The sequence below is a fragment of the Mus musculus genome, chromosome 19 (assembly GCF_000001635.26).
Source record: "Mus musculus strain C57BL/6J chromosome 19, GRCm38.p6 C57BL/6J".
NCBI lineage: Eukaryota > Metazoa > Chordata > Mammalia > Rodentia > Muridae > Mus > Mus musculus.
This window is the reverse complement of record NC_000085.6, coordinates 11,022,307-11,083,003: the sequence shown is the minus strand read 5'-3', so window position 1 is coordinate 11,083,003 and position 60,697 is coordinate 11,022,307. Positions and strand designations below refer to the sequence as shown.

Here is a 60,697-nt window from a genome sequence, read left to right as displayed (position 1 = left end):
GATAAGGCAGAGTGCTTCTGTCACTCCAAGGCTGGATACCCAGAGCTCACTGACCAGCCAGTCTGGTGGGATCCGTAAGCTTCCAATTCATTGTGAGACCCCAAAACAATTCTCTAACATCTCTAAATATAAAGCAAAGGGGCAGGAGGAGCCATACCACTCCTAGAGATCTGTGAACAGTTAATTGATGGTTGCTGAGGGAAGGAAAGACATTTCTTTCATCAGGATAGCCATATGTAAGCCACCCATGCACCCGAAAGTAAATCCTCAAAAGGTTTCCATACGTGATCTTTATTAAACATATTGCTCGCTAAAAATAAAGAAGAGAAGCATGAGGAAAGATGGGGGCTGGTTGGTAAAAGGAAGAGGATCAACGGGAGTGAAAGGAATACAGGAATAATGACAGGTGACTGTGATCAAAATAAGGTATTGAGTGTATAAATCAGAATATGCTCATCATTACATATAACTAATATATGCTAAATGTAACTTTTTGAAAAATGAAAAATAAGGCAAAGTATATAGTATATAATTGTATGAAACACCAGAGTGAACCTCATCATTATATACAACTAATATATGCTAAAAGTAACTTTTTGAAAAATGAAAAAATAAGACAGAGGAAAACATCTAGACTTCTGACCTATAGACACACACACATCATGCATGGACACACACACATACACATACACACAATAAAACAATATCAAATTTGAAGAAATGATCCCACAGATAAGGTCTAATAAAAAGCTGGCTTTAAAAACTTGGGGGCAAATCTGAAAAGGGTATTGGCAAGGTTTGATTGAATTAGAATTTTTCATCCTTTTTGCTTTCAATGTCCCTTGTGTGTGCCTACCCAAAACTTGTCCTGTGCTTTCTTCCCTTCTTGGCTTTGTCCCTTTCGATAGCCTCTGCCTATAATGTTCTTTCAGTTGGTCAGCTTGCAAAGTGCCAGCCATCCTCTCATCTCAGTGTGCTCAGTCAGGGAGAGTCTAATGAGTGTCTTTCGTATGCCAATTGGAATTTTTAAAAAGTCAATATGTCACATCTGATTCCAAAGACCTCACTGCTCCAGTACAGCAGTTCTCAGACAAGATCCTTATTTTCCAGGTGAGATAAAAATAAATGGAAGGGGGGCTGGTGAGATGGCTCAGTGGGTAAGAGCACCCGACTGCTCTTCCGAAGGTCAGGAGTTCAAATCCCAGCAACCACATGGTGGCTCACAACTGACTCCCTCTTCTGGAGTGTCTGAGGACAGCTACAGTGTACTTACAATAAATAAATAAATAAATAAATAAATATAAATAAATAAATAAATGGAAGGGAAGAGAGAGATGACTCCATGGTTAAGAGACATCTGCTCTTGCAGCATACCCAAGTTCTATTCTCAGCAACCACATGGTGGTTCACAACTGTCTGTGAGAGCAGTCACTGCACACACAAAGCAGATAAGCATACATAGAGGCAAAATATCCATACACGTTACATAAAAGTAAATGACTTTAAACCTATGGAAGAGAGTTGAGTGTAACTTTCATTTTATCCATTGATTCCATCTTTTCTCATTGCAGTTCAATGATTTCAAGTGTCTAAGCACTCCAGCTCCACAGCTCTCTCTGTGTTCTCCTGGGATCATGTATTTCTTTGCTGTGAAACTGAGTCAACCTGTCCTCTATTTCAGCACAGTACATCCAGCCCTGAATGTCCAGGTCATTCTTTTGTCTCCTAGAACACCCAGCACAACCTCAACTCTCCATTCAGGCACCTTGAAGCCCTTGACAAAATGAGCTGTATTTAATTGGTTCCATAACTAAAACAGGAAGCAAATGTGGGTGTGGAAGCTCTGACCAGCTGCTGACCCAGGCCTCACCCAGGAAAGAAGTAGAGAGGACTTTGGATCATTCTAAATGAATCGCCCAACTGCACAGGGTGCAGTCAATCTCTCGGGGAGTAAGTTTTCTACAGCAAAGAGTTGGGAACCGGAGCAAGAGAGACTTACTTGGCAACCGGGCACAGTAAGGTGAGTGTGTGTGATCAAATGGTTATATGAATTGCTGATGAATGGAGATAAGGGGTTTGTGTCAAATGAGACATGGGGAATGTAAGTGGATGAAAGACGCTGGAGAGGTATATTGGGTGAAAAACATAGAAGGGTGTATTGTACTTATTTTATTGTGTCTGTTCCAAAAACAGAATGGAAGAAGAGAAACTTTTAAAGGTATACCACTCACTGGGTATGGGTTAATGCTGAGACCCACAGGGTAGAAGGATAAAATCAACTCCCACCAGTTATCTTCTGGCCTCCAAGTGTGTAACATGGAAGGCACACATACACACATACACACACAAATAATAAAATGGCCCTAGAAAATTAAACCAGACAACACACACACCCACTACACTGACAATAGACTTCCCTTGAGCACAATGGCCTCCATTTTTCTAATATGTACATGACATTGGAGAAGTCAACACTACTGTCACACTCTGTTTCCTTTTCCAAAATCTAAGAGAACTAAACTCCATGTTCCCCAAGAGTCTTTCTACCTGTGGGACTCTGAGATCAGATAATTCCACTGTACACAAAACAGGATCAAGATAGTAGGAGACATGCAAAGAGTGAAATGGCACAGCCTGGCTTCCGGGAGTGCCTAGCCTCTCCGGGCTTTACTTTTTCATCCATGGGACAAGTTAAAACTGTAAGAGAAGCATTTGTAAAGTGTTGGTTGCCTGGCACTTACCTGGCATATGCCTGGCATTCTCAACAAGCCCTGAAATAGAAGTTTAACATTATCTCTAAGATGGTGTTAACAAATAGGTGGGGTTGAATTGCTCAGGTAAAAATCATTCTTGGTTATTTTAAAGTGTTTAATGTCCTATGTGTGTGCGTGTGCATGCACATGATCAAGTATGTGTGTTCACATGTATATGGAGACCACAGGACTATATAGGGTGTCTCCCTTACTCGCTCTCCAGAGATCCCATCTCTCCTGTCCCACAGGTGCACCTAGCAATAAAGACAATATCAATAGACTTGTTATTATTATTAATTACTGTTATTATACTTTATTTACTTATTGTTTATGGTCACACAAGTGCCACTAAATGTTCTTGGAAATTAGAGAACAAATTTTAGGAATCAGTTCTCTCTTTCCACCACGTGAGTCTCAGGGTCCAAACTCAAGGTCACCAGGCAGAAATGACTTTACCTGCTGAGTCGTCTCACTGGCCCTACACTTGGCTTTTTACAAAAGGTGCTGGGAAATCTAAACCCATATCCTAATGTTTGTTGAGCAAGTGGCTACTGACTGAGCTGCCTCCCCAGCCTCTTGAAGTCTTTTTAAAATGTAAACACAGTATATAAATGATGAGTGATTCTGTTGTATTTCTTTTTCGTCAGCATGAATACAGTAACTTCACCGGGCCCCATGGCCAATTCTGTATATGTGGTGGCACCGCCCAACAGTTATCCTGTGGTCCCAGGAACCGTGCCTCAGATGCCTATTTATCCCAGCAATCAGCCTCAAGTCCATGTGATTTCTGGTCATCTGCCTGGTTTGGTGCCAGCTATGACCGAACCGCCTGCCCAGAGAGTCTTGAAAAAGGGACAAGTCCTAGGGGTAAGTAAGAGGAGTCCACTGTGTGAGCCAGAGACCATGTGCTACAGAGAGAGGAAAGCAGAGGCTTGAGACAGACTAATAGAAATTCCAAATAAGGGGCCAGGGAACAGGATATTTCAGTTAGTAAAGGGCTTAGTGCCATGTCAGCAAACTGAGTGCCATCCACAGAACCCACCTTACATAAGCTGTAGAAATGCACTCATCATCCCAGAACCAGGAAGTCAGAGACAGATAGATGTCTGCGGCTCTCTGCCCAGCCAACCTAGCTTACTTGGTGAGTTCCAAGCTAATGAGAGAACCTGACTTGAAAAAAAAAATGTAAAGGACTCCTGGGGATGATAACCAAGGTAGATGTTGGCCTCATCATACATGTACACACACGTACACACACACACACACACACACACACACACACAAAGATACACAGTGCCTAAGGAACCACACACCCATACCTGTGCATGAACATGCACACACACACACACATATATACATAGGCATGCACATATGCACATACAAACATACATACATACATACATACATACATACATACATACATACAAAAAGAAAGAAAAGAAACTTCAAATAAAGCAGATGGGGCTGGCTTAGCCAAAGCCAGATCTGTTGAAAATCTCTGCAGCAAAAGGAGCCTCAGTATATGGCCTTGTAGTTTCTGATTTGGGCATTTAGGAATAAAGAATAATTAAAAACAAACAAAAAAAAACTAAACAAAACAGCCAAAAAGCAGTGTTCTTGGATGCGGAATCTTTTGCCTCTAAGCATTTGCTTCCAATAGCTTAAGAAGAAAGAAAGTCCAACAAAGACAAAGTTTCCCAAAGGTAGAACAGAGCTCAGGGTTGTTGAATCAAAGCAGAAAAAAGGCAAGCAGGCTAGACAATCAGCAATGCCTGAAAAGCTGGCCCGAATTGCACAAAGGAACTCATTTCATTGCATAGCCCATGAATGACAAGCAGTGATTCTAACCCAGACTGCCCATGTTCCAACCCCAACTCATGTTCTAATATTGCTTGGAGAAGTCTAAAAAGTGGCAACTTGTATATATATATTGGTTTATTTGAGACTTTATTCTCCAAATATACTAATAGGCATAAGAAATGTGGTGCCTATAAATGTATATGTTGCAGCATGGCTTGTAGAGACAGTAGGATGAAAGCAACTGAACTATCCTAATTTTTCTGTTGCTGTGGTAAAATACTCTGAGGGAAAGCAACAGGTAGAAGGAAGATGTTGGTTTGGCTTACAGTTCCAGGCTTACAGTAAGGAAGTGGAAACAGGAATTTGAAGCACCTTACATCACATTCACTCAAGAACAGAGGGAAACAAACACATGTATGCCATCTTCTTGCTCTCCTCTGGCTTTCTTCTATCCTATATAGTTGAGGATTGCTGTCTAGGGAATAGTGTTGCCCACAATGGACTGAGTCTTTCTACATGAATTAGCGATGGAGACAATTCCCCTCAGACATTCCCACAGTCTAACCTAATCCAGACAGTTTCTCATTAATACTGTCTTCCCATGTGATTATAGGTATGCATCAATTTAACATTGGTCAAGCCACTGTGTTGTACTTATAACAGAATGTTGTGCAAATGGTTGTACAATGATTGGGTCTTACTCCAAGGTATGTTATTAATATACTATTAGTATGAACTTGAGGAAACAATATATTCTTTTTATAGCATGTCTGCAGGAAACACACACACACATACAGCTGTATCTGTATTAGTTTCGTATGGCTGCTATAATAAAGTTCCATAAACTGATGGCCAAGAGCAACAGAAATGAATTGTCTCTCAGTTATGAATAATAGATAACTAAGATCAAAGTCTGTCACGGTCATACTCCCTCTAAAGGCATGAAGGCATTATCTCTTCCAGATCTTCCTCCCAGTTTCTAGTAGTGTCTTGGTTTGCTGCAGTACCACTCCAGTTTTCAGATGGCTGTTATGTTTTATGTTGGTTTTTGAGATAGGCCTTGAATTCAGAATCCTGGGTTTTCATTATTTTTTAAAAGTAATGACAATGGTAATATTGGATTGCAGATCACCCTATCCTAACACAATATGAGTCATCTTGACTCATGATATCAGCAATATACCTATATCTATATAAGGTCATATTCAGAGACTAGAACATTAATATATGAATTTGGTAAAGAATAAAGAAAGATAAAATTGGCTCTATGAGGCCAAGAAAACATGCAGGCAAAATAATTACATACAAGGATGCTGAACACAAGGCTGTGTATCATATAAAAAAAACTAGAGGTCACCTTACCTTTCTAACATCGGTGTTATAACTTTCCCCAGAGACTATAGGAAATCCTTAGAGAATATTTTAAAAGGCAGCTAGTGAGTGGTGAAGTGGTTAAGGTAGCAAAGTACTTGCTGAGTTAATGTAAGGACCTGAATTCATATCCCAGATAACCATGTAAAAGCCAAGTACAACAGCATGAGCCTATAATACTTGGGGAAGCAGAGATAAGAGGATCCCTGGAGATTGCTAGTCAGCCATGTTAGTCAATTGGTGAACTCCAGGTTTGGTGAGAGTGCCTGTCTCAGAAAAAAATAAGATGAAGAATGACTGGTGGAGACATCTGATATCTCTCTCTCTCTCTCTCTCTCTCTCTCTCTCACACACACACACACACACACACACACACACACACACACACAATTTAACAACCCAAGAACATGCTAAAGTGCAGAGACACCATTTCTATGTTACCAAGCTACATATTTGAAGAAGAATACTAGAAGGTAATGCCAAAATGTAAGTGCTTGCTTTCTGTGGGGGAGGGAGGTTGACTATAGATAGTTTTAACTTTTTTATTATTACCTTTCTCACATTATCTTTTAGAAAGGGAAACCAAATGGTATTAGAATATAAAGGAAGTACAAAGAAAAGGCAAAATCATGGCTCAGAGGCAAAGGTTTCAGCTTGTGGCTCTCCTGACAGGCCATCCAGATCCTGATCGGCCTGGTGCACATCGGCCTGGGCTCCATCATGATCACCAACCTCTTCAGCCACTATACACCTGTCTCCCTCTATGGAGGTTTCCCCTTCTGGGGAGGCATCTGGGTGAGTAGCTCCTGTCTGATACTCAGGGCGGCCTTGCCAAGCTGTTTGGGAATCTGGAGGTGCTTGCCCAAATGGCTTAGTTAGAGAAGGGTTTGGGAGGGCGTATTACAAAGTGCCATAGGCTGGACTGCTCCCAACTGTGGAAATGTGCTATCTCCCAGTTCAGAAGGCCAAAAGTTCAAGACCAGCAGGTAGCTGGTAGACACCACTGAGGTCTCTCTTACCTCTCAGCTAGCCATCTTCTCCTGGTGTCTTCCCTTTGTATCTGTGCCTACCTTATATCTCAATCTCGTTGTTGTTGTTGTTGTTGTTGTTGTTGTTGTTGTTGTTGTTTTAAATTAGCATACAAAGTAATGGGTTTATTACTGCATTCAGTCTTTTTTGTTCTTATTTGCCTTCTCTCTGGCACTCCTCTCCCTTGCTCCCCAGCTTCCCTCCCATTTGGCCCCTTCTTTCCCTCACTGTTTTAGTTTTATGACCAGGGTGGTCCTAAAGAGCTAAAGATTATGTCACTTGTACCCAGGTGGGGCAGACTTATGAACCTCATGCCTTTTCTTGGAATCCTGGGGCAATACAATGTTAGAAACAGATGATATTTGGACATCATCTAATATAGTGTTCCTCAACATTTAATCAACCATATTCTGTTTTGTAACCTCTATCTGTTCCTTGTAATCTTTCAACTGAATCAAGTTTTAAAACTCAATTTACTTTAAAACAAAAACAAAACAAAACAAAACAAAAAAAAAAAAAAAAAAACAAAGACTGAGCTCCAAAAACATTTAGTCAATAGAGTCTGTGGCCTATAAGGGAATGCCAGGACAGGGAAGTAGGAGTGGGTGGGTTAGTGAGCAGGGGGCAGAGGGATGAGATAGAGGGTTTTCTGGGGGAACCAGGAAAGGAGATAACATTTGAAATGTAAGTAAAGAAAATATCTAGTAAGAAATAAAAAGTCTTTGCAGACCACAGAAAGCACTTCTCCACCAGGCCCAAAGCCATGTGGGAATCAAGAGACTGGCCTTCGAGCTGGAAACTTAGCAATTTACTTACAGTGTATTATTGAGTACTCAGATCAATAGGCATGGACATTTTGTCAGTATCATTCTAATGGATGCTAGGATGGGGGACAGTTCAGTACTATAATATACAAACTGGAAGGCCATATGATAAAGTGTGTATGTCCCCAGGGTCAGAAGATGATCATCTGTAGTGAATCTACAGAAAACCTCAAAACTTATCTTACTGCAGGTCTACTGGATGCTTCAGATGTTACACATTGTGTTCATGGTAACACAACCACTGACATTTTTATGTTCTCTTATTTTAAAATGTTTTAGAAAATGAAAGATGAGATTAGACAACCTTGCTTCTAATTTGGATTAGGCTGGAAACTTCTTATCAACGCCTTCCCAGCAGGTTAGACGATGCAAGAAACTCACTAGCTGAGCTTGAGTCTACTGGTCTGCAGTACGTTTGGAATGTGGAGGTCAATTAAGTCCTTCAGTTCTGCATCCAAATTCTAAGCCCCCACACACAAAGCCACCATGTGCCCATGTGTTGTACTGCGCAAAAGTGCTGTTCCCTTAACCAAATGTTCATCGAGATAGCAAGCTTATTCTATGACTGAAGTACAAAACAGCACCTTTACATTTGATTTCTTGTTTTCCCGTTTCTGTAAACTGGATATACAAACTATTTTTACAGTATTCTGGGATGAATTAAAGTGTGGATTCAAGAAAAGAAGCTGTTTAACTCATTACCCATAGAAGGGCTCAGAGGCCATTTTCGTGGAATACCTAGCATGGTAGCTATGCTTTGTTTCTCTGAAAAGCTCCATGGCTTTCATTAGGTTCTCAAGGTTATCTGTGACTCAATCCTACAGTTCTTCCTCCGTGCTGGTTTATTGCCTTTGGATTCTCTCATCTTTTCCTGGTACCTCCCCACCACACACACACACACACACACACACACACGCACACGCACACGCACACGCACACCCTGTTCTGCCCCTCTCCAACTTCCTTTCTTTTTTGTTTGTCCCTCACCTCCCTGTGACTCAAACACAAAGTTTCCCATAAGTATCCCAACTCCAGGATGACCTAAGAAGTCAAACAACACCTGCCTTTCCCATAAAATAATAATAAAATGGGGTATGTGATCCTATAGCCTCACCAGCCTACAGAATCATAAGGATGTATCCTTCAAAGAACTTGTTCTGACTCTCGTCCTCCCAGGCTGCAATTTCCTTAGATTCTGAACTGACCGACTTGGAGTTCAATTCCCCTCCCTCCTCCCAACTCTCTACGGATTAGACGTGTGTTGAAACATCTCATAATGTCACTGCTACCCACTAGTTTACTGTGTCATTTTAGATTCCCCTGAGTGTGTGCTAGTACCAGGAAGTGCCCAACATCCCAAGTACCCTGGGGGCCTTCGGCTAACAACCTTCTTGCCTTTGTCTTCCGGTGTTTTGCTGTTATTTTCGTTCACTGTTGTTCTTTGTCACGTTCTTAACTCTGTCTCTCCCTTTCCAGTCTCTATCAATTACTAATCTCTATCAAGTACTAATCTCTATCAATTACTAACGCCCTCCTCCCAAACAAAGAAGCACCTTCTTTGGCACCTCCAGGGGACTAACAAAGAGAGAGAGAGAGAGAGAAAGAGAGAGAGAGAGGAAGGGAGAGAGAGAGAGAGGAAGGAAGGGAGAGAGAGAGAGAAGAAGAAGAAGGAGGAGGAGGAGGAGGAGGGAGGGAGGAAGAAAGGAAGGGAGGGAGGGAGGGAGGGAGAGAGAGAGGGAGAGAGAGAGAGAGAGAAAGAAAGAAAGAAAGAAAGAAAGAAAGAAAGAAAGAAAGAAAGGAAGAAAGAAAGAAAAGAGAGAGAGAGAAAGAATGAAAGAAAGAAAGAAAGAAAGAAAGAAAGAAAGAAAGAAAGAAAGAAAGAAAGGAAGGAAGAAAGAAAGAAAAGAGAGAGAGAGAAAGAAAGAAAGAAAGAAAGAAAGAAAGAAAGAAAGAAAGGAAGGAAGAAAGGAAGGAAGGAAGGAAGGAAGGAAGGAAGGAAGGAAGGAAGGAAGGAAGGAAGGAAGGAAGAAAGAAAGGGAACTCAGCTTTCTTCCCTCCCTTCCTTCCTAACACATCTCCATAAGAGAAAACCTGTGGAACTGAGAATTGCTTCTCCAATGACAGAAATACAGTAGGACATTTTCCTTGGAAGAGAAGCAACTGAAATAAGTGCACACTGTAGATAACTATGCATCTGCCCCAAGAGGGAAGACTAGGATGAAGGCTAAGACACTGAGTCTGAAGCCAAGCTACCTGGGTTTGATCTCCAGCCTTGCTACTTGCTTAGTGCTCTTGACTGAATTATTTAAAAGCCCATAAGCCTCATCCTGCCCATATTTTTAAATTTGCTTTATTCATTTTTAAAATTTTACACATAGTGTGATCACATTTACCCCCATTACCCTCTTTTATTCCTCTTCCCACTCCTCCTGACCCCACTTCCCCAGTAGTGCATCTCCTACTTTCATGATGTTTTGTCTTTTGACCCACTGCATTTAATCATAGCTTCTTGTACGAGCGTGGGTGAGGAGGTATTTGTTGGAGCATGGCATCTTACTAGGCGCTACACGGCTTAAGAAAATGACATATGCACAGATTTTTGCTATCTTTATAAAGGAAATAATATTATTAGGTGGACTCAAGGTTTAAGAAAAATATTACTTGTGGATGGAGGAAAGATTACTAATGAGGATAGGATGGGGACAATGTTCTCAAATTAGACTGTAGAACTCTATAAATATACTACAAATACTAGGATTGTGTGCTTTACATCAATGAATGATAAACGAATGAATGAATTCCTCACAGCCCCCCAACAGAGCCATTTCTTAAAGCACCTCAAGTAGAACCCTGCATCTTAGCTGATGCTCTCTCAGACCACCACTGCTAACACACTGGGCCAAGGCAAGTGATCCCTCAACCGCATTGACTACAGATCGCTAATATTGGCAAGAAATTCACCCCTCATGTTCTGCTCAGCATCAGAGACTCACGTTCATTATCTAAGTGGTTGGACAGAACCCATTCAGTCACGCAACAGAAAAGACCAATGCTGAGTTCTTCTGGGAACACAGCAATGAAGTCAGCACTCTCCCCCTTCCCTCCAGAGCCCCACACTTCATGAATCCCGAGATAAAACCTGGAAAGCAACAGATGGTGAAGATCTGTAAGCAAACAGCAGGAGATGGGCTAATGTCAATTGACTACTGTGAATGAGGCACTGTAAATGTGAGGCATACATTTTCACAATGATGCCTAAAAAGATAGCAATGTTCGCTTTTTTTCATATTAGGAAATAAAGACTTAAACAAGTTAATAACACACCAAAGATGGCTTAAGTTTCAAACCAAACTTCAAAACCTGTTCTGGTGGATTGTAAAAATCCTGATTCTCCTATCCCTGCTCTGTCCCTTAGCAAATCATCACACACTTTCTCTGCCATTGTAGATCTGGGGTCTCCATAAGTTACTCTGGATGTGAGAGAATAGATGCACTCTCAGAACCAGATTCCTCGGGAAGGGCGCCTGACGCTAACCCTTGGTGAGTTCTCAATCTTGTGCACAAGTTTATCATTTCAGGATCTCTCTCAGTGGCGGCAGAAACTCAGCCCAATTCACCTTGCCTGGTAAGTCATATTCTGAGGCTGTCTGTCCCAGATGGGGACTGATAGTGTCACAGTGGGGAAAAGGACTGACCAACAAACCTCCTCTTACTCTTGCACTGATAACACAAGGGCACCCTCATGCATGCTAACTCTTGCATACAGGACACACACACACACCTCTTATAGAGAAGGGGCAATGCTGCCACCACTCCTAAGGTGTCAGAATGGGAAGAAAGACAGAGAGAGAGGACTGACTAGCTTGCATAGAAGGCCCTCCCAGGAGCAGAAACAAAGCTCTGAGGAGTCCAGGACACACTACACAGACAAGGAACTGAGTATGTCCATAGCTTGTAGCACACTCAGGCCTCCAGCCATTCCTGCCGGGGCCAGTAAAGGCCCCAGCACCTGCTTCACTAAGAAATCCAGCATCTGAACTCTGCAGACTGACAAAGAGAGACGTTTTTGTGCTTCCCTGGAAATGAACTCTGCTTTCTTGACGAGCAGGTTGTCCAGAGATCAAGGTTCCTACAATTAGATGAGCTCTTTTGGAAAATACCCAGAAAGGAAGTTTAACATATCTTGACATACCTCTCTGTGCAGGAAGCATAAAGGGTTTCATGCCACTGGACTATGACTTTCATAAATAGCTACAATGGTAAAGACTACGTGTGGTCTGTTTTTAACAGTACAGATGGGGAGAGGAGACATGTTGAAGCTGAAGTGCCAGCTCTGCCCCTCTTCCCCTCCCCCCCTGACCCTGTATGTCTTCTCCAGCTGAATGGCAGTGTGGGCTTGAACATCTTCAGCGCCATCTGTTCTGCGGTGGGCATCATGCTCTTCATCACAGACATCAGTATCTCATCAGGATACATCTACCCTAGCTACTACCCTTACCAGGAGAACTTGGGTGTGGTGAGTGTCCTTAAACAAAGGTCTCTGCCTTTATTTAGCTATGTTCAGACCTTACCAGAAAGGCCCTGCCAACCAAGCCCTCCCACTGAACATTGTCAGCAAAGGAAGTGCTCTTGGGGCCAGGACAGGGTTTAAAGTCCTCATCCTTCCCTCAGCTTTTACTGCCTTGTGAGATAGTTAAGTGCCTTGTAGCACTGGAAAAATCAAACAGGACGATGCAGAAATACCAGCTGCCAATTTATTACCAGCTGTCCGCCATCTCCGCTTTCCTGCCAGCTATGTAGACCAAGGTTCAAGAGCCACTTTTTCCCTCCTTTAAAAACTCTCTTGTTTATATTTTTAGGTTACTACGCAGTTTCATCGTGACACATACCTGTCACCCTCTGTCCTCAGTTGCTCCCTTTCTACCTCCCATCCACCCTTCACCTCCAGTTGCTTCCCTTTCTTCCCCACAAATTAGTTCCAGCTTTTACTTGCTTTCTACTTTATTTTATTTTTAACGATTTATTTGTTTTATTCTGTGTGTACAAGTGTTTTGTGGTCATGTACATCTGTATATGACACATGTATGCCTGGTTCCCATGGAGGTCAGAAGAGACCCTTGAATACCCTGGAACTGGAGTTACACATAGTTATGAGCCACCATGTGGATGCTGGGAACTGAACCCAGGCCTTCAGCAAAAGCAGCCCTTGGTATCAACCACAGAAACATCTCTCCATCCCCCACCTCCTTTATGACAATTTCCTCCTTTCTCAAGATTCCCCTTCTAGCATTATGACCAACAAAACATAAACACACACACACACACTAAAATCTAGGTTCCACATATGAGAGAAAACATGCACCATTCATCTTCCTGAATTCTGCATATTTCTCTTAACATAATAGCTTCTAGTTGCATTCATTTTCTTGCAAATGTCAGGATGTACACAAGATCAGGCTCTGCAGCAGCCCCTCACAGGGGGAGGCTAGGATTGCCAGACCCTAACAAACTTTTTCTGCAGAGCCAGATGGGCGTTTAGGCTTCTCTGGATATACCCTTCCTGTCACACACAACAGAAAACAGTAACTGAATGAGCATGGCTAAACAATGGCAGGATCAGCTCCAACAGCTGTCACCTGCTCACCTGTACTACAACCAGCACCATGTAATAGAAATAGAAGATGGGGTGCATATAGGATTTCAGATTCTCCTCTTGCCACATTGAAAAAATACAACTAATATTTTAACTTTTTAATTAGCATACACTATTAAAAGAAGAAGTGATGGCCAAGGAAGGGAGAGAGGTCTGGGTCTGTAGAGACAGGCTCTGCATCAGGTTCTTTGTTCACTCCAGCCACTATGGTGGAGATCAGCTCCAGGTCTCAGGGAGTGAGGACATCTAGGAAGAGTGATTACTGCACAGAGAGACAGACAGACAGCATGGTAGAGACTTTGGGGATAGTTCTGGATCATATAGCAGAATAGACAGTGGCAGGTCCTATAGGTTTTGGAAGAAGGGAGGAGGCTGTAACCCACCACATAGGCCTGTGACAAAGGGAGGGGAAAGGGTTGTACATTGCCAGCAAAGAAGGAAGGATTCTTGCTAATGTGGGACTTAGAAGATGTGAGAGAGATGAGGAGCAGAGCCACATTTAGTTCAGGTGTAGTACGAGTCGGGAATATTTTCATTTTGAGCAGTGATTCTTTGATGTCCAGGTGGGTTTTACACCAACAACACACATCAGTTTGGGCCTCAGCATTAATCTGGTACTCATCAGCTACAGTGATACTGAGATAATTAGGCAGCTTTGGTCATGTTCTTTCAACCTGCCCCTGGACCACAGCCTCACCCAAGAGACCAAATTCTCCTCCCCTCCTTCACCCTTCCCCAGCCCCTGTCAGCCTGACCTCCTCAAAGCTCTCTTCATCATGGCAGTCAGCCTGATCCTTTTGATATGAAAGTCATGTGTATCCTCTACACAACCCATTTTACTAAGAAATTATCCCTGAAGCAACCATTTCCTTAACATATGAACCTCCTTCCCGTAAAGGATATTGCGATGTATCATAAAATAACCATTTTCCACCCATATTATAGCATCATAAAAATCTGGGAGACATTTGCCCCATAAGGTTCAGGGAGGGAGACTTTGCCAAGGCCACACAGATGATCCATTGTTGAGTCTCATCGAACTCCTGGCCCAGCACTGATGCCATCCCGGTTTCTTCTGATTCCAGAGAACAGGCGTGGCTATTTCTAGTGTGCTACTCATCTTCTGCCTCTTGGAGCTCAGCATTGCAAGTGTGTCCTCCCACTTTGGCTGCCAAGTGGCCTGTTGTCACTACAACAATGTGAGTCCTAGGGCTCTTTGTGGGTAGAAATACACCCCAATTTGATGGGATACTAACAGGGTCTCTGTGAATTCCATTCCAGCTAAAGAGGAGGAAGTGGGAAAATATCTATGGGCCTCAGTGTTTGTCTTTAATGAGCCTTTATTACTGGGGTACCTTAGTCTACTTTCTGTTGTTATCACTAGGCTGGGAAACTTATAAAATAAAAAGGTTTACTTGCCTCTCAGCTCCAGTGGCTGGAGTATCTAAACATCATTAACCTGGGGTACTTCTGAGCAGTGGCTTTCTCTGCCTGAGTTATAATATAAAAGAGAAGGAAAAGAAGAATGCTCTGGTTTAGAAAGGCTCAAGCACATGAGGTGGTCTTGCTTTGTTATAACATCCTCCTGTGAAAACTAGCCCTCTCCCTGAGCCAATCATAAATCCATTTACGAAAGTGGTATCCATAGCCTGATTGCCATCCACCAGACCTCACCTCCTGCAGGTTCCATCACCTCAGCAGCACCATGCCAGAGTGTAGGCTTCCAGCATCGAACCTCTAGAGGACTATTCTATCCTTAGTGTAGTGTGTACCTGCTGTGTGCTTTTGTTTTTCAGCCAGGTGTGGTCATTCCAAATGTCTATGCAGCAAACCCAGTGGTCATCCCAGAACCACCAAACCCAATACCAAGTTATTCCGAAGTAGTTCAAGACTCCAGATAAGTGAACCTGAAGATTCTAGAGACCAAGTGACATCCTCTCCTACCTAGACTCCTATAAACCAAGTTCTTCCTTTCCTGACGAAGGGTAAATATCTTTCTTGTGGCCTAAATTATAGACTCTTGCTTCAACTCACCCTGGAAAAATCTCTATTAAAACGAGATGGGAGATTGAAATGGATTCAAATAAAGATGCTCTAGCAGGACACATGCATCTGTATGATGTCAGACATCCCTACACTAGCCTTTGTGTACTCACATTCATGAAATCCCTGCCTTCAGGAGTTTTTAGGATGGAGAAATGGCTATTTCATCTTCCAAACTTTCCTTTGCCAGTCATTCAGTCATTTTTTTCCTTTTTTTTATTTGTTTATTACGTATTTCCTCAATTACATTTCCAATGCTGTCCCAAAAGTCCCCCATATCCTCCCCCCCCCACTTCCCTACCCGCCCATTCCCATTTATTTTTGGCCCTGGCGTTCCCCTGTACTGGGGCATATAAAGTTTGCAAGTCCAATGGACCTCTCTTTCCAGTGATGGCCGACTAGGCCATCTTTTGATACATATGCAGCTAGAGTCAAGAGCTCCGGGGTACTGGTTAGTTCATAATGTTGTTCCACCTATAGGGTTGCAGATCCCTTTAGCTCCTTGGGTACTTTCTCTAGCTCCTCCATTGGGAGCCCTTTAGCTCCTTGGGTACTTTCTCTAGCTCCTCCATTGGGGGCCGTGTGACCCATCCAATAGCTGACTGTGAGCATCCACTTCTGTGTTTGCTAGGCCCCGGCATAGTCTCACAAGAGACAGGAGAAGGAGAAAGAGGAGAAAGATTGCCAGCTCAAGTACTCCTCAAAAAATATATTTAACAAAATCATAGAAGAAAATCTACCTTAAGAAAATGAAGGCACAGCATACCCAAACTTATGGGACACAGTGATAGCACTGCTAAGAGGAAAGTTCATAGCACGAAGTACCTTCATAAAGAAATTAGAAAGATCTTGTACTAGCAACTTAACATCACATCTGAAATCCCTTGAACAAAAAGAAGTAAACACATACAAGAAGAGTAGATGGCAGGAAATAATCAAACTCAGGGCTGAAATCAATAGAATAGAAATAAAGAGAACAATACAAAGAATCAATGAAACAAACAGCTGGTTCTTCGAGAATATCAACAAGATAGAAAAATCCTTATCCAAACTAACTAAAAGGCAGAAAGAGAATATCCAAATTAACAAAATCAGAAGTGAAAAGATTGACATAACAGACACCAAGGAACTCCAAATAATCAGTTGGTCATACTTCAAAAACTTGTACTCCACAAAATTGGGAAACCTAAAAGAAATGTACAGTTTCCCTGATAGATACCACTTGCCAGAGTTAAATCAAAATCAGGCAAACAATTTAAATAGACTTATAACCCTTAAGGAGATAAGAAGCAGTCATTAAAATTCTCCCAACCCGGGGTTGGGGATTTAGCTCAGTGGTAGAGCACTTGCCTAGCAAGCACAAGGCCCTGGGTTAGATCCTCAGCTCTGGAAAAAGAAAAAAGAAATTCTCCCAAACCACCCACCAAAACAAAAACAAAAACAGGAAAACAGGGGCAAATGGTTTTAGTGCAGAATTCTATCAGTTTCAAAAAAGAGCTAACACCAATACTCCTCAAATTATTTAGAAACAGAAGGAACATTACCAAATTCATTTTATGTGGCCACAATCACCAAACTACACAAAGACTCAACAAAGAAAGAATATTACAGACCAATTTCCTTCATGAGCTTTGATGCAAAAACATTCAATAAAATACTTGCAAATCAAAGCCAAGAGCACATCAAAAACATACATCATAATTATGTAGGCTTCATCCCAGAGATGTGGGGGTGGTTCAGCATATAGAAATCTGTCAACACATAGACAAACTGAAAGAAAAAAAATCACATGATCATCTCATTAGATTCTGAAAAAAAGTCTTTGACAAAATCCTGGTCTGAGCTGCCCCCTAAAGTCCTGTTGGTGTCAATGGATCATGCCACTGTGAAGCCATAGATGCATAGCCTGTGCTGCCCCCTGAGGCCATGGTAATGTCCATAGTTGGGATGCTTCCAAGGGCCTTGTCTGAGTATGAGCCAGCTATAGCCTGGGGCCATGTTCGTGGTATATGTTGTCACTAGAAACCATGTAGAAGCCCATGATCTGTACTCCCACTAACTGTAAAGAACAAGGAAGCTACTTTTGCAATGATATCAATAATTGCAGACACATAGTTGAGAAAGAGGAAGATGGAAGGCTTCTGTAACCGCCAATACCCTACCCACAACCCAAAAAAAAGCAGCCTAAACAGGAAACCACTGAAGAGAAGTCTTAAAAGGTATACTATGGTGTACAGACAGGAGCCTAGCATGTCTGTCCTCTGAGAGGCCCAACAAGCAGCTGACTGAGACAGATGCAGATACTTATACCCAACCATTGGACTGAAGTTGGGGACCCCTGTTGTTGAATTAGAGAAAGGATGGAAGAAGCTCAGGGGGAGGGTAACCCCATAGGAAGACCAGCAGTCTCAATTAACCCGGACCCCTGAGATCTCTCAGACACTAAGCCACCAACCAGACAGCATAGACGAGCTGGTCCAAGGCCCCCAACACATATACAGTAGAAGACTGCCTGGTCTGACCTCAGTGGGAGAAGACTCGAAGACTCACCTAACCCTCAATAAACTTGAGGCCCCAGGGACTGGGGAGGCCTGACAGGGGGAGAAGGGCATCCTCTTGGAGACAGGGAGGAGGAGGAATGGGATGAGGAACTGGGGGAGGAGGGACCAGGAGAGGGGCAACAGATGGACTGTAAGAAAAATAAAAGTAATTTTTTTAAAGTGCCATAAAGATGCTGAAGTAGTTAGTTCTCCACTGTTGATGGCTTTTTACAGGGGTGCACAAGAGGAAAGACTCAGTTCTATTTAAGGTCCAGTCCACTGAGAGTTTGACTATGCTCCATTGAGTAGATAGATAACACAAAGTGGACTTCATTTTGTCATTGCTTTGTTTTTCTTTGAAGGTGGGGTCATAAGGTGGGATTAGACATGAAAGAAATTAGTGTGATTGGGGTGCATGACGTGAAATTCCCAACTAATAAAAATTCTATGTTAAAAGGGGGGAAAAGAGAAAATAATAGTAAAGTATCTTGAGTTATTATTCTAATGAAGCAAGTAAAAAACCTTTTTAAAAAAATATATTCTTTTTTCCCAAGATTTATTTATTTATTTATTTTATGTATATGAGTACACTGTCACTGTCTTCGGACATACCAGAAGAGGGTATCAGATCCCATTACAGACAGTTGTGAGCCACCATGTGGTTGCTGAGAATTGAACTCAGGACCTCTGGAAGAGTAGTCGGTGCTCTTAACCACTGAGCCATCTCTCCAGCCCATGAAAAACCTTTATGACAAGAACTTTAAGTCTTTAAAAAAAAATTGAAGAAGCTATCAATATCAAAAGATGGAAAGATCACCCATGCTCATGGATTAATATGATTACCATAGTAAAAATGGCCATCTTACAAAAAGCAATCTACAGATTTAATGTAATCCCTGTTGGAGTACATTGTGTGAAGGTATGTCTCTGTATATTCAATTGTTAATTCTATACCAGCAGAAAGCTAAATACTGGCAGGTTTTTAGTATTGTTATTTCTATGGCCCATCACCAGTCTGATATTTTGTAAATATTCATTCTTCTTCATCTGCCTAAGGCAATCTAGAATTGTATCTGGTTGGCTATAATAAATATCTGATGGCCAATAGTTGGGTAAGAAGTGGAAGACAGAGCTTCCAGGCAGACAGAGGAACACTGGGAGAAGAATGAGACTCGCACATAAACAGAGGGATCAGAGCAGAACAGAGAGGTAGATCTGGCCACGTGATAGGGCATAGTGCCAGGATTAGTCAGGTTAGAGTACTCAAGAGATTGCCCATAAAAAGGCCTAAGCATAAAAATACTAAAATTCCTCTATGCCATTATATCGCAGTCAGGTCTAAGAAAGTCCGGCTGTAAATCCCTATCAGAATTTCAACATAATCTTTATAGACCTTGAAAGAATAATACTCAACTTCATCTGGAAAAAAATACAAATTGTACAATCTTGTACAATAAAAGAACTTCCAGAGGTATCACCATCCCTGGTCTCAAGCTCTACTACAGGGCTATAGCAACAACAGCCACACTGTGAAAACAGATAGGTTGATCAATGAAATCAAATTGAAGACCCAGATGGAAATTCACACACCTATGAACACCTGATTTTTCACAGAAGTAGACAATAGGAAAAAGAAAGCATCTTCTGAAATGTAAATGAAGAAAAATATCTAATAAAAATTACAAAAAAGAAAGCATCTTCAACAAATGGTGCTGGTCTAAATAGATGCTGGCGAGTAGAAGAACGCAAATAGATCCATATCTATCACCCTGCACAAAACTCAAGTTCAAAAGATTTTCACTAACACCACATCTGACAAAGGGCTAATATCCAAAATATTTAAAGAACTCAAGAAACTAGGCATCAACAAACCAAATAATTCAATTTAAAATTGAGATGCATATCTAAACAGAGAATTCTCAACAGTGGAATCTCAAATCTGTTTAGATATGCATCTCAATTTTAAATTGAAAATCTTTTCCTATTTTCTAGGTTGCCATTTTGTCTATTGACAGTCTTTGCCGTACAGAGGCTTTTCAGTTTCATGAGATTCCATTTAAGTGTTGATCTTGGGCCTGCACTATTGGTGTTCTTTGCAGAAACTTATCCTTGTGCCAATTATTTCAAGGGTATTCTCCATTTTCTCTTCTATCACATTTAGTGTATCTGGTTTTATGTTGATGCCTTTGAGCCACTTGAACTTGAGTACAAATGAATATTATTACAGGCATAAGATTGAATTTTAGAGATGTTTTGATTTGCATTTCAAAAGAAATGTTCAATATCTTTACCCATCAGGGAAATGCAAATCAAAACATCTCTAAAATTCAATCTTATGCCTGTCATAATATCCAAGATCCAAAACACAAGTGACAGCTTATGCTGTGAAGGATGTGGATCAAGGGTGTACACTCCTCCATTGACAGTAGGAGTACAAATTTGTACAGCTACTATGGGAAGAATATGGCAGTTCCTCAGAAAATTGAGAATCAATCCACCTCAAGACCCCATTATACCACTCTTGGGCATATAACAAAGGACACTCCATCCTACCACAGATACTTGCTCAACTGTGTTCATGGCAGCTTTATTCATAACAGCCAGAAGCTAGAAACAACCTAAATGTCCCTCAACTGAAGAATGGACAACAAAAATGTGATACATGTACAAAGCAAAATATTACTTCTGTTAAAATAATAATAATAGTAGTAATAACAACATAGAATGTTTGGACAAATAGATGCAACTAGAAGAAAAATCATCCTGAGTGAGGTAACCCAGACCCAGAAGGATCCAGTATGTACTCACTTATAAGTGGATATTAGCTATAAAGTAAAGGATGATCATGCTGCAATCCACAGACCCAGAGAGGCTAAGAAACAAGGAGGACTCAAGTGGGAGGGGGTGCATGAATCTCTCTGTGAAGGAGAAATAGAATAGATATTGTGGGTAAGACTTAGGATGAGATGGGTGGAGATGGGAACAGGAGCAATGGGGTGGGGGTAGGGGTAAAGAAGAGAATGCTGGGAGAAATACCAGGAATTGGGAGGTGGGGAGGCATCTTGAAAATGGGTTAGAAACCTAGTGCAGTGGAAACTCTCAGAAATCTACAAAGGTTACCCTGGTTAAGACCCTTAGTAAAGAGGGATAGGGAGGCTGAACCAGCTGTCTCCTGTAACCAGGCAAGAATTCCAGTGGAGGGATTGGAATACCAACCAAGCCACAAAACTTTTAGCCACAATTTGCCCTACTTACAAGATGTGTTAGTGTAGAGGTGGTGCAAAAATTGGGAGAGAAGCCAACCATTGGCTGGTCCAGCTTGAGGCCCATACCATGAGAGGAAGCCCATCCATGACCCTGCGTGGAGGGCTAGGAACCAAACCCTGGATAGCCCAGAGACCTAGGGTAGAATCAAACATGACCAGCAAAAACAAATACAAACAAACAAACAAAAGCCAAGGAAATTCCTAATGACATTTTGTTATACTCATAATCATCATCAGAGAGGCTTCTCCCAGTAACGGAGAGAAACAGACACAGATCCACAGCCAAACGTTAGGCAGAGCTCAGGTCCTACAGAAAAAGAAGAGGAAGGGGCTACAGAGATTAAGGACTCTACAGAAAACCCACAGAATCAACTCACTTGGGCACATATGAGCTCTCAGAGACCAAACTATCTATCAATCAGGGAGTCTGCATGTTCTAACTTAGGCTCTCTGCTTATATGTCATGGTTGTATAACTCGATCTTCTTGTGGGACTCCTAAGGGTGAGAGCAGGACCTGTCCCTGACTCTTTTGCCAGTTTCTGGGACCCTTTTCCTCTACTAAGTTGCCTTGTCCAGTCTTAATACCAGGGGAGGTGTGAAGTCTTATTGCAACCTAGTATGCCATATCCCTGGGAGGCCTGCCCTTTTCTGAAGGGAAAGGAGAAGTGGAAGGGGGAAAGGGAAGTAGAATGGAGGTTTTTGGAGGGAAGGAGGGAAGAGAAACTTGCAGTCTGGTTATAATTCATAAGAGAAGAGAAAATTAATTAAAAAAATTGCTAGTAGAGGAGGGTACTACAACATTTGCTGGGTAGGAACCCAGCAACCCACAAGACACCCACAGAGTAAGAAAGCTCTGACCCGAAATGGTGACAGTGCTAAAGTTGAGAAATGAACCATATTTTTTTTTGAGGAAAAAAAAAAAACAATTATCTCAAAGGGCCATGAAAGACTAATCCATCCAAACACACAACTGTATAGAGCCAGGTTTTCTTCATATTCATGCACCAAAACCAAACCATTAAAACAGGACATGGGAGAATCTACATGAGCCAGACATGAAGGATATGCACAAACCTGATGAGGTTCAGGGTGCACCGCCCCAAAATATGTCATCAGCCACTTGAGAAAATCCATAATGGGGAAATTCACTCACCCCTTCCCTTGCCTATCCCCCTAAAGCCACTATGGAGAAGCTCCCTCAAGGGTCATGTTCACAGCTAGAAAGGCATCTGCTGCCTGAAGATATTATATACACAGAGATATACACAGAGAAGATATTAGGTAAACAGTTCATGCTAGGCTCACCTGTTTATCACCCTAGGTCACTCTTTTAAAATCTTTTTTCAGATGTTACTTATTTTTATTCTGTGAGCATGGAGGGGTGTTTTGGCTTCATTTTTGTGCATGTGCCACATACATACAGTGCCTGTGGATACCACAAGAGGACATTAGAACCCCTAGAACTGGGATTACAGCTGGTTATTGGTGGGAACAACATATCATCACATACATGGTGCCTGGGACTCTGTGACACAGGAGAGAGACACATCCCTCCAGGGCACCAGCCATCAGAAATAAGGAACTGCCCACAGCAGGCCTGGGTGATGACATCTCAGAAGCCTGCAGGTGGTTCATTTCTAAATAAGTTGCTCTCATTTCTCCTAAACTTAGCCCTGGACAATGGCTGTGTAGATTTCATTTGTGTATGACTGCTTTTCAGTAGGCCTTGGTGCACATAATTATTCTATTTTATTGGACTTTCCTATTTCTTTTTCCTTCTGCTCTGGGGAATTCTGTGAAACTAGATGTTCCTAAATGTAATGATTCTTGTTGTTGTTGTTGTTTTTGTTGTTGTTTTGTTTATTTTTTAAAATATTTTCTTTATTTACATTTCAAGTGTTATCCCCTTTCCTAGTTTCCCCTCAGAAAATCCCCTATCCCCTCCACCCTCTGCCTGCTCCCATTTCCAGTCCTGTTCCTCTGTACTGGGGCATAGAACCTTCACAGAACCTAGGGCCTCTATTCCCATTGATGACCAACTAGGCTATCCTCTGCTACATATACAGCTAGAACCACAAGTTCTACCATGTGTTTTTTTTGATTGGTGGTTTAGTTCCAAGGAGCTCTAGGGGTACTGGTTAGTTCATATTGTTGTTCCTCCTATGAGGCTTCAGACCCCTTCAGTTCCTTGGGTACTTTCTCTAGCTCCTTCATTGGGGACCTTGTGCTCCGTCCAATGGATGATTGTGAGCATCCACTTCTGTATTTGCCAGGCACTGGCAGAGGCCCTCGGGAGACAGCTATATCAGGCTCCTGTCAGCAGGCTCTTGTTGGCATTTGCCATAGTGTCTGGGTTCAGTGGTTGTTTATGGGATGGATCTCCAAATGGGGCAATCTCTGGATGGTCGTTCCTTCAGTCTCTGGTCCAAAATTTGTCTCTGTAATTCCTTCCATGGGTATTTTGTTCCCCCTTCTAAGAAGGATTCTGAGCTTCTGGGCTAATACCAACTTATCAGTGAGTGCATATCAGGTGTGTTCCTTTGTGATTGGGTTACCTCGCTCAAGATGATGCCCTCCAGGTCCATCCATTTGCCTAGGAATTTCATAAATTCATTGTTTTTAATAGCTGAGTAGTACTCCATTGTGTAGATGTACCACATTTTCTGTATCCATTCCTCTGTTGAGGGACATCTGGATTCTTTCCAGCTTCTAGCTATTATAAATACAGCTGCTATGAACATAGTAGAGCATGTGCCTTATTACATGTTGGAGCATCTTCTGGGTATATGCCCAGAAGTGGTATTGCTGGATCTTCCAATAGAACTATGTCCAATTTTCTGAGGAACCGCCAGACTGATTTCCAGAGTGGTTGTACCAGCTTGCAGTCCCACTAACAGTGAAGAACTGTTCCTCTTTCTACACATCCTCACCAGCATCTGCTGTCATATAACTTTTTGATCTTAGCCATTCTGACTGGTGTGAGGTGGAATCTCAGGGTTGTTTTGATTGGCATTTCCCTGATGATTAAGGATGCTGAACATTCCTTTAGGTGCTTCTTAGCCATTCAGTATTCCTCAGTTGAGAATTCTTTGTTTAGCTCTGTACCCCATTTTTTAATATGGTTATTTGGTTTTCTGGAGTCCAACTTCTTGAGTTCTTTATGTATATTGGATATTAGCCCACTATCAGATTTAGGATTGGTAAAGATCTTTTCCCAGTCTGTTAGTTGCCTTTTTGTCTTATTGACAGTGTACTTTGCCTTACAGAAGCTTTGCAATTTTATGAGGTCCCATTTGTCCACTCTTGATCTTACAGCACAAGCCATTGGTATTCTGTTCAGGAATTTTTCCCCTGTGCCCATGTCTTCGAGGCTCTTCCCCACTTTCTCCTCTATAAGTTTCAGTGTCTCTGGTTTTATGTGGAGTTCTTTGATTCACTTAGATTTGAGCTTTGTACAAGGAGGTAAAAATGGATTAATTCTTATTCTATATGCTAACCACCAGTTGAGCCAGCACCATTTGTTGAAGATGCTGTCTTCTTTCTACTGGATGGTTTTAGCTCCTTTGTCAAAGATCAAGTGACCATAGGTATGTGGGTTCATTTCTGGGTCTTCAATTCTGTTCCCTTGATCTACCTGTCTGTCACTGTATCAGTACCATACAGTTTTTATCATAATTGCTCTGTAGTACAGCTTGAGGTCAGGGATGGTGATTCCACCAGAGGTTCTTTTATTCTTGAGAATAGTTTTTGCTATCCTAGGATTTTTGTTATTCCAGATGAATTTGCAAATTGTGCTTTCTAACTCTGTGAAGAATTGAGTTGGAATTTTGATGGGAATTGCATTGAATCTGTAGATTGCTTTCAGCAGGATAGCCATTTTTACTATTTTGATCCTGTCAATCCATGACCATGGGAGATCTTTCCATCTTCTGAGATCTTCTTCAAAGACTTGAAGTTCTTATCATACAGACTTTCACTTCCTTAGTTAGGATCACACCAAGGTATTTTATATTATTTGTGACTATTGAGAAGGGTGTTGTTTCCCTAATTTCTTTCTCAGCCTGTTTATCCTTTGTGTAGAGAAAGGCCACTGATTTGTTTGAGTTAATTTTATATCCAGCTACTTCACTGAAGCTGTTTATCAGGTTTAGGAGTTCTCTGGTGGAATTTTTGGGTTCAGTTATATATACTATGATAGCATCTGCAAATAGTGATATTTTGACTTCTTCCTTTCCAATTTGTATTCCTTTGACCCCTTTTTCTTGTCTAACTGCTCTGGCTAGGACTTCAAGTACTATATTGGATAGATAGGAAGAGAGTGGGCAGCCTTGTCTAGTCCCTGATTTTAGTGGGATTGCTTCCAGTTTCTCACCATTTAGTTTGATGCTGGCTACAGGTTTCTGTATATTGCTTTTACTATGTTTAGGTATGGGCCTTGAATTCCTGATCTTTCCAAGAGTTTCATCATGAAGTGGTGTTGGACTTTGTCGAATGCTTTCTCAGCATCTAATGAGGTGATCATGTGGCTTTTGTCTTTGAGTTTGTTTATATAGTGAATTACGTTGATGGATTTCCGTATATTGAACTATCCTTGCATCCCTGGGATGAAGCCTACTTGGTCATGATGGATGATCGTTTTGATGTGTTCTTGGATTCGGTTTGTGAGAATTTTATTGAGTATTTTTGCATTGATATTCATAAGGGAAATTGGTCTGAAGTTCTCTTTCTTTGTTGGATCTTTCTGTGGTTTAGGTATCAGAGTAATTGTGGCTTCATAGAATGAATTTGGTAGAGTACCTTCTGTTTCTATTTTTTGGAATAGTTTGAGGAGTATTGCAATTAGGTCATCTTTGAAGGTCTGACAGAAACCCATCTGGTCCTGGGCTTTTTGTTGTTGTTGTTGTTGTTGTTGTTGTTGTTGTTGTTGTTGTTGTTGTTGTTGGGAGACTATTAATGACTGTTTCTATTTCTTTAGAGGATACGGGGCTGTCTACTCCTCTTGGGTGAATTTGCTTCCTTTTGTTCTAGAGCTTTCAGGTGTGCTGTCAAGCTGCTAGTGTATGCTCACTCCAGCTTCTTTTTGGAGGCACTCAGAACTATGAGTTTCCTCTTAGGACTACTTTCATTGTGTTCCATAAGTTTGGGTATGTTGTGGTTTCATTTTCATTAAACTCTAAAATGTCTTTCTTTCTTTATTTCTTCCTTGACCAAGTTATCATTGAGTAGATTGTTGTTTAGCTTCCACATGTATGTGGGTTTTCTATTATTTATGTTGTTATTGAAGATCAGCCTTAGTAAATGGTGATCTGATAGGGTGCATGGGATTATTTCAATGTTTTTGCATCTGCTAAGACCTGTTTGGTGATGGATTATATGGTCAGTTTTGGAGAAGGTTCCATGAGGTACTTAGAAGAAGGTATATCTTTTTGTTTTAGGATGAAATGTTCTATAGATATCTGTTAAATCCATTTGTTTCATAACTTCTGTTAGTTTCACTGTGTCTCTGTTTAGTTTCTGTTTCCAGGATCCATCCATTGATGAGAGTGGGGTGTTCTGCCTGAAGCCACACCCTAGAGAGCCCTGAAGAATATCCACTAACCCATGTACTCATGTTACTCTTACAAAAAAATCAGCATTTTCTTTAAGGCATTGAAATATCACATCTGCTTATTTCCATAGCCAAGGATGAAGCAGTTGTCTCAGGCAACACTGTACTGTGTTCCAAGCAAGGAATTTCCCAAGTGGGAAAAGGCTGCTTGGGACTGTGTTTGCAGATCTTCCTGTTTGTTTGTGGGATAGGCCAACTAATTGCGCAAACTTCTCTCCAGACTGGGTGTTTTTCAGTCCACTCCTGTTTAGCAAATAGTGTCTCAAAGCAGTTCAAAGGGAAAGTGAAACTAACATTCTCAAACTTTATATAAAAACCCAAAGAGAAGATCAGCAGGTACTGTTAAATCCACTTTTTTTCATAACTTCTGTTAGTTTCACTGTGCCTCTGTTTAGTTTCTGTTTCCAGGATCTGTCCATTGAAGACAGTGGGGTGCTAAAGTCTCCCACTATTATTGTGTGAGGTACAATGTGTGCTTAGAGATATAGCAAAGTTTCTTTAATGAATGTAGATGCCCTTGCATTTGGAACATAGATGTTCAGAATTGAGAGTTCATCTTGGAAGATTTTACCTTTGATGAGTAAGTGTCCCTCCTTATCTTTTTTGAGAGCTTTAGGTTGAAAGTCGATTTTACTCAATATTAGAATGGCTACTCCAGCTTGTTTCTTGGGATCATTTGCTTAGAAAATTGTTTTCCAGCCTTTTACTCTAAGGTAGTATCTCTCTTTGTCCCTGAGGTGGGTTTCCTGTATGCAGCAAAAAGTTAGGTCCTGTTTTTTTATCCAGTCTGTTAGTCTATGTCTTTTTATTGGGGAATTGAGTCCATTGATATTAAGAGATATTAAGGAAAAGTCGTTGTTGCTTCCTGTTATTTTTGTTGCTAGAGTTGGAATTGTGTTCATGTGGCTATCTTCTTTAGGTTTGTTGAAAGATTACTTTCTTCCTTTTTCTTGAGCTTAGTTCCTCTCCTTATGTTGGAGTTTTTCCCTTTATTATCCTTTGAATGGCTGGATTTGTGAAAAGATAATGTGTAAATTTGCTTTTGTCACAGAATAACTTGGTTTCTCCATCTATGGTAATTGAGAATTTTGCTGGGTATAGTAGCCTGGGTTGGCATTTCTGTTCTCTTAGGGTCTGTATGATAGATATCCCAGATAATTATAATTCTGGCTTTCGTAGTCTCTGGAGAGAAGTCAGGTTTAATTCTGATAGGTCTGCCTTTATATGTTACTTGACCTTTTTCCCTTACTGCTTTTAATATCCTTTCTTTGTTTTGTGCATTTGGTGTTTTGATTATTATGTGATAGGAGAAAATTATTTTCTGGTCCAACCCATTTGGAATTCTGTAGGCTTCTTGTATATTCATGGGCATCTCTTTCTTTAGGTTGGGGAAGTTTTCTTCTATAATTTTGTTGAAGATATTTACTGGCCCTTTAAGTTGGAAATCTTCCTTCTCGTCTATACCTATTATCCTTAGGTTTGGTCTTCTCATTGTGTCCTGGATTTCCTGGATGTTTGGAGTTAAGATCTTTTTACTTTTCTCATTTTCTTTGATTGTTGTGTCAATGTTTTCTATGGTATCTTCTGCACCTGAGATACTCTCTTCTATCTCTTGTATTCTATTGGTTATGCTTGCATCAATGGCTCCTGACTTCTTTCCTAGGTTTTCAATTTCCAGAGTGGTCTCCCTTTGTGATTTCTTTATTGTTTCTACTTCCATTTTCAGATCCTGGATGGTTTTGTTCAATTCTTTCACCTGATTGCATATGTTCTCCTGGAATTCTTTTAAGGGATTTTTGTGTTTCCTATCTGAGGTCTTCTAACTGTTTACCTGTGTTTTCTTGAATTTCCTTAAGGGAGTTATTTATTTCCTTCTTATAGTCCTCCATCATCATTATGAGAAGTGACTTTAGATCCATATCTTGCTTTTCTGGTGTGATGGTGTATCCAGGACTTGCTGAGGTAGGAGAGTTTAATTCTGATGATGACAAGTAACCTTGGTTTCTATTGCTTCTGTTCTCTTGCTTGCCTCCTGCCACCTGATTATCTCTAGTGCTCGCTGCCCTCAGTATATCTGATTGGAGCCTGTCCTTCCTGTAATCCCAGTTTATTCAGAAGTCCTCAGAGTCCAGCTTTCTCTGGGATCCTGGGATTCTGGGATCCTGTGAACCTGAGATTCTGGGTGTATCAGAGTTCTAGGCAGTCAAGCTTCCTCTGAGACCCTGAGATCCTGGTGTGACCAAGCTCCTGGGATCCTGAGATCCTGGAATCCTAAGATCCTGGGCATGTTAAGTGCTTGGAAGTGGTACCTCCTCTGGGGAACCATGGGACTGTCTGCTGTGTTTGAAACCAAGGTAGACCAGCACCAACTGAGCCACTGGTCAGGCAGATTTCCTGTGTCCCTGCTCCTGCTGGCACAGACCCCTCACAGTTGCCTTGGAACAGATGTTGTGTTGGACTCACCAGTGATCCTAAGATCCTGGGTATGCTAAGGCACCTGCAGCGTGGAGAATCCTCTGGGGAATGTAGGAGCATCCTCTGAGTTTATGCCCATGGTGGCCCTGGACTGGCCAAATGTAATGATTCTTAAACAACCAAAAATTGAGGCATAGGGCATAGCCCAGCACAGTCCTAATGGCCCACATGCATGCTGTGCGCTCTCATTTTTGGAACAATGTAATAATTGCACAATTGTAGTTTCAGATTAATGTTTGACTTGCAACGTTTGAAAAAATTATTAGAAAATGAAACAGAGCCATGTACTGCTAAAGTCATACAGAGTTCATCACCAGAGAGTGAAGGAATTTACTGGAACTATGAAAATTATTAGTGTAAGAGACACTGTCATGGGATAAGGGAAAAGTGGACTAAAGGAACACGAACACAGGATACTTTAGTTCAGAAACAAAAAATCTATTGAGTCATTGTGTGCAATGTGCAGAAGCAGAAGCTAGCGAAACTGCAGAGTTAAAGGTTAGCCTGTTTCTTTCTAACCACTGCCTGACACCTTTGCCCTTGTTTATTGTTAGAGCTTCACGGGAAAACCACACGTAGCTAACCTCAGAGCTTTGAGCTCTGAAGTATAAGTCAATAGTTAAAGTTTAAATAATATAAGTTTGCAATTATTATTTGGCCATAGGGCTGAGAATAGGGAAAGCTTCGAACTTTGAGGAACAATCATAATTCTTAATTCTTTGTGAGATGTGGTCATTCTTTTGAACTTCATACATCTGGTAATGATTATACAATGTCTCTCTACCTGCTTTTTGGAGTAACAATAAAAGACTGGGGCAAATTAGAGGTGTGAGGTGTGTGGGAGTGTGAAGAGTGGAGAGTGCAGTATGTGAGAGAGAGAGAGAAAGAGAGAGAGAGAGACAGAGACAGAGAGATCAAGCTTTGAGACTTGCTCATTAGGTTGTACCCGAAAATGTTACCTGTGTGTTCATTATGCACCTTCCAGATATCCCTGCTTCCAGCTGAGACCCCTGATCCTGTGTAGAGGCTAGACCCCAGCAGGTTATGAGTCACCATGTGGGTGCTAGGAATTGAACCCAGGTAGTCTGGAAGAGGAGCCAAACCCTTTATCCACTGAGCCATCTCTCCAGCCTCCAGATCAATTTTTTTTAAGTCCAGTTCATGACTATTCACATTTTCAATAAATCAAGCACAGAAATACCCACATTTACTTACATAGGAGAGTAACAATTATAGAGAACAGGGTCATGAACCTGAGAGGGAGTGTGGGGAACTTCAAAGGAATTGGAGGGCACAAGGTAGAAATGATATAAATATAGTATTCATGTATGAAAAATAAAATAAATTTAAAACAGAATACAATGCTCTTCAGTGACGCTTGCAATAATGTCTTTTAATCAAAGTACTTCCAAAATTTTTCTTTTAAATAAAAGAGAGGGGAGGGGAGATCACAGTGTATAGATATGCATACTTTTCTCTTGTTCTGTCTTTTTTTACACTGGCTTCACTTGTGAACCTAGTGTTGGGGGAGGCAAAAATATTTCGCCTCCCCACCCTCACAACTGCTAAAAACTAATTCTCTTCTTACTAAATTTTTATTTTGGAAAATAGGGTTTTTTTTTTTCACTAAAGATGCTTATTTCTGCTGACATGAAATGTATAGCTTTAGCCTAACAACTAACAAATACATCTTAGTCATCTCTGCTTTCATTTATTCAGTGGTAAATATCAAAAAACGGAATCCTTATAAGCTCTTTCAGAGTCTTTAGTTGATTTCCTCCAAGTGCAAAGATGTCCCGAGTTCCTTGAGTTAGAATACACTCACCCTCTCAGAGCCCTAGGACACAGAGAATGGGTCTCCATTCTGGAGCCTCACAACCCAGTCTAAAAGCCCTTCACTCCTCCTCCTCAGAGGCAAGGGACCAAGATCAATGTTGAGTGACAGCTCTCTTGACCTGCCAGTCAACTTGATAACCTCCACCTATCTTCATTGTTGTGTTTTGTTTTGTTTTTTATTGCTCTGAAGAGACATATGACCAAGGCCACTGATTTTAATTAATTAACTTATTTATTAATTAATTAATTTGGAGGCCCACAGTTTCAGAGAGTTACAGTCTGCAATCATCATAATGGGAAGCAGGGCATCAAGCAGGCCGGCATGGCACTGGAGCGGTAGTTAAGAGTGTACTTCCTGCGGAGGAAGAAGAGAGGGGATCGGGGGAAGGGAGAGAGGGAATAAGAGAGAGAATGTGCACAGTGGGACACACCTCCTCCAGCAAAGCTACACCCCCTAATTCTTCCCAAACAGTTCCCAACCAGGAACCAAGCTTTTAATTTATGAGGTGGGGGGGTCTCACTCAAAGGACCACACCCTATGGAGAGCGGGGCCTTCTGTCTCTGCTGGGGATTGCCTCCTCTTCCTTATATTTCCATGTCACCTCTATTACTCCCAATCTGACCAGTCAGCTGGCTGTGCCAGCAGTGACTGCTTCCCTGTCACTACACAAGATCTTTCACAGACACTCTATGGGCTTTTTAGCAACGATAACAAGGTGGCACCAACAGGAGAGCTCATTAAACCTATTGTCCCTTGGTTCTGGAGGCAGGAAGTCTGAGTTCAGGGTGTCAGCAAGGCTCCATCCTTCAGGAGGACTGGGAGGAGAGTCTCCTCCAGGCTTCTCCTAGCCTCTGGCTTCTGGCAGTATAATAGTGAACTCTCCTTGTATTCACATCTGCTAATTCTTTAACCTACAACCCACGATGAAAATGCAAACACAGGAGATACACGCTTGAGTGTAATCCTGTGTCCTGCCTGAAACCACATCCTAGAGAGCCCTGAAGAATATCCACTGACCCATGTACTTGTGTTACTCTTACCAAAAAAAAAAAAAAAAAAAAATCAGCATTTGCTTTAAATCATTGAAATATCATATTATGTCTGCTTATTTCCATAGCCAAGGATGAAGCAGTTGTCTCAGGCAACACTGTACTGTGTTCCAAGCAAGGAATTTCCCAAGTGGGAAAAGGCTCTTGGGCTGTGTTTGCAGATCTTCCTGTTTGTTTGTGGGATAGGCCAACTAATTGTGTAAACTTCTCTCAGACTCGGGGTTTTTCAGTCCACTCCTGTTTAGCAAATAGTGCCCCAAAGCAATTCAAAGGGAAAGTGAAACTGACATTCTCAAACTTTATATAAAAAACCAAAGAGAAGATCAGCAGGAGTCTAGCAGACAACCTGAGCTGCAAGATGTCTCCCGTAAGTACCTCTTGATCTGTAAGGGGAAATCTATAGTGGGTAAGAAGGCCCATGGAAGGCCTCATCCCAGCTTACTGGAGAGAATGAGTGTCACCTTCTGTCTTTGAAAGCTTGCATTTAGTTTGTTATTATTTCTAAGTCTGTTTTTCCAGGAAGATATAGTTCTTGTGGGGTGGGTATCTCCTGTCTGACACCACAGAACTCAATTCTAAGCCTGGGATGTAGAGAGGAGACAGCACTAGGTAGGCATATGAAGGGCCAGCCAGGCGCTGCGGGAAATACACACACACACACACACACACACACACACACACACACACGCACACGGAAATATCTGGAAAGGACAAAGCAAAGGACTTAAGCGTAAGTTTCTCCTGGGTCCTCCTGTGTAAGTTCTTTCTGATTTTCTCCTCAGTTGTGGATCACTTCACTGACTTTTTCTCAACGTGCAGAGGCCTTAATTCCTTCCCCTTTTAAAATAGCTCTGTTCCAGCCCAGCAGACTTTTTAATGATCTAGCTTTCTCTAAAAGCTCAGAACAATGGCAGGAGTCTGTACCCTCTTCTGAAGATGAGGCACCCTGTATGTAGTTAGAATCTTCCTCTGCCCTAGAAAAAAACATTTGATACAGGCCCTGCTCTCTCCATGTTAGCTTTGCCTTCCCCCTCTAGCCTTTAACCATCTCACTTTTCTGACTGTTCTTGTCCATGACCTCACATCCTACTCTTACCCAGAGGAGCCTCTCTGTTTTGCTCCAGACTGCACCTAGAATTGTCAGGGTCAGAGTCCAGGCTCAAGCAATCCAGATTCATCTACCCAGTCCTTAATGGGCCAACTAAACAAATAAGAGTGGAAGGTAGAAAAAAATGAATTCATTGTGACTTCATTGAGAAGCAGAGCAAAGGGGTCCAGTGACTTGGCCCCACCTGGGCTTATCACTCAGTTTCTAACATGGAGTTTAAATAAAGAGCCAGAGGTATGCAAAGCGAAGAATTTCTTTTTTTTTTTTTTAATTTTTATTTTATTTTAATTAGGTATTTTCTTCATTTACACTTCCAATGCTATTCCAAAAGTCCCCCATACCCTCCCCCCCACACTCCCCTACCCACCCACTCCCTCTTCTTGGCCCTGGCGTTCCCCTGCACTGAGGCATATGAAGTTTGCAAGACCAATGGGCCTCTCTTTCTACTGATGGCCGACTAGGCCATCTTCTGATGCATATGCAGCTAGAGACATGAGCTCCGGGGGGGGGTACTGGTTAGTTCATATTGTTGTTCCACCTATAGGGTTGCAGACCTCTTTAGCTCCTTGGGTACTTTCTCTAGCTCCTCCATTGGGAGCCCTGTGATCCATCCAATAGCTGACTGTGAGCATCCACTTCTGTGTTTGCTAGGCCCCGGCATAGCCTCACAAGAGACAGCTACATCTGGGTCCTTTCAGCAAAATCTTGCTAGTGTGTACAATGGTGTCAACATTTGGAAGCTGATTATGGGATGGATCCCCGGGTATGGCAGTCTCTAGATGGTCCATCCTTTTGTCTCAGCTCCAAACTTTGTCTCTGTAACTCCTTCCATGGGTGTTTTTCCTAATCAAGTTGTGGTCTTACTCACCTTCACTGCCTCAGCTCCAGACCCTTCTGCAAAGTAGTCAGACTGTGGGCAGTCTCTTTCTGGAAGGTAACAGGCTCCCAGCCTTTTCCTTCTCCCAGTACAAAACACACCCTTAAGGCTTCCTGCCTCTCTCTGAGGAAATACCAAGGAGCTTACCTCAGCAATGGTTCTTCTTTCCTGAGGCACTGGCTGAAAGGGAGTAAAGTAACCATTCTTTTTCATCTACCCTGGAGACTCCCAAAGACTCAGAGAGACTTTTTACCCATGAACTTGAGAGAGAATGGGAGAATTACCAAAGCCATAAACATGGTCTATTGCAAAGCCACAGTTCAAACTCAGACATTTCAGGTCAGTATTCACGTCCTATTCATCTGATCTGCTTCCAGATCCCTCTGATATTTATCTTTGGTGGTGTGCTCATCATCTGCCTGATGCAACAATACCTGGCGTATAAGTCTTCTAAGAACGTCGTTAAAGTCTTCTGCCATCAAGCCAATGATGTGAGTGCTGGGGCTCTCTGGTGGGTGGAAATATGTTTGCTAAGAGGGTAGGTCTCTAGAAGGGACTTCCTGTTTTTGGCTTCCTGCCTAGAGTAAGGAGGAATCGCACAGTGTCTGAATCCTACAGGTTTGCACATCTTTTTTGCATCCTTATTACTAAGCCTTGCTGTCTCTATATTCCCTAGGTACATATATACCAGACCCAGGTCGTCATGACAAACACACTGGAAACCTCAAGTGGAAAAAGCCACCCACTGGGTCGTTCAGGAGAGATCCAGTCTTTAAAGAAGCAAAACTAGAGACCAAAATAAGTCCTCTTCCTTCTAGATGTGCATCATCTGCTTCTTCCTTCCCTAGAAGACTGAGGGAGCTATCTTTCACAGAGTGTATTCAGTGGTATACGTGGAGCTCAGAAGTAGACACTTGCCTTGCCTCTATTAGGACTTGATTGAACCCAAATACCACAAAATTCTTTCTCTCTGCTGAGAAAATGGAAATTTAAGATGGGAACCAAGCACTGTGTGGTCAACATCCATGAGCATGGTTTAATATACATACCATGTGCTTGTTTTTCTGCTTGTGAACTTGTGAGATAGAAAAACTCCCAAGTCATCCACTTTTACTTGTTATCATTCAGTCACATAATAAATTTCGATTGTGCACTTGATATGTGTGAGGCTCTACTCATAGAAGAGAAGTGGGGGATGGTGGGTGTTGTGATGCAGTCCTTGACTTACAGACACTTTTGGCTTCCACAGAGATACCATGTAGGCAATTTCCCCTTACACGCCACAGCATGAGGGAGAGAAAGAAGGGACACACTGATGCATGTGGCTTATTCTGTCTGGTGTTGGTACAAGTGAGGGATAGGGCAAATAAAGAGCCAGGCTGGTTAAGGGGGCAACATATCACTGTGTCATTTAAGGCTGCCAATAGGATCTTCCTTTTAATAAGGAGCCCAGCATTTGGAAGGGCTCTAGGGAGAGAAATGATCCAAGGGAACAGTTAAATGCTGTCCTTATAAAGTTTATGAGACAGCAGGACCACTGAAGCAGCACAGAAGATAAAGAACAAAAGTGTGAACTGCAGAACTATCTCCAGGAGAAGGGAGAGCAGTTTATGGGGGTTGTTTTGATTTGCTCCGTTTTGTTTTGTTTTGTTTTGTTTTGTTTTGTTTTGTTTTGTTTTGTTTTGTTTTGTTTTGTTTTGTTTTGTTTTGTGACAGGATTTCTCTGTGTAACAGCCCTGGCTGCCTTGGAACTTGCTTTGTAGACTCGGCTGACTTCGAACTCTGAGATCTGACGGCCTCTGCCTCCTGACTTAAAGGATGTTCTGCCATACTGGGCTTGAGAGTTTAGATTTTTATAGGATAGTTTAAGTTGGGTGGGAGCATGGTGGGAGAACATGAAGGGAAAGGGAAACTGCTGTAAACAAATGAACAAAAAGAACTTTCTTCAGCAGAAATTTTTATCTTGTCATGAAGAAAACAGGATGTAACTGCAGCCAGGGAAGCAGGCAGGTCTTCACCCCTCCCTCAGCTCCTTCCAAATCAATTCCCAGGTCTTATCTCTAGTTCTGTAGCAGACCACCTGCTGAAGGCTCCTTCCCCTACCTACCCCTTCTGAGTGGATCACACAGATCTTTCTCTAAATAAAGAAAATGGGCTACTTTTATACAGTGGAGTATTTTACTCAGCTGTTTTTTACAAGGACATGAAATTTGCAGGCAGATGGATGGAACTAGAAAAAAATAAATAATTTTTTTAAAAAAGATGTCCTGAGGAAGGTGATCCAGACCCAAAAAGACAAATATGGTATGTGTTGTAAGTATAAAAAGATAAAGAGATATAAGAATATGTCCTATGGGGGTGTGGTGAGGTATGGGGGAAGGAGGTGCCTTGTCGGGCCCATGCCAAGGTATCCCTTCCCCCGGAGGGACCAGCCACACAAGGGTACAGTATAGAATAGAGTTTATTCAGGGCATGGGGAGGGGAGTAAAGAGGGTAGTAGAGGCAGAGAAAGGCAGAGAGAGGGAGAGAGTAGAGAAGAAGAGGCCGGCCATGACCAAGTAAGGGGGCAAGAGGCAAGGGAGAGAGAGGGCAAGCAGCCCCTTTTATAGTGGGTCAGGCCTACCTGGCTGTTGCCAGGTAACTGTGGGGGTGGAGTCCAGACAGAATACCAACAGTATGCCTTCACTTATTAGTGACTATTAGCTGTTAATTAAATGATAATCAAGCTACAATTCACAGACCCAGAGAGGCTACGTAGCAAGGAGGGCTCTTTAGAGGTTGTGTGGACCTCCCTGGAAAGGGGAAATAGACTAGATTCTGCGGGTAGGCTGAGGGTGGTGAAGATGGGGATAGGAGGGATTGGGCTGGGGAAGAAGGATGAAGGGGAAAAATACAGGGAGAGAAGACAGGAACTGGAGAGCACTTGGCAGGGATGTGGGAACCTCATGTCGTGGAAACTATTGAAGACTCCTAGTAGTGGAGGACAGGAAACCTGAACTGTTCATCTTCTGTAACCAGGCCAGGCTTCCAGTAATGGGACTGTAATACCAACCCAGCCACAAAACCCTCAATCTACAATCTGTCCTGCCTGCAAGATGTGCTGGGGTAACAGAACTGGTGGGAGTGGCCAACTTGACACCCACACTATTAGACCCACACCATGTTTAACACTGCCTTGATGAGCAGGACCCTGAGGCCGGACAGCCCAGAGACCTAGGGTAGAACCAAACACGACTGGCAAAAAATTTTAATTAAATGATTCCTAGTGGTGTATTGTATTTATACATCGATGCCTAGCCTTCGCGCACAGAATCTGCACTTGGTTCTCCTTCAGTTGCTTACACTAGTTCAGCTGCTCCACCCCACTAGTCCAACTTCTTGGTGAAGGCCTTGTCGTCCATGGTGGCGAGCCATGCGTCCCTGCCGCCTTCCCTGAAGCTCTCCCTGGGCAGGACCACCGAGCCACAGAGCACTCAGCCAGCGCCCCGCCCAAGCTCAGCGGGCAGCCCGGGGCCGCAACCTCCTGGATCTCCCGCCCCGCCCCGCCCCGCCCCGCCCCGCCCCGCCCCGGCCATGCGCCAGGGGCGCGGCGGCGTAGGGCTCACAGCTCACAGCACAGCCCTGCTGGGGAAGACTCTGGCCCGACCGCCGCCTGCCCGTCGGGCGCCGCCTGCAGGCCTCTCTGCGCTCTGGCGGCGGCTCTCCCTCTTTCTTTTCCCTCGGTTATCGCCCCCAGTAATACATTTTGTTGTTAACACTATTATTCCTTTTGGGATTATAACATCTAATTTTGCTACCGGGACTGGCAAAGCATGAAGATACTAGGAAAGGCAGCTGTTAAACTGCTTGACTCTTGAAGTGTCTAATGAGTGCATACGGTGGCTGTTTAAGAACTTACGTGTGCACCCTGTACAGTATATGTCTGTTGGAAACCCGGGAAAAATACAAGACAATCTGAACCATAAGTTGCTGCCTGTCGTCCTCTGACATTTTAACTTACATATGTGACTTAATTGATGGCATTCCATCTTTCTGTAGTACACCAGAGATTTATACTGAGATGTTTTGCTAAAATATAGATAGATACATATTTGTTTACTGTTGTTTATATTTCAATTTTTTTGCCTGCTTTGCCTGTCATTTGGAATCCAGGCAAAAATCCCAGTCTTATTATATCCTTTTGTTGTATATATAGCATAAGCTTGTAAATCAATAAAAGTAGCTGTAATAACTGGCACTGTTCAATAAATTTATGAGGTGTTTTTTATTTTTATTTTTTGTAAATGTTGTAGGCTTATCCTTCGGCGAAAAGCTTCTACATTTTGCTTCAAAAGTAGAAGATGGAGCTGGAGAGATGGCTTAATAGTTAAGAGCACAGGCTGCTCTTCCAGAGGACCCAGGTTTGATTTCCAGCATCTGCATGGCAACTCACGACAGCCTATATGTAACTCAGTCTCAGGAAGATCAATGCCTTCTTTTGGCCTCCAAGAACACTGTATGCCCATGGTGCACAGACATACAGTTGGGCAAATGCTTGTACACATAAAATAGAAATAAATAAAATTTTCATAAATAAATAGCGCTTATTTCTTTTTTCAATTGGGTATTTATTTCAATTACATTTTCAATGCTATCCCAAAAGTCCCCCACACGCTCCACCACCCACTCCCCTACCCACCCACTCCCACTTCTTGGCCCTGGCTTTCCCCTGTACTGGGGCATATAAACTTTGCACGACCAATGGGCCTCTCTTTCAACTGATGGCCGACTAGGCCATCACCTGATTCATATGCAGCTAGAGACACGAGCTCCAGGGGGGTTATTGGTTAGTTCATATTGTTGTTCCACCTATAGGATTGCAGATCCCTTCAACTCCTTGAGTACTTTCCCTAGCTCCTCCATTGGGGGCCCTGTGATCCATCCAATAGCTGACTGTGAGCATCCACTACTGTGTTTGCCAGGCCCCGGCATAGTCTCACAAGACACAGCCATATCTGGGTCCTTTTACCAAAATCTTGCTAGTGTATGCAATGGTGGAAGCTGAATATGGGATGGAACCCGGATATGGCTGTTTCTAGATGGTCCATCTTTTCGTCTCAGCTCCAAACTTTGTCTCTGTAACTCCTTCCATGGGTGTTTTGTTCCCAATTCTAAGAAGGGGCAAAGTGTCCACAGTTTGATCTTTGTTGTTCTTGAGTTTCATGCGTTTAGCAAATTGTATCTTATATCTTGGGTATTCTAAGTTTGAATTATTGATGGTGTCTTTTGCCTTGCAGAAGCTTTGCAATTTTATGAGGTCCCATTTGTCAATTCTCGATCTACAGTACAATCCATTGCTCTTCTATTCAGGAATTTTTCCCCTGTACCCATATCTTCGAGGATTTTCCCTACTTTCTCCTCAATAAGTTTCAGTGTCTCTGGTTTTATGTGGAGTTCCTTAATCCACTTAGACTTGACCTTAGTACAAAGAGATAGAAATGGATCAATTCGAATTCTTCTACATGTTAACCGCCAGTTGTGCCAGCACCATTTGTTGAAGATGCTGTCTTTCTTCCACTGGATGGTTTTTGCTCCCTTGTCAAAGATCAAGTGACCATAGGTGTGTGGGTTCACTTCTCGGTCTTCAGTTCTTTTCCATTGGTCTACTTGTCTGTCTCTATACCAGTACCATGCAGTTTTTATCACAATTGCTCTGTAGTACAGCTTTAGGCCAGGCATGGTGATTCCACCAGAGGTTCTTTTATCCTTGAGAAGTTTTTGCTCTCCTAGGTTTTTTGTTATTCCTGATGAATCTGCCCATTGCCCTTTCTAATTCGTTGAAGAATTGAGTTGGAATTTTGATGGGGATTGCATTGAATCTGTAGATTGCTTTTGGCAAGAGAGCCACTTTTACTATATTGATCCTGCCAATCCATGAGCATGGGAGATCTTTCCATCTTCTGAAATCTTCTTTAATTTCTTTCTTCAGAGACTTGAAGTTCTTATCATACAGATCTTTCACTTCCTTAGTTAAAGTCATGCCAAGGTATTTTACATTATTTGTGACTATTGAGAAGGGTGTTGTTTCCCTAATTTCTTTCTCAGCCTATTTATCCTTTGTGTACAGAAAGGCCATTGACTTGTTTGAGTTAATTTTATGTCCAGCTACTTCATTGACGCTGTTTATCAGGCTTAGGAGTTCTCTGGTGGAATTTTTAGGGTCACTTATATATACTATCCTATCATCTGCAAAAAGTGATATTTTGACTTCTTCCTTTCCAATTTGTATCCCCTTGATCTCCTTTTGTTGTCGAATTGCTCTGGCTAGGACTTCAAGTACAATGTTGAATAGGTAGGGAGAGAGTGGACATCCTTGTCTACTCCTTGATTTTAGTGGGAATGCTTCTAGCTTCTCACCATTTACTTTGATGTTGGCTACTGATTTGCTATAGATTTCTTTTATCATGTTTAGGTATGGGCCTTGAATTCCTGTTCTTTCCAAGACTTTTATCATGAATGGGTGTTGGATTTTGTCAAATGCTTTCTCAGCATCTAATGAGATGATCATGTGGTTTTTGTCTTTGAGTTTGTTTATATAATGGATCACGTTGATGGATTTCCGAATATTGAACCATCCCTGCATCCCTGGGATGAAACCTACTTGGTCAGGATGGATGATTGTTTTGATGTGTTCTTGGATTCGGTTAGCAAGAACTTTATTGAGGATTTTTGCATCAATATTCATAAGGGAAATTGGTCTGAAGTTCTCTATCTTTGTTGGGTCTTTCTGTGGTTTAGGTATCAGAGTAATTGTGGCTTCATAGAATGAGTTGGGTAGAGTACCTTCTGTTTCTATTTTGTGGAATAGTTTGTGAAGAACTGGGATTAGATCTTCTTTGAAGGTCTGATAGAACTCTGCACTAAACCCATCTGGTCCTGGGCTTTTTTTGGTTGGGATACTATTAATGACTGCTTCTATTTCTTTAGGGGATATAGGACTGTTTAGATCATTAACCTGATCTTGATTTAACTTTGGTACCTGGTATCTGTCTAGAAACTTGTCCATTTCATCCAGGTTCTCCAGTTTTGTTGAGTATAGCCTTTTGTAGAAGGATCTGATGGTGTTTTGGATTTCTTCAGGATCTGTTGTTATGTCTCCCTTTTCACTTATGATTTTGTTAATTAGGATGCTTTTCCTGTGCCCTCTAGTGAGTCTGGCTAAGGGTATATCTATCTTGTTGATTTTCTCAAAGAACCAGCTCCTCGTTTGGTTGATTCTTTGAATAGTTCTTCTTGTTTCCACTTGGTTGATTTCACCCCTGAGTTTGATTATTTCCTGCCATCTACTCCTCTTGGGTGAATTTGCTTCCTGTTGTTCTAGAGCTTTTAGGTGTGTTGTCAAGCTGCTAATGTGTGCTCTCTCTAGTTTCTTTTTGGAGGCACTCAGAGCTATGAGTTTTCCTCTTAGAAATGCTTTCATTGTGTCCCATAAGTTTGGGTATGTTGTGGCTCCATTTTCATTAAACTCCAAAAAGTCCTTAATTTCTTTCTTTATTCCTTCTTAGACCAAGGTATCATTGAGAAGAGTGTTGTTCAGTTTCCACGTGAATGTTGGCTTTCTATTATTTATTTTTTTATTGAAGATAAGCCTTAGCCCATGGTGATCTGATAGGATGCATGGGACAATTTCAATATTTTTGTATCTGTTGAGGCTTGTTTTGTGACTAATTATGTGGTCAGTTTTGTAGAAGGTACCATGAGGTGCTGAGAAGAAGGTATATCCTTTTGTTTTAGGATAAAATGTTCTGTAGATATCTGTTAGATCCATTTGTTTCATAACTTCTGTTAGTTTCACTGTGTCCTTGTTTAGTTTCTGTTTCCATGATCTGTCCATTGTTGAAAGTGGTGTGTTGAAGTCTCCCACTATTATTGTGTGAGGTGCAATGTGTATTATGAGCTTTACTAAAGTTTCTTTAATGAATGTGGCTGCCCTTGCATTTGGAGCGTAGATATTCAGAATTGAGAGTTCCTCTTGGAGGATTTTACCTTTGATGAGTATGAAGTGCCCCTCCTTGTCTTTTTTGATGACTTTAGGTTTGAAGTCGATTTTATTAGATATTAGAATGGCTAGTCCAGCTTGTTTCTTCAGACCATTTACTTGGAAAATTGTTTTCCAGCCTTTCATTCTGAGGTAGTGTGTGTCTTTTTCCCTGAGATGGGTTTCCTGTAAGCAGCAAAATGTTGGGTACTGTTTGTGCAGCCAGACTGTTAGTCTATGTCTTTTTATTGGGGAGTTGAGTCCATTGATAATAAGAGATAATAAGGAAAAGTAATTGTTGCTTCCTATTATTTTTGTTGTTAAAGTTGGCATTCTGTTCTTGTGGCTGTCTTCTTTTAGATTTGTTGAGGGATTACATTCTTGCTTTTTCTAGGACGTGGTTTCCGTCCTTGTATTGGTTTTTTTCTGTTATTATTCTTTGAAGGGCAGGATACGTGGAAAGATATGTGAATTTGGTTCTGTCATGGAATATTTTTTTTCTCCATCTAAGGTAATTGAAAGTTTGGCTGGGTATAGTAGCCTGGGCTGGCATTTGTGTTCTCTTAGTGTCTGTATAACATCTGTCCAGGCTCTTCTGGCTTTCATAGTCTCTGGTGAAAAATCTGGTGTAATTCTGATAGGCTTGCCTTTATATGTTACTTGACCTTTTTCCCTTACTGCTTTTGATATTCTATCTTTATTTAGTGCATTTGTTGTTCTGATTATTATGTGTCAGGAGGAATTTCTTTTCTGGTCCAGTCTATTTGGAGTTCTGTAGGCTTCTTGTATGTTCATGGGCATGTCTTTCTTTAGGTTTGGGAAGTTTTCTTCTATAATTTTGTTAAAGATATTTGCTGGTCCTTTCGGTTGAAAATCTTCATTCTCATCTACTCCTATTATCCGTAGGTTTGGTCTTCTCATTGTGTCCTGGATTTCCTGGATGTTTTGAGTTAGGATCTTTTTGCATTTTCCATTTTCTTTGATTGTTGTGCCGATGTTCTCTATGGAATCTTCTGCACCTGAGATTCTCTCTTCCATCTCTTGTATTCTGTTGCTGATGCTCGCATCTATGGTTCCAGATTTCTTTCCTAGGATTTCTATCTCCAGTGTTGCCTCACTTTGGGTTTTCTTTATTGTCTCTACTTCCCTTTTTAGGTCTTGGATGTTTTTATTCAATTCCATCACCTGGTCGTGTTTTTCTGCAATTCTTTAAGGGATTTTTGTGCTTCCTCTTTAAGGTCTTCTACCTGTTTAGCAGTGTTCTCCTGTATTTCTTTAAGTAAGTTATTAAAGTCCTTCTTGATGTCCTCTACCATCATCATGAGATATGCTTTTAAATCCGGGTCTAGCTTTTCGGGTGTGTTGGGGTGCCCTGGACTGGGCGAGGTGGGAGTGCTGGGTTCTGATGATGGTGAGTGATCTTGGTTTCTGTTAGTAAGATTCTTACGTTTGCCTTTTGCCATCTGGTAATCTCTGGAGTTAGTTGTTATAGTTGTCTCTGGTTAGAGATTGTTCCTCTCATGATTCTGTTAGCCTCTATCAGCAGACCTGGGAGACTAGCTCTCTCCTCTGAGTTTCAGTGGTCAGAGCACTCTCTGCAGGCAAGCTCTCCTCTTACAGGGAAGGTGCACAAATATCTGGCATTCGGACCTCCCTCCTGGCCGAAGATGAAGGCGCAAAACAGAACTGTCCCAGAAGCTGTATTGCTTCGGCCTGTCACAGGAGCTGTTAGCTTCTGTAGTCCACACTCTCACCTGTGCAGACTAGTCTCGGTGGAGTCCCGGAACCAAGATGTCTCCCACAGATGCTCAGGCAAAGCCTTCCCAGGCCGGGCAGACACCTATCCTCTGGCAGGGAAGGTGCCCAGGTGTCTGGAGCCCGAAAAGGGGGCTGCCTCAGTAGTTCTGTGGCTCCCGCCTGTCCCAGAAGCTGTTAGCTTCTGTAGTCCACACTCTCACCTGTGCAGACTAGTCTCTGTGGAGTCCTGGAACCAAGATGTCTCCCGCAGATGCTCAGGCAAAGAAGCCCTCCTGAGCCGGGCAGACACTTCCCCTCCATTTCCTTTTTTTTGTTGTTGTTGGAAAACTATTAATGACTGTTTCTACTTCTTTAGGGGATATGGGGCTGTCTACTCCTCTTGGGTGAATTTGCTTCCTTTTGTTCTAGAGCTTTCAGGTGTGCTGTCAAGCTGCTAGTGTATGCTCACTCCAGCTTCTTTTTGGAGGCACTCAGAGCTATGAGTTTTCCTCTTAGGACTACTTTCATTGTGTCCCATAAGTTTGGGTATGTTCTGGCTTCATTTTCATTAAACTCTAAAACGTCTTTAATTCTTTCTTTATTTCTTCCTTGACCAAGTTATCATTAAGTAGATTGTTGTTCAGCTTCCACATGTATGTGGGTCTTCTATTATTTATGTTGTTATTGAAGATCAGCCTTAGTAAATGGTGATCTGATAGGGTGCATGGGATTATTTCAATGTTTTTACATCTGCTAAGGCCTGTTTGGTGATGGATTATATGGTCAATTTTGGAGAAGGTACCATGAGGTACTTAGAAGAAGGTATATCCTTTTGTTTTAGGATGAAATGTCCTATAGATATCTGTTAAATCCATTTGTTTCATAACTTCTATTAGTTTCACTGTGTCTCTGTTTAGTTTCTGTTTCCAGGATCTATCCATTGATGAGAGTATGGTGTTCTGCCTGAAGCCACACCCTAGAGAGCCCTGAAGAATATCCACTGACCCATGTACTCCTGTTACTCTTACAAAAAAAATCAGCATTTGCTTTAAGGCATTGAAATATCACATCTTCTTATTTCCATAGCCAAGGATGAAGCAGTTGTCTCAGGCAACACTGTACTGTGTTCCAAGCAAAGAATTTCCCAAGTGGGAAAAAGCTGCTTGGGACTGTGTTTGCAAATCTTCCTGTTTGTTTGTGGAATAGGTCAACTAATTGTGCAAGCTTATCTCAGACTGGGGGTTTTTCAGTCCACTCCTGTTTAGCAAATAGTTGTCCCAAAGCAGTTCAAAGGGAAAGTGAAACTGACATTCTCAAACTTTATATAAAAACCCAAAGAGAAGATCAGCAGGCATCTGTTAAATCCTTTTTTGTTTTTCATAATTTCTGTTAGTTTCACTGTGCCTCTGTTTAGTTTCTGTTTCCAGGATCTGTCCATTGAAGACAGTGGGGTGCTAAAGTCTCCCACTATTATTGTGTGAGGTACAATGTGTGCTTTGAGTTTTAGCAAAGTTTCTTTAATTAATGTGGATGCCCTTGCATTTGGAGCATAAATTTTCAGAATTGAGAGTTCATCTTAGAAGATTTTACCTTTGATGAGTAAGTGTCCCTCATCTTTTTTGAGAACTTTAGGTTGAAAGTCGATTTTACTCAATATTAGAATGGCTACTCCAGCTTGTTTCTTGGGATCATTTGCTTAGAAAATTGTTTTCCAGCCTTTTACTCTAAGGTAGTATCTCTCTTTGTCCCTGAAGTGGGTTTCCTGTATGCAGCAAAAAGTTAGGTCCTGTTTTTTTATCCAGTCTGTTAGTCTATGTCTTTTTATTGGGGAATTGAGTCCATTGATATTAAGAGATATTAAGGAAAAGTCGTTGCTGCTTCCTGTTATTTTTGTTGCTAGAGTTGGAATTGTGTTCATGTGGCTATCTTCTTTAGGTTTGTTGAAAGATTACTTTCTTCCTTTTTCTTGAGCTTAGTTCCCCTCCTTATGTTGGAGTTTTTCCCTTTATTATCCTTTGAATGGCTGGATTTGTGGAAAGATATTGTGTAAATTTGCTTTTGTCACAGAATAACTTGGTTTCTCCATCTATGGTAATTGAGAATTTTGCTGGGTATAGTAGTCTGGGCTGGCATTTGTGTTCTCTTAGGGTCTGTATGATATCTTCCCAGGATCTTCTGGCTTTCATAGTCTCTGGGGAGAAGTCAGGTTTAGTTCTGATAGGTCTGCTTTTATATGTTACTTGACCTTTTCCCTTTCTGCTTTTAATATCCTTTCTATGTTTTGTGCATTTGGTGTTTTGATTATTATGTGATGGGAGGAATTTTTTTTTTCTGGTCCAACGTATTTGGAATTCTGTAGGCTTCTTGTATATTCATGGGCATTTCTTTCTTTAGGTTTGGGAAGTTTTCTTCTATAATTTTGTTGAAGATATTTAGTGGCCCTTTAAGTTGGAAATCTTCCTTCTCATCTATATCTATTATCCTTAGGTTTGGTCTTCTCATTGTGTCCTGGATTTCCTGGATGTTTGGAGTTAAGATCTTTTTGCTTTTCACGTTTTCTTTGATTGTTTTGTCAATGTTTTCTATGTTATCTTCTGCACCTGAGATTCTCCCTTCTATCTCTTGTATTCTATTGGTTATTCTTGCATCAATGGCTCCTGACTTCTTTCCTAGGTGAGCAGATTGTCTCAGAGCCTGGCTTTATCTGGTGGCTCAGAGAAACAGTAGAAGTGTACATCAGGGCCAGTAAAACTACTCATCACTGAAGATAGTCTCCATTCTGCCAGGAGGCTTTTTCCACAGACCTCTTCTTCACTCGTGACACTCAGACCTCTTTTCCCCTCTAACTCACTTTCTTCTGTGTTCTTATACCCAGTACAAACACTGTTCACTACCAACACAGAGCACTTTCACTGTCTCACCAACTCCAGACCACACCTCTCAACCTGGGCAAACAACCAAAGCATTTGCCTGGGTAATGACACCTCCTCCTTAGAGGATCACTGATGGTGAGGGGTAAAATAAAAAACCCTTTTGCATCCACACAGGATCCTCTTAAAGACAGAGAGACAATGGGGGACTTCCCAAAGCCATAGAGACAGTCCATGATTAAGCTAATTTCAAAATTGAATTTTTTGGTGTCCAAACTTGTTGTCAGGTCCTCTCTGTTTATTCTGCTCCTAGATCCCATTAGCAGCTGTTCTTGGTCTGGTAGCTGTCTTGTATGAAGGTATTAGAAGACTTTTCAAGTACATGAACAGCCCTAAAGATGACAATAGGTAAGTGGCATTTAGAGGAAGTCTGAACAAGGTTTCCCATACCCTGTTCAGAAACAGAGTCACACAATGTCTAAGCCCTCTAAGTGTGACTATCCTCCTGTCACTTAGTGTTCCACCTTGTGTCTGTATTTTCCAGGGATATGGGAGCCCAGAAAACATCCAAACAGCATTCAACAAAATCCAAATGAAATCTACCATGTAATTAAGCAAATCTAAAGAGTGTCTTTCACGGGAACCCAAAGAAGTCCTCCACCTTCTGGGCTTTCCTAAACCAAGGTCTCCCTTTTCTAACAAATAAAGAAATATCTTACCCATTGCTTGCACCCTGAATCTTGTGATTTGATTCAGTTTGATAAATCATAGTTTATTGAATACATAGGAATTTAATGTGTATTTTAACCAAAATTTCTCCCCAGGGCATTTATTGCTTTGTTTTGTGGGTATCTATAAGTCTTACTGTATTCATGTATGTATTCCCCTAGCCTGAGTTTGTGGGTTGGAAGATCAATTATCTACAACTGTGATTTTCTACAATCATTTATTTACTTAATAACTATGTATTGAATGCTTATTTGATATGTTAAAAGCTCTTTTCAGGGCAGGAGTTAAGTAAACTTTGTGAAAAACACATTGTCCTTGATCTCAAAGAATTTGAGGCTTTACAAAGCAGATACTTCATATATTAGTTGGCTGTTTATCACTGTGTCACAACCTAGTTGTGAGGAAGAGAAATCTATTTTGCTCACAATTTGAAGATTCAAAAGCATAACACTCCATTGCCCCAGTTCTAGGGAGAACATTTTAACAAAGGGAAGACGGTAGTATGGAACCTCTCATTAAGATGAGCCACAGTTTGTCCATCCAGGAACAGAGGAGGCTGGGTAGGACCAGACTTGCTCTTTTCATAACTACCTGTGAGTGTTACAGCTCTGAAGGAAGGCTTCCCCAGTGGAGGTATTTCCCCAGTGAAAGCCTTACAGCTATGAAGGAAAAGGTATCCTTACCGTTGAAAGCCAAGAAATACCACAAAGTCACACCATGACTCAACAAACTTCACACCAGAGATTCATTGGGAAAGACACAAGATGGTAGCTGCCTCTGCTTGTGTGAGAAGTAGCAAAGAACTGAGCAGAAGGCAGTTATATAGGACTTTATATAGGGCTTTTGATGGGTTGGAGCTATCCAGGGTGGCTTGGGATTAGAGAGATTTTGTGGCCTGATCTTGGGGCAAGCTAGGAATTGATGGGGTTTTGTGGCCTGATATTGGGCTTTTATTTCCCCTGTAAGGTTAGAGAAGTCTAGGGCACAGGACACCACCAAGGGCTTACACTACCCTCTTATAAGGGGTACTTATTGCAACAAATGACCTAAAGACCTTCCACCAAGCCATGTGACTCAAAGATTCCAGGATCTCCCTTGATCCTGGATATAGGTACAAGACTAAAGTTTGAAGGAAAACTTAGCACATCTGTTTTTACAAATAATTTTATTGTATCACAGCTGCAACCATTGATTTTTTTCCTAGCTCCCTTTTTAATACAACAGCAGAGTCCAATACCAGGAGTCCTCATTTCATTACTGTTGCTATGATAAAAATGCCTGACAAAAACTACTTAGGTCTTCCTATACCAATTAGTCTACAACATATTATTCCACAGGCATTCCCAGAGCCCTGAGGTATCTCCCAGGTGATTCTGGATCTCATCAAGCTTGCAACTGAGAAAAACAATCACACTCACTATCTTATCACCATATAATACAAAATTGTTTATCAAGTCTTCTATTACATAGTTTAAGGTGGCATTTCATAATAAGCCAGATTTCTTAATTAGTTCTTATTATTGAGATTATAATATAATTGTATCACTGTTCACTTTCCTTTCCTCCCTCCAAATCTTCCCATATACTCCTCCTGGCTCTATTTCAAAAGGGAACTGAGCAGAGCATCCATCACTGTCTCCTTCCTGACTGTGGTTGTGATGTGACGTTGGGCTCCTGCTGCCTTGACTTTTTTGTCATAATGAACTATACCCCAGAACTAGAATCCAGAAAAAAAAAATACTTAGGGGAATAGATGTTATTTTAGCCAACAATTCCAGTGTACCGTCCATTATTGTAGAGAAACTGAGGCAGCAGAAATTTGAAGCATCTGATCATAGATCATCCACAGTCAAGAGCAGAGAGAAATTAATGTGCTATTCTCACTCCTTTGTTTGCTTGTTTTCAGCTCTACTCTTGTGTGGTTCAGGAACTCTTGCTGAGGGAATGTTACTGTCTACAGTGACGGGGTCTTCTCATTTCAATTAGTTTAATTAAGACAATTATCCAAAGGCATGCCCATAAGCCACCCAATGTAGTCAACTCTTCACTGAAATTCTCTTTGTGGGTGATTCTTGGTATGTCAAGTTGATGTTTGAAGCTGTCACACCAGAACAGAGACCATACAACCCAAAAAAGTTTAAAATATTTTTTATCGAATCTTTTCCATAAAAAGTTCTCTAACATGGAAGATCAGTGCCAACAATATTGATGATAACATCCCTATCCTTGCTGTACCAGAGTCATTCTGCTCCAATTCAACAATTTCACAATGTAAAAGGAAGGACTATGATTCACACCTGCCCTGATCCCTATTCTTTTCCTGATGACCATGATCGAGGTTTCCTCCTAGAAAAATTAAGACATATAGTCCAGGTACAGGGATACAACAAGAATGATGGTATTCAGAAAGCATCCGTTGGATTTCTGTCTAGACTAAAGGATGGTAAAGAAAAACTCAGAAAGAGTTGAGACATGGTTTAGAGGCAAGATTTCTGGGACTTAATAGGTACACCAATCTCTGTACAAAGACCTGAGAAAGGTATTGAGAACAATGTCAGGGTTTCTGACTCAAGAAGCTGGGTGACAGTCATTTACCTAGATGGTGTTGCTAAAATTCTTGCCCATGGGTAGAGAGACATTCCCAGATTAAGAGCACTTATTGCTTCTAAAGAGAACTCTTATTCAACTCCCAGCATCCACATAGCAGTTCACAACCATCTATAATTCCTCATGAAGAGTCCTTTTTATTCCATTTTGTCTCCACTCAGAAACTAGGCCATAAACCATTTTCTATCCATTCTAAATATAAGCTACTTTGCTTCTACAGCTGATCTGATTGTCTGGGTTGCTCTGAGATGAGAAGCTGCAGTCTCTAGTATAGCACCTCAGAGCAAATCAACCAGAGGCTAGGTACAGAGGCCTTTTTTCTATCTCTGCAGGCTATTTTGGCAAGTAATTGCACTTCTCTAAGTATCTGGAAGAGAAGAGGAGGAAGGCCTGTCTCTCTCCTTTGTTCTTGGCACTTGTACAACTTTCAGAGTGTGTGTTCACATGGCAAAAAGTTTACTACACGTTTGCACATAAATTCAGGTTATAAATTGAATAAGAGGTTTATAACAGAATGTCCATATGCATATCCACTAGGAATAATTATATGGCTAAACATTAATTATTTGTTACTAGCTTACAGGTTCATGGAAAGTTAAAGACCATAACTAAGCTGTCCTTGAAGTTTTATACAGATAAACCAGATCAATATCTTATCTCCTGCTTTTGTACCTGTGGTATACATCTTCTTTATGACCTTCAGTTAATAGTTTTTGTAACCCCTTTGAATGTGCCCTAGGTTTTAGAAGTCTGTTGTTATCTCAGAAGCAATTAAGCAGTTCTGTTATAAGGGGGTTCCAATGTCTTTGTCTGTGATGCCATTCTGAAATGTTGGTAACTTTAGCATTCTAGTTGTTTCTGAAGAATAAATGCTCTTTGGTTTTGTATACTATCTGAGTCTGGGGTCTTTCTTCAGCAAATTTTGGACCCTTCCACTCCATAGGCTCCAGAGTGCATGTGGTATACATATATACTCTCAAACACACCACACACACACACACACACACACACACACACACACACACATTCACTTACTCACATAAAATAATTTTTAAAAATACAATTTCTTTCCTAGAAGAAGTATCAATGTCTACCTCTCCTCCTCTCCTTCTAAAGTCCTAATGATAAACTAAGGTAAGATTTCATGAATGTCCATTCCAGGTAACTAGTGAGTTTATTGGGATTACTTACAGAGCACTGGGTAAGAGGTTCCTGACAGGACCACATGTAGCCTTAAAGCAGCTACACTGAAAGGTCTGTACCCAGGCTGAATGCTGATTCCCCATGGCCTCATGGATGAAGCCTGTTCCCTTCAGGTGGGAGTGGGTGGGTAGGGGAGTGGGTGTGGGAGGGTGGGGGGGCTTTTGGAATAGCATTGGAAATGTAAATGAAATAAATACCTAATAAAAATAAAATATTAAATAAATAAATAAGAGTTACAGGAAAACACAAACATACAGGTGAAGGAATTGAACAAAATCATCCAGGATCTGAAAATGGAAATAGAAAAAATAAAGAAATCAAAAAGGGAGTCCACTCTGGAAATAGAAAACCTGGGAAAGAGATCAAGAGTCATAGATGCAAGCATCACCAACAGAATAAAAGCGATAGAAGAGAGAATCTCAAGTACAGAAAATACCATAGAAAACATTGACACAACAGTCAAAGAAAATGCAAAAAGCTTCTAACCCAAAACATCCAGAAAATCCAGGACACAATGAGAAGACCAAACTTATGGATAATAGGAGTAGATGAGAATGAAGATTTTCAACTTAAAGGGCCAGCAAATATTGTCAACAAAGTTATAGAATAAAACTTCCCTAACCTAAAGAAAGAGATGCCCATGAACATACAAGAAGCCTACAGAACTCTAAATAGATTGGACCAGAAAAAAAATTCTTGCCATCACATAATAGTCAAAACACCAAATGCACAAAACAAAGAAAGAATATTAAAAGAAGTAAGGGGAAAAGGTCAAGTAACATATAAAAGCAGACCTATCAAAATTACACCAGGTTTCTCAGAGATTATGAAAGCTAGAAGATCCTGGGCAGATGTCGTATAGACCCTAAGAAAACACAAATGCCAGTCCAGGGTACTATACCCAGCAAAACTCTCAATTAACATATATAGAGAAACCAAGATATTCCATGACAAAACCAAATTTACACAGCATCTTGTCACAAATCCAGCCATACAAAGGAAACTCCAACACAAGGAAGGAAACTACACCCTGGAAAAAGCAAGAAAGTAATCTTTCAACAAACCCAAAAGAAGATAGCCACACAAATGTAATTCTACCTCTAACAGCAACAACAACAACAACAAAAAAAAAAAAAACAGGAAGTAACAATCACTATTTCTTAATATCTCTTAACATCAATAAACTCAATCCCCCAATAAAAAGACATAGACTAACAGACTGGACACAAAAACAGGACCCAGCATTTTGCTTCACACAGGAAACACACCTAAGTGACAAAGACTGACACTCCCTCAGAGTAAAGGACTGGAAAATTTTTTTCCAAGCAAATGGTCCCAAGAAACAAGATGGAGTAGCCATTCTAATATTGAATAAATCGACTTTCAACCAAAAGTTATCAAAAAGATAAAGGACACTTCATTCTCATCAAAGGAAAAATCTACCAAGGAGAACTCTCAATTCTGAACATCTATGCTCCTCAAATGTAAGGGCACCTACATTCATAAAAGAAACTTTACAAAACCTTAAAGCACACATTGCACCTCACACAATAATAGTGGGAGACTTTAACACCCCACTCTCATCAATGGACAGATCATGAAAACAGAAACTAAACAGAGACACAGTGAAACTAACAGAAGTTATGAACCAAATGGATTTAACAGATATCAATAGAACATTTCATCCTAAAACAAAAGAATATACCGTCTTCTCAGCACCTCATGGTACCTTCTCCAAAACTGACCACATAATCGGTCACAAAACAGGTCTCAACAGATACAAGAAGATTGAAGCAATCCCATACATCCTATCAGATCACCACAGACTAAGGCTGCTCTTCAATAACAACAAAAACAAAAAAGCCCACATACACATGAACAATGCCCTACTCAATGATAACTTGGTCAAGGAAGAAATAAAGAAAGACATTAAAAACTTTTTAGAATTCAATGAAAATGAAGGTACAACAAACCCAAACTTTTGGGACACAATGAAAGCAGTGCTAAGAGGAAAACTCAGAGTTCTGAGTGCCTCCAAAAAGAAACTGGAGAGAGCATACACTAGCAGCTTGACAGTACGTCTGAAAGCTCTAAAACAAAAAGAAGCAAATACACCTGTGATGGTTTGTATATTCTTACACCAGGGAGTGGCACCATTTGGAGGTGTGCCCTTGTTGGAATAGGTGTGCCCTTGTTGGAGTAGGTGTGTCACTGTGGGTGTGAGCTTAATACTCCCACCCTAGGTGCCTGGAAGTCAGTCTTCCACTAGCAGCCTTTGGATGAAGACATAGAATTCTCAGCTCCTCCCGCACCATGCCTGCCTGTATGTTGCCATGCTCCCACCTTGATGATAATGGACTGAACCTCTGAATCTGTAAGCCAGGCCCAATTAAATGTTGGTTTTTTTTTCATAAGACTTGCCTTGGTCATGGTGTCTGTTAACAGCAGTAAAACCCTAACTAATATAACACCCAAGAGTAGATGGCAGGAAATAATCAAACTCAGGGCTGAAATCAACCAAGTAGAAACAAGAACTATACAAAGAGTCAACACAACCAGGAGCTGGTTCTTTGAGAAAATCAACAAGATAGACTAACCAGAGGGCACAGAGACAGTATCCAAATTAACAAAATCAGAAATGAAAAGGGAGATATAGCAATAGAAACTGAGGAAATTTTAAAAATCATCAGATCCTACTACAAAAGCCTACGTTCAATAAAACTGGAAAATCTGGATGAAATGGACAATTTTCTAGACAGATACCAAATACTAAAGTTAAATCAGGATCAGATAAATAACCTAAACTGTCCCATAACCCCTAAAGAAATAGAAGCAGTCATTAAAAGTCTCCCAACCAAAAAAAAAAAAAAAAGCCCAGGACCAAATGGGCTTAGTGCAGAATTCTATCAGACCTTCAAAGAAGACCTAATACCAATAATCTTTGAACTATTCCACAAAAAAGAAACAGAAGGAACACTACCAAAATCATTCTATGAAACCACAGTTGCACTGAAACCAAAACCACACAAAGACTCAATTTTTAGACCAATTTTCCTTATTAATATAGATGCAAAAATACTCAATAAAATTCTTGCAAACCAAATCCAAGAACACATCAAAACAATTATTCACCACAATCAAGTAGGCTTCATCTCAGGGATGCAGGGATGGTTTAAAATCCATCAACATAATCCACTATATAAACAAACTCAAAGAAAAAATCCACATGATCATGTCATTAGATGCTGAAAAAGCATTTGACAAAATCCAATCATGATAAAAGTCTTAGAAAGATCAGGAATTCAAGGCCCATACCTAAACATAGTAAAAGCAATATACAGCAAACCAGTGGCCAATATCAAACTAAATGGAGAGAAACTTGAAGTAATCCCACTAAAATCAGGAACTAAACAAGGCTGCCCACTCTCTCCCTATCTATTCAATATAGTACTTGAAGTTCTATCTAGACAACAAAAGGAGGTCAAAGGGATACCAATTGGAAAGAAAGAAGTCAAAATATCACTATTTGCCAATATGATAGTATAAAATTCCATCAGAGAACTCCTAAACCTGATAAACAACTTCAGCAAAATGGCTGGATATAAAATTAATTCAAACAAATCGGTAGCCTTCCTATACTCAAAGGATAAACAGGCTGAGAAAGAAATTAGGTAAATTATACCCTTCACAATAGTCACAAACAATATACAATATCTTGGAGTGACTCTAACCAAACAAATGAAAGATCTGTATGACAAGCACTTCAAGTCTCTGAAGAAAGAAATCATAGAAGACCTCTGAGGACAGAAAGATCTCCCCTGCTCATGGATTGGCAGGATTAATATAGTAAAAATGGCCATCTTGTTGAAAGCAATCTACACACTCAAAGGAATCCCCATCAAAATTCCAACTCAATTCTTCATAGAGTTTGAAAGAGCAATTTTCAAAATTATTTGGAATAACAAAAAGCCCAGGATCTCGAAAACTATTCTCAACAATATAAAAACTTCTAAGGAAATCACCATCCCTGACCTCAAGCTGTACTACAGAGCAATAGTGATAAAAACTGTATGGTATTGGTACAGTTACAGGCAGGTAGATCAATGGACTTGAATACCCAGAAATGACCCCACACACCTATGGCCACTTGATCTTTGAAAAGGAGCTAAAACCATCCAGTGGGGGGGGAAAACAGCATTTTCAACAAATGGTGCTTGTTCAGTTGTCGGTCAACACACAGAAAAATGCAAATTGACCCATTCTTAGCTCCCTGTATAAAGATCAAGTCCAAGTGGATCGAGGCCCTCCACATAAAACTATATACACTGAATCTAATAAAAGAGAAAATGGGGAAGAGCCTCGAACACATGGGCATAAGGGAAAATTTCCTGAACAGACCACCAATGGCTTATGTCTAAGATCAACAATCCACAAATGGGACCTCTTGAAATTACAAAGCTTCTGTAAGGCAAAGGACACTGTCAATAGGACAAAACGGGAACCAACAGACTGGGAAAAGGTCTTTACCAATCCTACATCTAATAGAAGGCTAATATCCAATATATACAAAGAACTTAAAAAGTTACACTTCAGAAAACCAAATAACCCAATTTAAAAAAGGAGAACAGAGCTAAACAGAGAATTCTCAACTGAGGAAACTTGAATGGCTGAGAAGCACCTAAAGAAATGTGCAACATCCTTAGTTATCAGGGAAATGCAAATCAAAACAACCCTGAGATTCCATCTCACACCAGTCAGAACAGCTAAGATCAAAAACTCAGGTGACAGCAGATGCTGGTGAGGATATGGAGAAATATGGAGGATATGGAGGATACTGCTGGTGGGATTGCAAACTGGTACAACAACTCTGAAAATCAGTCTGGTGGTTCCTCAGAAAACTGTACATAGTCCTACCTGAAAATCCAGCTATACCACTCCTGCGCTTATACCCAGAAGATGCTCCAACATGTAATAATGACATATGCTCCACTATGTTCATAGTAGCCTTAATTAAAATAGCCAGAAGCTGGAAAAAAAACAGATGTCCCTCAACAGAAGAATGGCTATAGAAAATGTGGTACATTTACACAGTGGAATACTACTCAGCTATAAAAAATAATGACTTCATGAAATTCTTAGGCAAATGGATGGAACTTGAAAATATCATCTTGCCCTTCCAGTCTAAGCAGCACCAAGGTAGCTAGGGTGCAGAGTCGGCTGACACCCACCAGCTATCCACAACACCCGCCACGGGATCTTAAGACTTCTGAGGATAGGGATTTTCCATGCGCGGGAGCGCTTTGCCTGAGCATCGGCAGCAGACATCTTGGTTCCGGGACCCTGCCGAGTGTATCCTGCACAGACATCTTGGTTCCAGGACCCCACCGAGTGTATCCTGCACAGCTCCAGAGAATACCAGATGGCGAAAGGCAAACGTAAGAATCCTACTAACAGAAATCAAGACCACTCACCATCATCAGAACGCAGCACTCCCACCCCACCTAGTCCTGGGAACCCCAACACAACCGAAAAGCTAGACCCGGAATTAAAAGCATATCTCATGATGATGGTAGAGGACATCAAGAAGAACTTTAATAACTCACTTAAAGAAATACAGGAGAACACTGCTAAAGAGTTACAAGTCCAAAAAAAAAAAAAAAAAAAAAAAAAAAACAGGAAAACACAACCAAACAGGTAGAAGTCCTTAAAGAAAAACAGGAAAACACATCCAAGCAGGTGATGGAAATGAACAAAACCATACTAGACATAAAAAGGGAAGTAGACACAATAAAGAAAACCCAAAGTGAGGCAACGCTGGAGATAGAAACCCTAGGAAAGAAATCTGGAACCATAGATGCGAGCATCAGCAACAGAATACAAGAGATGGAAGAGAGAATCTCAGGTGCAGAAGATTCCATAGAGAACATCGGCACAACAATCAAAGAAAATACAAAATGCAGAAGGATCCTAACTCAAAACATCCAGGAAATCCAGGACACAATGAGAAGACCAAACCTACGGATAATAGGAGTTGATGAGAATGAAGATTTTCAACTTAAAGGGCCAGCTAATATCTTCAACAAAATAATAGAAAAAAACTTCCCAAACATAAAGAAAGAGATGCCCATGATCATACAAGAAGCCTACAGAACTCCAAATAGACTGGACCAGAAAAGAAATTCCTCCCGACACATAATAATCAGAACAACAAATGCACTAAATAAAGATAGAATATTAAAAGCAGTAAGGGAGAAAGGTCAAGTAACATATAAAGGCAGGCCTATCAGAATTACACCAGACTTTTCACCAGAGACTATGAAAGCCAGAAGAGCCTGGACAGATGTTATACAGACACTAAGAGAACACAAATGCCAGCTCAGGCTACTATACCCGGCCAAACTCTCAATTACCATAGGTGGAAAAACCAAAGTATTCCACGACAAAACCAAATTTACACATTATCTTTCCATGAATCCAGCCCTTCAAAGGATAATAACAGAAAAAAAACAAACAAACAAACAATACAAGGACGGAAATCACGCCCTAGAAAAAGCAAGAAAGTAATCCCTCAACAAACCAAAAAGAAGACAGCCACAAGAACAGAATGCCAACTCTAACAACAAAAATAAAAGGAAGCAACATTTACTTTTCCTTAATATCTCTTAATATCAATGGACTCAATTCCCCAATAAAAAGACATAGACTAACAGACTGGCTACACAAACAGGACCCAACATTCTGCTGCTTACAGGAAACCCATCTCAGGGAAAAAGACAGACACTACCTCAGAGTGAAAGGCTAAAAAATATTTTTCCAAGCAAACGGTCTGAAGAAACAAGCTGGAGTAGCCATTCTAATACCTAATAAAATCGACTTCCAACCCAAAGTTATCAAAAAAGACAAGGAGGGACACTTCATATTCATCAAAGGTAAAATCCTCCAAGAGGAACTCTCAATCCTGAATATCTATGCTCCAAATGCAAGGGCAGCCACATTCATTAAAGACACATTAGTAAAGCTCAAAGCACACATTGCACCTCACACAATAATAGTGGGAGTCTTCAACACACCACTTTCATCAATGGACAGATCGTGGAAACAGAAACTAAACAGGGACACAATGAACCTAACAGAAGTTATGAAACAAATGGACTTAACAGATATCTACAGAACATTTTATCCTAAAACAAAAGGATTTACCTTCTTCTCAGCACCTCACAGGACCTTCTCCAAAATTGACCATATAATTGGTCACAAAACAGGCCTCAACAGATACAAAAATATTGAAATCGTCCCATGCATCCTATCAGACCACCATGGACTAAGGCTGATCTTCAATAACAACATAAATAATGGAAAGCCAACATTCACGTGGAAACTGAACAACACTCATCTCAATGACACCACCATTACATATACTAGCAAGATTTTGCTGAAAGACCCAGATATAGCTGTCTCTTGTGAGACTATGCTGGGGCCTAGCAAACACATAAGTGGATGCTCACAGTCAGCTATTGGATGGATCACAGGGCCCCCAATAGAGGAGCTAGAGAAAGTATCCAAGGAGCTAAAGAGATCTGCAACCCTGTAGGTGCAACAACATTATAAACTAACCAGTACCCAGGAGCTCTTGACTCTAGCTACATATGTATCAAAAGATGGCCTAGTCGGCCATCACTGGAAAGAGAGGCCCATTGGACACACAAACTTTATATGCCCCAGTACATGGGAACGCCAGGGGCAAAAAATGGGAATGGGTGGGTAGGGAAGTGGGGGGGAGGGTATTGGGGACTTTTGGGATAGCATTGGAAATGTAATTGAGGAAAATACGTAATAAATTTAAAAAAAAAGAAAGAAAAGAAATCTGGACAGCAGAAAGGGGTGTGTAAGAAAAAAAAAAAGAAAATATCATCTTGAGTGAGGTAACCCAGTCACAAAAGAACACACATGGTATGCACTCACTGATAAGTGGATATTAGCCCAAAAGCTTCGAATACCCAAGATACAAATTACAGATCATATGAAGCTCAAGAAGAAGGAAGGCCAAAGTGTGGGTGCTTCAGTACTTCTTAGAAGGGGAAACAAAATACTCACAGGATAAAATATGGAGACAAAATGAAGAGCAGAGACTGAAATCCAGAGACCACCCCACCTAGGGAATTCATTCTATATACAGTCACCAAACCCAGACACTACTGTGGATGCCAAGAAGTTCTTGCTGACAGGAGCCTGAAAGAGCTGTCTTCTGAGAGGTTCTGCCAGAGCCTAACAAATACAGAGGTGGATGCTCGAAGCCACTTATCGCAGGGTCCCCAATGGAGGAGTTAGAGAAAGGACTGAAGGAGCTGAAGGGGTTTGTAACCCCATAGGAAGAACAATAATATCAACCAATCAGACCCCCCAAAGCTCCCAGGGGGAGCTAAACCACGAACCAAAGAGTACATATGGAGGGATCCATGGCTCCAGTCATGTATGCAGCAGAGGATGGCCTTGTTGGAAATCAATGGGAGAAGCAGCCCTTGGTCTGGTGAAGGTTCAATGACCCAGTGTAGGGGAGTGCCAGGGCAGGAAGGTGGGAGCGGGTAGGTGGGTGGGGGAGCACCCTCATAGAAGCAGGGGGAGGGAGGATGGAATAGGAGGGTTCTGGAGGAGAAACCAGGAAAGGGATAACATTTGAAATGTAAATAAAGAAAATATCCAATAAAAGAAAAAAGAAAGAAAGCAATGTATCTTTACTGTATTGCTTAATGGCAGAAGTGTGTGTAGGGTAGATGCATTTCTTTTCCTTTCCATATAAAGCCACAAGAATTCAATCATTAAGAACCCTACCCTAATGACCTAACAATCCAATCACTTCCTAAGTGTTCCACCTTTATACTCTGTAGACACTTTTGACACCAGGAGCACCAATCATATTCAAACTTAGTAGAGAGATTTGAAAATGACCCTTCACCTTTAGACCTGAAGAATTAGAATGTTGAGTAAGAGTCAGATACAGCCCATTCATTTCCTGTCAGTCTCTATTAGACTCAGTCCCTCAACTTTCCTTTTCTCACATGCTATTGTCAAGTACATTCTTATGTCTCATAAAGTTCAATCAACAACCAGGAGCTAATAGAGGCTACACAACTGAAGGTGGCAATAAAGGTAGGAGAAGCAAGGTTAAACTTCACTTGGATAAGAGGAAAATAAAATGGTATAAAAGACACCCTTTTATCTGTCAGAACTGCTAGGTGCATCATACATGATCTAGTAAGTGTTAGGACCCAGGTAAAATGTTAAAGGCTAAGTAACTGCTAC

At 41.2% G+C, this 60,697-nt stretch overlaps 1 protein-coding gene and 2 long non-coding RNA genes across 3 annotated transcripts; all 3 read left to right on the top strand.

Moving 5' to 3' along the window:
* The first annotated feature begins 1,900 nt into the window (after positions 1-1,900).
* On the top strand, positions 1,901-15,533 carry Ms4a8a (membrane-spanning 4-domains, subfamily A, member 8A). Its single transcript, NM_022430.2, has 7 exons — positions 1,901-2,020; positions 3,401-3,620; positions 6,597-6,719; positions 11,343-11,402; positions 12,156-12,293; positions 14,516-14,629; positions 15,227-15,533. Exons 1-7 carry the CDS (start codon positions 1,908-1,910, stop codon positions 15,329-15,331), a joined length of 873 nt encoding a protein of 290 aa, NP_071875.2. The 5' UTR covers positions 1,901-1,907; the 3' UTR covers positions 15,332-15,533.
* A 16,904-nt stretch (positions 15,534-32,437) lies between these two features.
* On the top strand, positions 32,438-35,392 carry AW112010 (expressed sequence AW112010). The gene is made up of 3 exons (NR_102366.1): positions 32,438-32,616; positions 34,612-34,725; positions 34,911-35,392. It is a non-coding gene; the product is annotated as an expressed sequence AW112010 (long non-coding RNA).
* Positions 35,393-47,171: 11,779 nt separating this feature from the next.
* On the top strand, positions 47,172-47,589 carry Gm28347. The gene is made up of 2 exons (XR_386556.1): positions 47,172-47,266; positions 47,403-47,589. It is a non-coding gene; the product is annotated as a predicted gene 28347 (long non-coding RNA).
* Positions 47,590-60,697: the final 13,108 nt, after the last annotated feature.

Coding starts and splice junctions, on each gene's coding strand:
- Ms4a8a (NM_022430.2), top strand. CDS start 1,908: ATGAATCGCCCAACTGCACAGGGTGCAGTCAATCTCTCGGGGAGTAAG. Junction 11,403..12,155: donor AGCCCAATTCACCTTGCCTG/GTAAGTCATATT, acceptor TGTCTTCTCCAG/CTGAATGGCAGTGTGGGCTT. Junction 12,294..14,515: donor ACCAGGAGAACTTGGGTGTG/GTGAGTGTCCTT, acceptor TTCTGATTCCAG/AGAACAGGCGTGGCTATTTC.